Genomic DNA, 72,089 nt, shown 5'->3' on the forward strand with positions numbered 1-72,089 from the left:
TTGTGGACAGGTGTCTTTTATACTGATAACAAGTTCAAACTGTTATGATTTACCAGTATTAGAACCCAAATGCAGACAAGTACACCAAGCCAGAGAAGGTTTAACAGGTTTATTTAAAATGTTCAATAGTCCAGGTTTCCAATAATAGGGGAAGAGCAAGTCCAGGTTACAGGGAGGGTAACAGATCCAGGTCAGGGCAGGTGTGGTACCGTAATGTCCTAGTGTCCGTGGTGAGTCCAAAAGAGAGGTCCGGTAGTGGAGAGCAGGATGGTGGTGGCAGGAGTGAAGCGGAGGCAGGAGTCAGGTTCCAAATATCTGTGGCACAGGAGAAAAGTAAATAGAACAGGCCAAAACACAAAGAGCAAAAATAAACAGGTTGAGTCGGCAGCGAGACTAACATGGTCGTCTTGACTATGATCTGACGATGAGTGGTAAGTTTGACCGGGTCTTAAAGGCTGAGGTGATTATGGTGAATGAGCTGCAGCTGGAACCCTGACTCCCGCACACCAGACTTCACTCCTGCAATTAAGGACAGACAGAGGGGAGGGAGAGAGCAGAGAGAGAGCTACCTAGCAGCAGTAGGCCTAACAGTACCCCCTCTACGGACGCCACCTGGCGGCCGCGAGTTTACTCGGGATGTAACCTATGAAACTCTCGGACCAGAGCAGGATCCACAATGAAGCTCCTGGGCACCCAGGAACGTTCCTCAGGACCATAACCCTCCCAATCCACCAGGTACTGGAAACCACGACCCCGGGCGGCGAACATCCAGAAGTCGCCGGACAGTGTAGACCGGACCCCCACCCACGATCCTGGGCGGAGGAGGGGGACGAGAGGGCGGGCACAGAGGGCTAACCGACACAGGCTTAATCTGGGAAACATGAAAGGTGGAATGAACCCGTAGGGAGGCAGGAAGCTGTAGCTTAACCGCGCAGGGGTTAACAATAGACAGTATCTTGAACGGTCCTATAAAACGAGGCGCCATCTTCTTAGACTCCACCTTCAATGGAAGGTCCCGTGACTTCAGCCATACCTCTTGACCAGGAGAGTAACCGGGAGCCTGGGACCGGTGACGGTTGGCTTGCCTCTGCATGTACGCCGGCTCGGGACAGAGCTACCCTGGCCTTCCTCCAGACCTTGAAGCAGCGGCGCATGTGGGACTGCACCGAGGGTACCGCCAGTTCCCTCTCTTGAGAAGGGAACAGGGGAGGTTGATAACCCAGAGCACACAGAAAAGGAGACAAACCAGAGGAAGCGTTAGTCAAGGTGTTATGAGCATATTCCACCCAGGGGAGCATGGAGCTCCATGACCCAGGGTTAGACCCTGTGACACAGCGAAGAGCGGTCTCCATCTCCTGGTTCGCTCTCTCGGCTTGCCCGTTGGTCTGGGGGTGATATCCAGAGGACAGGCTGGATGTAATGCCCAAAGCTTTACAGAAAGCTTTCCACACCTGGGAGACAAACTGGGGACCCCTGTCAGAGACAATATCCGTGGGTAGACCATGAGAGCGGAACACATGTTCAACCAAAATATCAGCCGTCTCTCTGGCAGTGAGCAGTTTAGGTAGGGCCAAAAAATGAGCGAACTTAGAAAAACGATCAATCACCGTAAGAATTACAGTCTTTCCAGACGAGGGGGGAAGTCCAGTGACAAAATCCATAGCGATATGCGACCAGGGCCGGCTGGGTATAGGTAGAGGTCGTAGATGACCAGCGCTGGCCTGGGTGGAGTTCTTACTTCGTGCACATACCGTACAAGCAGCAATGAAGGCTCGAGTGTCCGCCTCCATCGTGGCCCACCAGAACTTCCGTCGCACAAAGTCAAGGGTCCGCGAAACTCCAGGGTGACAGGTAAGGGGAGACGAGTGAGCCCACTGAAGTACCTGGGAGCGAGCAGACTCAGGGACAAACATCCGGTTAGGAGGACCCCTCCCAGGGTCAGCTTGATGATGTTGAGCCTGTCTAACAATCCCCTCGATGTCACATGTGACGACCGCAATACTGCAGGTAGGAGGCAAAATGGGTTCAGGGTTACTACCAGTATCAACAGCCGAATGAACACGAGACAGGGCGTCAGGCTTGACGTTGCGTGACCCAGGACGGTAAGACAGAGAAAAAATTGAATCTCCCAAAAATAGTGCCCACCTGGCTTGACGGGGGTTGAGCTGCTTCGCTGACTGGAGGTAAGCCAGATTCTTATGATCCGTCCAAACGATGAAGGGTTGTTCCGCCCCCTCCAACCAATGTCGCCACTCCTCGAGAGCCAGCTTAACGGCGAGCAGTTCACGATTGCCAACATCATAATTCCTCTCTGCCTGAGAAAGTTTCCTTGAGAGAAAAGCACAGGGATGCAGTTTGTTATCTTCAGGAGAACGCTGTGACAACACCGCACCTACCCCAGTGTCGGATGCATCCACCTCCACGACAAACTGGCGGTCGGGGTCCGGCTGCATCAGAATGGGAGCCGAGGCGAAGCGATGTTTCAGTTCTTCGAACGCTGATTCGGCCCCTTCATTCCAAGCGAACGGTCGTGAGATGGAGGTGAGAGCGGTGAGTGGCGCCGCAATGCGGCTGTAGTCCTTGATGAACCTCCTATAGAAGTTCGCAAACCCCAGAAATCGTTGAAGTTGTTTGCGGGTAGAGGGGGCTGGCCAGTCCGTGACAGCAGAGATCTTAGCTGGGTCCATCCGCAACTCCCCCTGAGCGATGATGTAACCCAAAAAAGAGGTCTCAGACACATGAAATTCACATTTCTCCATCTTCACAAACAGTTTGTTCTCCAACAACCTTTGCAACACCTGGCGCACATGCAGTTCATGTTCCTGGGAGGACTCTGAGAAAATCAAGATATCATCCAGATAGACAAAAACAAACCGATTCAACATGTCCCGAAGGACATCATTGACTAGTGCCTGAAAAACAGCAGGGGCATTAGACAACCCAAAAGGCATAACCAGATACTCAAAATGTCCCAAGGGTGTGTTGAAGGCAGTCTTCCATTCATCACCTTTACGAATGCGCACCAGGTGATACGCATTTCGTAGATCCAGTTTCGTAAAGATGGTAGCACCATGAAGGAGGGGAAAAGCAGAATTAATCAAAGGCAGAGAATACTTGTTCTTAATGGTGATGTTGTTAAGTCCACGGTAATCAATACAGGGTCTGAGGGTCTTATCCTTCTTAGCAACAAAAAAGAATCCCGCTCCTACAGGTGACGAGGAAGGACGCATAATACCTGCCGCCAAGGAGTCCCGAATGTAGTTCTCCATAGCCTCCGTCTCCGGCCAGGAGAGATTGTACAGGCGACTGCTGGGGAGCGGGGCTCCTGGCTGGAGGTCAATGGCACAGTCGTAAGGCCGGTGAGGAGGAAGAGAAGTAGCTCTGTGTTTGCAGAAAACGGATGCCAGGTCATGATACACGTCAGGAACATTAGAAAGATCCATGGACTCCAGTGGAGGTCGAGGCACAGTACTGGCAGGAGTCAGAGCAGAACACAAACAATTCACATGACAAAATGTGCTCCATGAAACAATTCTACCTGTCACCCAATCAATGTGTGGATTGTGTCTTATGAGCCAGGGGATACCAAGGACCAGAGGGGTCTGTGGGCAGTCGATAATATGGAATTGAATGTTCTCCTGATGATTTCCCGACACTCTAAGACAAACAGGAACAGTCTGATGGGTAATATGGGTCAACAATTGTCCATTCAGACCCTTAGCCTGCAGCGGACAGTCCATAGGAACAGTCTCCAAATCCATTTGTTGAGCCCACTCTCTATCCAAAAAGCTTTCGTCTGCACCAGAGTCAATCAGCGCACTAACAGAGAGATTCTGGAACTGCCACTGGAGGGATGCCTGGAGCAGAATGCGGGGAGAAGAGGAAGAATCCGCTGCTCGGCTCACCAAAACTTCTCCCATTAATGATGAGCCGGCCCTTTTCCCCGGACGAACTGGGCAGGAAGGAACGAAATGACCAGCTTCTCCACAATACAGGCAGACCCGAGCCTGAATGCGACGTGCACGCTCCTCTGAGGACAACCGTGCACGACCCACCTCCATGGCTTCGGGTTCAGTGCTCCTCGTATCGACTCGGGAAGACACGGCTTTCTCCGTAGGGAAGATGCGGGGAGGAGTTTGTTGATGACAGACAGGTTGCTTGGAACTAACACTCCTCTCCCGGCGGCGCTCCCGAATCCGATTATCCAACCTGATGGTGAGTGAAATAAGATTATCCAGCGTAGGCGATTCATCATATGACACCAATTCATCTTTTAAAGTCTCAGACAAAGCATTGATGAACACTCCTTGTAATGCCTCGTCATTCCAACCACTCACTGCTGCTAAAGTCCGAAACTCCACTGCCATCTCCGCCACACTGCGAGCCCCCTGCCGAAGAGAAAACAACCGTTTCGCAGCCTCCTTGCCTCGTACGGGGTGGTCAAAAACCTTCCTCATCTCAGTGGTGAAGGCAACGTAAGCGTTGCAAATGTCCGACTGACTCTCCCAGACCGCGGATCCCCAGGCACGAGCGGAACCGCTAGTAGAGTTGATAAGGTAGGCAATACGGGCTCTTTCTGAGGCGTAGGTGAGGGGCTGTTGTTCAAACACTAACGAGCATTGAGTCAAAAAATTGCCACAGGTTCCCATGTTCCCGTCATAGCGCTCTGGAGCAGGAACAAAAGGCTCTCTGATCTGGGCTGAAGGGGTAGTAAGGGCAGACACTTGATTGGTGAGTAATTGAACCTGATTAAGCAGCACCTGACTGTCCTCAGCAATCGTCTTAAACAGGGTATCATGTTGGCCAAGTAAAATGCCCTGATTGGCTATGGCAGTCCAAATTTGAGTGCACTCTGGGGTGGTATCCAAGCTACTGTCTGCTGGGTTCATGATGGTCAGATCATACTGTTATGATTTACCAGTATTAGAACCCAAATGCAGACAAGTACACCAAGCCAGAGAAGGTTTAACAGGTTTATTTAAAATGTTCAATAGTCCAGGTTTCCAATAATAGGGGAAGAGCAAGTCCAGGTTACAGGGAGGGTAACAGATCCAGGTCAGGGCAGGTGTGGTACCGTAATGTCCTAGTGTCCGTGGTGAGTCCAAAAGAGAGGTCCGGTAGTGGAGAGCAGGATGGTGGTGGCAGGAGTGAAGCGGAGGCAGGAGTCAGGTTCCAAATATCTGTGGCACAGGAGAAAAAGTAAATAGAACAGGCCAAAACACAAAGAGCAAAAATAAACAGGTTGAGTCGGCAGCGAGACTAACATGGTCGTCTTGACTATGATCTGACGATGAGTGGTAAGTTTGACCGGGTCTTAAAGGCTGAGGTGATTATGGTGAATGAGCTGCAGCTGGAACCCTGACTCCCGCACACCAGACTTCACTCCTGCAATCAAGGACAGACAGAGGGGAGGGAGAGAGCAGAGAGAGAGCTACCTAGCAGCAGTAGGCCTAACACAAACAGGTGCCATTAATACACGTAACGAGTGGAGGACAGAGGAGCCTCTTAAAGAAGAAGTTACAGGTCTGTGAGAGCCAGAAATCTTGCTTGTTTGTAGGTGACCAAATACTTATTTTCCACCATAATTTGCAAATAAAGTCATTAAAAATCCTACAATGTGATTTTCTGGATTTTTTTTCTCATTTTGTCTGTCATAGTTGACGTGTACCTATGATGAAAATTACAGGCCTCTCTCATCTTTTTAAGTGGGAGAACTTGCACAATTGGTGGCTGACTAAATACTTTTTTTCCCCACTGTAGTGGCGCAGTGGTCTAAGGCACTGCATCGCAGTGGGTGCAGCTGTGCCACTAGAGATCCTGGTTCGAATCCAGGCTCTTTCGTAGCCGGCCACGACCGGGAGACCCATGGGGCGGCGCACAATTGGCCCAGCATCGTCCAGGGTAGGGGAGGGAATGGCCGGCAGGGATGTAGCTCAGTTTGCAACGCTAGGGTTGTGGGTTCGATTCCCACGGGGGGCCAGTATGAAAAAAAAGAAAAAGGTTAATAATGTATGCACTCACTAACTGTAAGTCGCTCTGTATAAGAGCGTCTGCTAAATGACTAAAATGTAAATGTAATGTCGATTAAGGCAGCCCCCTGCACCTCTCTGATTTAGAGGGGTTAGGTTAAATGCGGAAGACACATTTCAGTTGTACAATTGACTAGGTATACCCCTTTCCATTCAGCCACAAGAGCATTAGTGAGGTCAAACACTGATGTTGGCCGATTAGGCCTGGCTCGCAGTCGGCATTCCAATTCATACCGATGGGGTTGAGATCAGGGCTCTGTGCAGGCCAGTCAAATTCTTCCACACCGATCTCGAACAAACCATAACCGTTCTGTTAGCTTGTGTGGCCTACCACTTTGCGGCTGAGCTGTTGTTAGTCCTAGACGTTTCCACTTCACAATAGCAGCACTTAAAGTTGACTGTGGCAGCTTTAGCAGGGCAGAAATCTGACCAACTGACTTGTTGGAAAGGTGGCATCCTATGACCGTGCCATGTTGAAAGTCACTGTGTTCTTCCGTAAGGCCATTCTACTGCCAATATTTGTCTGTGGAGATTTCATGGCTGTGTGTTCGATTTTACACCTGTCAGCGACCGGTGAGGCTAAAATAGTCTAATCCACTAATTTGAAGGGGTGTCCACATACGTTTGCATATATAGTGTTTTTAATATATTATATTTTAATATATTCAACTAATCATATCATTGGCGCCCCACATGGGACTGGGGTCGAGGGCATAGGTCGTGAAGGGGTCAATGTATACTGAACAAAAATATAAACGCAACATGCAACAATTTCAAAGATTTTACTTAGTTACAGTTCATATGAGGAAATCAGTCAATTGAAATAAATAAATTAGACCCGAAATAAATAAATTAGACCCTAATCTATGGATTTCACATCACTGGGAATACAGATATGCATCTGTCCATAGCTTATGCCTGCCCATACCATAACCCCGCCGCCACCATGGGGCACTCTGTTCACAACATTGACATCAGCAAACCGTTAGTCTACACGACACCATACACATGGCCTGCGCTTGTGAGGCCGGTTGGACGTACTACCATATTCTCTAAAACGACGTTGGAGGCGGCTTATGGTAGAGAAATTAACATGGTGGACATTCCTGCAGTCAGTATGCCAATTGCACACTTCCTCAAAACGTAACATTAATTTCCTGCAATTCTCCACATTTTGCCATGGAGCGTAGAGAAAATATTGAAGTTTTAAAACAATTTTCTTGCAATTCTACACATTTTGCCAGGTCAGGGCACGTGGGCACATGCACTGCGTGCCCGGTCAGTATTCAGCCATGATTACTACAAGTTTAGATAGCTAATTTACCAATCTAAAAAGAGTTGTGCCTCAGACATTTCCCATCCTTCATGCCTTGGTGTGACTGATGTCATATACAGCAGCGGCCTTCCTTAGTTATACTATATTGGCAATGGCATGGCTTAAAGATTGTGGGCAGTAGCCATGATGATAATGGGAGCAACAGGGGAAAGCGTGAGAGGAGAGAGGAACCACCCCATAGAGATCTCACCTCAGGCTCACATCTCACTGTTTACTGCAGCATTCATTTTCCTCTGTTGCCGTAGAAACGGCTGATTCCGAATCTGTCATCAGCCACTCTGTGTCACACAAGGACATGGACCACAGCTTATGTCTGCTTGCATACTTGCCAAGGGTTGGAGGGAGAGAGACAGACATAGATAGATTGTGTGTGTGTGTGTGTGTGTGCGTGCGTGCGTGTGTGAGAGAAAGAACGAGATGCTTTGCCTTTGAGTTGTTATTGGATCCAAGAGACCATAGTTTCTTACCTTGGTAGAATTTTATGGTTGAACAACACAATGAAGGTAGATCAGATCTTTCCCATTTTTGATCTCACAATTTTATGCACCTCTAGAAATAGTGCATTTAAATGCCGTGATACATTTCTGATGACATTGATAAACAAATAGTGGATTTTTTTGTATTTTGACTGCACAAATGACATTTCATCGTATTTTCATGTTGCGGAAAAAATATTAAAGGCAGTTCAATAGGACTATTCTATGGTTGGTCTACCCATTTTGCACGTTTTAATGCGAACTCTTGTTCATACTATACAGTGCACACATAGGATGCAATGCCCAGAACGGATATGTAGCCTGCTTGAGTAAACCAAAATGTAAGTATCACTTAACACCGATTACATCGAAATAAATTATTGCAGACCGCTCCTGAGTACGTCAAATAAATGAATGTGATGACGCAATGAGTTAAGTGGGCGGAGACTGGTCAGGCAAAAGGAACCATGGCTTCGGTGCAAGCCGAGGTAAGCGAGAGAGGCACATTTACATCATTGGTTTCCTTCAGCTGTGTTTTTTTGTATTACTATGTGGGCTTGCCCGTTTCAACAAATGTTGTAGTTTTAGGGCAAGAAACTTAAACGTGGATAAATGTTGTGAGACCTCTGCTTTCAGTAAATTTCAAACTGCCCGCCCGGTACTGTCAACCCTGAAACCCTGCTTTTGTGTCCGTAGGGCGATTGAATGTGCTTGTTTAGCTAGGAGGATGCGCTGCCCCGAAATCTGAATTGTGCATGTTGATGCATTCAGCTTAGTACAGTCATACAAGTTCCAGGGCCTTGTCGCCATCCGGCTTTCAAGCTAGTTAGTGTTTTACCTGTGCAAACCACAAACTCACATTATTGCAATTGGTTTCACTTTTGCATAACTCTTGCAATGATTTTCTACACATTTTTTGCATTTACTATTGCGAGAGTAATCTGTTTTTCCACAGGCAGGGAGCTGCTAGTTAGCTGCTTAGCTTAACGTTAGCTAACAAGTTAGCTTTTGTAATATTAACGAGCTGCCTATATATTAATCGAACTTGGATACCTGTATTGGCGTCCAAACAAGGTTCTGGTCCAAGGATGTAGCTAGTTATCTATCATTGATATACGGAATTGTGTTTTTTACGTTTATTAGCGAAGTAGCTACCATTATTCCGTTTAACGTTAGCGTATGCTGTCTAGAGCATCGAATAATTTCAAGTTCCCTCTCAAATCAAGCGACTAGCATAGCTGGTGCTGGCTGCACGAGACATCAAAAGTTTAGTACAGCTCGAGCCTGGAGAATGGCGCTCGCTAGCTTGGAACTCCTGCTAATCCCCAGTTAGCTAGATAACCAGCTAACACATTTGAGATCCAATACAACACAACTATGATATTGACTTTTAAAAGGATAGCTAAAGTAACGCTACAGAATAGCAACGCTTGTAGTATGCACAGGGAAGCATACGGGTTTGTTAGCTAGCTAGGTACAGTGTAGCCAAATAAACTTCAGTACAGTAACAAGTTGCTTGGTCCAGCAACGAGCCACGTTGTTTAGACAACTGTCTAGACAGTGGCTCGTTGCGGGACGAAATAAAGTAACAAACATTAGCATAAGGATTTGTTCAAATGAAGCCAGAAGTGACTACAGCTGGTAACATTGTTGCATGCACTTTCCCAACACCCTCAGCGTTGACTCAACCAACAAGGTCGGATGCTTAGCACATGGGTCGAAGAAAGTTAATATGATCTATATGTAAACAGACGTCGGCAATATCAAGTGGTGTAGTGGTGCCTGAAGAAATGGGTATATTCAAGTTTTTCTTTATTTTTTTCTCTCCAAACGGCCCGCCCAGCGAAGGAAAGGTTCCCTGTGTGAAAAATTATGACAACAGTGACGTGACAATCTGACTGACCTAAAATGATATATCCCATATTGGTCTTTCACAGTAAGGACAACCCAAGCTGTACTGTGCAGTAGGCTAATATTAGTACCTATTATTGAAACATAAACTGAGTCAGAAATTCAAAGGTTTCAGACCCCCCCCCCACACACACACACAAAAAATGCTTTCGATGTGTCACACTTTTTATTTATATATAGAAAAACACAATTGTATGTTCTAAGTCCATAGCAATGCTTAAACCACACAAGGAGACCACTTTCTAGGGAAAATCGAATACATTTAGATTTTTGAGTGCAGTTACCCTTTAATTGAAGTGTGCAGGCACCTAGCTAGCTCTGTTTGGTTAGCGGTGTTTCTGTAGCACATGAGTGAGTTTGCAAAAGAAATGCCCACTGGATTGATGCAAATAATCATATAATTCTGACGGGTGGGCATGCGTTCTCCTGTTCTATTGGTTTTCTTTAATTGTCTAGCAGCTAAATGAATTGTTCTAATCATATTAGCAACCCATGATAGTTATTGCATCTTTGTGGTCCTCTGTAGCTCAGCTGGTAGAGCACGGCGCTTGTAACGCCAAGGTAGTGGGTTCGATCCCCGGGACCACCCATACACAAAAAAAATGTATGCACGCATGACTGTAAGTCGCTTTGGATAAAAGCGTCTGCTAAATGGCATATTATTATTATTATTAAATCCCCGCTCTTTCTAATGGACAATTCCATCTCTGTCCATGAAACCGCTTTCATGTGCGTTGCGCATTTTAGAAAGGTGTTTTCCCGCAAATTGCATTTTGGAACTTTCACGCGTAGGTCTACTGCCATGTGTACATTGCTGCGCCTAAAATGTATAGAAATAATATTGTATCAACATTTTAAGCTAAACTGTCCGTTCGGTTCCATCAGCCCTATTAATTGATACGGTGTTTACCTCCACTACACTACTTTGATACGTATCAGTGGGGATTAAGAAGTAATTATAAGCAATGCCCACTGAAAAATAAGTAGGTATACCCTCCACTATACCGCTGGTAATATCTACTCAAGAACTCTCATGTACATTTCATTTGCAATTTTGTGACAATCCGCTGTTATCCGACAGAGGGAGCTCGAATGATGTTTCACTAGCAGTCTCTCTTTCAGCCATCCCTGACAGCTTCCTTCCATTGACAGAGGTAGACGTCGTCACCATCTCCATCTGTTTGAGAACTCGAATGTCAATTCTGTGAGGGATAGGGAGGAATCTTCAAATCTGAGGTTGTCTTCTGCACTCAAATATCCATTAATTATAGCTCCAGAGCCACGCAGGCAACATGTTTTTTTTTCTTGCACACAATATTTTTTATTTTTTTATTTAACCTTTATTTAACCAGGTAAGCCAGTTGAGAACAAGTTCTCATTTACAACTGCGACCTGTCCAAGATAAAGCAAAGCAGTACACATGCCAGTATTAACCATGCCCATCACATTTGCTTTGGCAGGGAACACAGAGGAATGGATGTTGGTATTTTTGTTTATACTGGCCTCTCTGTGAATCAAATACATAGTTGGGTTACTGACATATTGCCTTATCTTACTTTGCTTTGAATATTAGTATTGTGAGTGTGGAGGCCTACATTGTGATTTAAAGTCCCTGGTGATGGAACCCAAGAAGAGCCCCAGAGCCTGCTTTGTTGTTTGAAAAATATCTCTATTGGGCAGAGCCAGATAATTTTTAAAGAGGAGGAGCCTGACCTAATGTATCCCAAATTAACTTTATTTTGACCCTGTGGTAGTCATTGCAGCCATTAGCAGGCATTTTGGAGGAGAGCATTGGAAAACACAAGTGGGGAGAATTATAAATAAAACAATCTTCAACCAAAATGTTCTTTACAGAAGTAAAAAATGTTTGAAGGAGAAGCAGATTGATGATACAAGAAGGTTGGACTGTTGACTTGTGTGGGTAAATGTGGATGCCTCTGGACTGGCGAATTCCACTTCTTGCTCATCGTTAGCCACGGAAGCTAGTTCTTCCCTGCAGTCTTCCCTCTGTCAGTCATTGGGTGTCAGTGAGCATGCTCAGCACTGAGCTGAGCACTGCTGCTCCTGCTGGATAGACAGGGTACTGGGCAGAGCAGACAAGTAGGCCTCTGGCCTTAACAGGAACGACCGGCTCTTATAGCGTCAGCTCGGCTCCTTGAAGGCACGGCCTCTCTGTTGCTGACAAAGGTATGGTGCACTGTGGTGAGGGTTGCAGGGAGGGGGGAGTAACATGGTGGGGGCCACATTACTGGAACCTTATACTGGGCCTATGACTCTGTTTTAGTGGAATAGGGGAATCATTGCTCTTTATTTCTCTATGCATGAATTAAATCACTCATGTTGTGGTTATCACAGTATTTCCTTCATCTCTCTTTTAAATTTGTCAGGCAACTGGTAAATCATTGTATAGCCACCTGTCCACAAGCTGTATGTAGCCTATTGTTTGTGATGTGCAGGTAGGATATGTGTAGAAATGGGTTTAGCTAGTTCAAGTGTGAGGTGGCTGAAGTGCCTTCAACTTATCTCTCAAATGGTGAAATGAGTTGGTGAACTGGCCGATTTGGGATGTGTCTTGTACTCGCTCTCACTGGGAAGAAGACTGTGATGAAAAACCCTTATCTTCCTTGTTTTTGGGTCATGATGGAGCATGCATCTTATCATCTAGAGATCCTACTCTTGGTGGGAAAACATGTGATGCCTCTTTTCGGTGAAACACTGTTATTTGATGGGGAGGCCTCTTTTGTTCAGGCTATTCTTTGATTAAATAAATCCAGCAGCAGTGCAATACTTGAATGGAACATGAATACAGCGGTGTTCTACAAATTATTTGCAATGCAAGCTATTTAATCAATGTCATTTCCGTTAGATGCAGTCAGAACTGATCATAATGCAGTTGTCAACACCATTCAGGTTGTTGGTGGGCGATACATCCAGTTAGTGTTAAACTGTACAAAACGACAGACAATGACCCATCTGGACTCCTTAGTTTTAGGCCTACCTCAGAACAGCTTATCCAGATTTTTTCAATGAAGAATTGGGTACTTCTTGGCCCCTGGAGGATGAGGGGTTCAAGTTTGTGACTGGAAAGTTGTTCTTGCATTATGATTGACGTAGGGTAGTATAATTAGTATTATTGTGCTTTGTTAAAGTGAAATCATTGTTCCAATGAAGGTAATAGCTTACTGTTTTAGTACGGTACAGCTCCAAAACAATATTTTCTTGTTAGGTACGTGAACAATATTTAGGCTATTTTAAAGGCTATTAGGCTATCTGCAAATGTACGCTAGGCCTAGTATCAGAGACTTGGCCAGAGAAACTGTTTCCCTGATGTTCGACAAATAAAATATTTTCTGACATCCTAAATCTTGTTGATGTGATTAGGCCTTTACAGAAAATAATCTGTTGGATTGTGTAACTGATTGATGCCAGTGATTGAAATCATCCAGTAAAATTTGATGATTTTATAACTAGACATTCACATTCTGAAATGTGGTAAACCCCTTGACAGTTTTCCCATTGTTGTCTCTTGAAATCGTTTCACGAAATGGCTGCAATGTTTTTTCCCTCTTCCTTCTCCATGAAGAACAGCAGGGCTCCATCTGAGCATGCCCAGTAAAGGCCATGTCAGAGCTTTCTACAGAGAGTTGGTCATGTGACCTGAGCTGGGACGTGCATGTGTGGGAAGCTAGATGTTGAGTGTGGAGCTCTACTTTCGCCCTTTCCCTCTTACTCCTCCCCCATCAATGGTGATTCACTGCTTTATCCAGGTACTTCTATGGTTGCCTGGGGGCGAACTTGAAAGAAAAAAGAACGGGATTATTACAATCTCAATTTTTATGTCTCTTCAAATGGAGCTTGCCCAGATGGACCTTGGTTGTCTTTTTAAATAGTTTGGGAATTGACAGCCTCCTTAATTTCTGTATTTTTTTAGAAGCGAAAACTCATGATTAATGAATTAATTCATTGGCTAATTAATTAGGCTAATCGATTTAATTGTTTCAAGGTTCCACAGACTTTTACCTGTAGACCAGTGACGCTCAGGTTTATCAATCAGGAGAACCAGATCCACAGCAAGACTTGATCAGCTGGCTATAGCCTAGTATGTGTCTATGGCTAAGCCACATTCCTGTGAATGACTGAGGGACTATCCTCTGAACGCTCCATGTACATGTAGAGGGGCCTCATCCATATCCACCCCAGGAGCTCAGCTCAGCAGGGACAGGGAATTGGAAGCCCTGTGTTCCCCTCTGACTCATTGAATTAGTTAATGAGGGCATCAGGCATTCTGTCTCTTTGTAGCAGTCGGGTTGATCTGGGAAAGGCCTTAGTTCCGAATGAACAGCATTGATGTTGTTTACAAATCTAGCTGAATTGTATGGTCTCCTCCTTAAATACAGCCTGTTGAACATTGTAATCCAGAGAATCAACCAATTGTGAAATATTCTATTGGAGTTGAGGGGTTAACTAACCTGTGTGGTGGCAGACTAGAGTGGGATGGAAACTGTCAGAAGGTAGAAGTCTTTGTCAAGCCCTTTTCTTCAAGGGTGTTAGCATGACACCAGTCACCAGTTTTTGGAGAATTTATACTAGTACTAGTGACATCTGGTAGCCTCTCTTGCCGTGTGTGCATAGGTTATACTCATTTTAGTGGCCATAGCCAGAAGAGATGAGGACTAAATGACTCACTGGCAGTGGGCCCCTGGCTTTCTGTGGGCGTGTGGTAGCATACACTGCTGCGAGTAGACTGACAGAACTCCTATTCTGGCCTGAGCTCCTATAATACTGAATTATTTCGCTTTCTTTCTTGCGCTCGTTTTCTTCCTGTGTCGGCTCTATCAAGGTATCAGAAAATATGTTGATTCCTGTCCAACAGAGAACGTGAAACAAGAAACTGATTTTTATTTGTGGGATGTAAGATTGTGAAATATGGGGTTGTGGGTTTAAGGTCGTTTGATTTTGTGGAAAGGGACTGCTGAGGTTTCTCAGATCCTACTCCATTGCCTGCCACTTAGCTAGTTCATAGAGCTTCAAAATGGCTGACATTCCTACTGAGCATTTTATTTGGTTTAGAATTCACATGAGATTGTCTGCTTCAAAGGTCATGTCACAGAACAGTTAGCTAGATGCCTTTTCTGACTCTCCTAGCCTAGTGAAGTGGGCATCCATCATTTCACAGGGACATTACAGTAGGCCTATCTGTTGATGAGTTGGCTTGGCTGATGGCCAAGTGTGGCTCAGTTCATAGAGCATGGTGCTTGCAACGCCAGGGTTGTGGATTCGATTCCCACGGGGGACCAGTATGAAAAAGTAAGACGTATGCACTCACTATTGTAAATCGCTCTGGATAAGAGTGTTTGCTAAATGATTAAAATGTAAATGTAGAGGTGAGATGGCTGAGGATCGCTCCCATGCTAGTTACGTTGGGGCCTCTCCTCGTGGGCTCTATTTTAAAGGAGAACAGTGTTGATTGAGTTTTTAAGACGCTGACTCACACACAGCTCTCCTCTTTGGCCCCTTGCTTAGCTACCTTTTTTCACTTTTTGTTGCTGTTCCTGAAATGGCTGTGCGCGTTCATCAGCGCACAGGTCGCGAGAGAGAAAAAAAGAGGATCCGCTGTAATTCGAACTGACTGAGCATGCTCTGTGGAAGACCTCTGAAGAGGGACCGACAGAGGGAGCTGCTGGGTCACATGACCAACGAGTTGAATGTGTGCATGCGGGGAGGAAAAGGAAAAGAGGAACAATCCGTTCGAGACTCCCGCTCTCTCTCTCTTGCACCCACACTCTCGCTCTCCCTCTCAACCACTCTCCTCAATGGAGGCCATCAGGAGAAAGCAGGTATGATGCTTACTGCAAGCGCATATTTACCACAGGGAAGGGGACGTTAGCCTACTCTGGGCTGTGAAGCCAGACTTCAGAGTCCATGACAGCAGGCTTGAACAGAGAGTTTGATCAGTAATCAAGGCTTTTTCAGCCTGATGTGATCTATGACTACAGCATTTCATATGGCAGCAAGCCGCTACTACCCTGTGGTGAAGTGGTTAGTAATGCACTGTGTTCACCTGTGTCAGGTGTTAGAATAATGGATATTTGAGTTTCACAAAGGTGTTTCGTGGGTCCTGCTGTCTGGGAAATCTCCATTGATTGATAGCTGTGTTTGGAGCATTGACACAGTAGGCTGGAGATGAATGCACTCAGGGCAGAGGACTGACTTCTTAGAAATCTCAAATGGTGTTCCTCCCGGCCTGTCCGGCAGGCACTCCAGGACTCGGACCCATCCTCGTTTTACTCCTTTCTCTTTCCTTCTCTTTCTCTTTGCAGCCCTACCGTCTCCTTCAGGAAAGGGCCAAGGAGGTACCGCAGGGAAAATGTCCCATATGGTCAAATACACACTGGCGAGAAACCGAAGAAAGATGAATGACTGCAGGATAATCCTGTGCAATAGTCAGGCTCAGGACTCAGGTCTTATAATACCATAGCCTCAGTGCTGTTCCGCACCATCTTCAGTATCCAGTGTGATGGTGCCTGCATTTTGCACTCATAATGGCTTTGTAACAGTAGTTGATTTTTCACATTGTTTCAAGTCCAAACTCCTCGCTTTTTGTTCATGCAGCTGACTTGTTGTGAATTGAATGATACAAATAATCTTCGAGGAAAGAGAAGGCGATCTTCAAGATGTTGATGGTCATTGCTCAATAGCTGTTTTACCCATTGTTAATGAGTCTTTTGTTTAGGGTGTTGTTCTCTGGGGCGCTGGGCAGTCTAACACCTGTGATAGGAGGAGGCTATATTGTTGTTTACATTGCTAGGCTTTATTAGTAGATGTTTTCTAATCGTTCACAACCTTTCAATAGCTAGACAAGCCTAATTCAGGGGGCTGGTGTCAGAACCCACAACCCAAGATAGACTTTAGTCATGTAGCTAGCTGTGTTCTAATAGCTATAGGCTGCACTGACCTCACTGCCATTAGATTTATTTTTGGAAGAAATGGTTGGCAGATGCAGTCATTTTTAAATGACAGTGTCTGATATGAACATTTTATAAGCCGGTTTTGTTTTTTACAATATCTTATTTTTTGGCATTGTTTTTTTTAACATGCTTTTGTTATGTAGCCTACATTTGTAATGATTCTGATATATTTGTATTTTCTCATGTTGGCTAATTCTTTATTAGAACCAATAGGTGAATCTGCCTTTGAGCTCCCATCCCCCACCCATGTAAATCCTGGCCACATGTCCCCCACCTAGTGGAATTGTGCAGCGTTGGCCACGTTGTGTCAGTAAACAATCTGGTTACGAAATGGCGGAGATCTGCAGACGGTCCTCTCTCTCTCCTCCCCCTCCCTTTCTCTCTCCAATGTGCAAGTTCCCTTTTCACCCACTAGGGGCAGGACTGAGGACATAGAGAAGCACGATTAGAGGAGGTTTCTTGAATCTATGAAGGAATACGAAAGGTTTTCTCCCCTCATACCTGTGTCGACCACACACCTTGGAATCTGTAACTCTGGAACCCCTTCTCTTCTACCTGGTCTCATGTGAGAATACCTCAGAGATCCTTTTTCTTTGGGTGCCTCTGATAGTTATCAGCTTGCTCTTGGGTGCAAGTCTCTCTTTTAGACGAGCAAGACCAACTTTCCCTGTAACTGTTGAAAAAGCTAAATTGCTATCTGATTGATGTTGGAAGACTTACTTTAGCCTACGTGATTGTGATTTTCCATAAAAAATCGAAGTAGCACTAAATCTAAGGCATTTCTCTCATAACCGAGAGGAGAGAGCAGGATAAGGCAGAGTGCTCAGAATACCAATGGATTTGTCTGTTGATCCACTGAGCTATGTGTGGCAAGAGCTACAGACAGAGCAACAGACAGGCCACTATATTGACATGCATGCATCTGCCTGACAGAGGACACCGGTGTCTTTGTCCACTGGGGTGTCAGTGGTCTTAGACAATTCACACAGCCCTTTGCTTAGACTTAAGGCAAATAAGCCCATTGGTTGGGTTACTTTAAACGTTTATTTTACTTGTTGTTTTCTAAGGTGAATTATCAGCCTTGGGTCAATGTTCTGTCAGGTGCAGCTCCAGCGCAGGGTCTCCTGGCAAAAGGTCTCCTGAGTTTGTCGGTCAGACTCTGCTCTCCCTTCAAATCTAGCAGCTAGGCTTAGGTGACTTTAATCTGACAGGCATTGGCCAGGCTAATCCTGAAGGACACATTGAAACGAGAAGCCTCTCTGTAACCAATCCAATAGGTCCAGTCCTCTTCAGCTCCTGATGATGGCAGGGTGCCAAGAGGTGGGGGCCATCCTGTGGCGAGGGGACTGTGGGGGAGGTGGCCGTGGACAGCTGGTGAAGGAGGCTAATGCTAGGCTAGGCTATATCCTCCAATACCAAAGCACTGCACAACCTTCCCACTCTTAGCCAACATAAAACTCTGTGTAATGGCTCCCCTGGTGGAAACTGAGAGAAGGGCATCTTTTGTTGCGAGAGCAACATTAGGAGCAGACATTTTGTGGTGGTTTTAGAGGCAGGTGTCTGATGGGGTTTCCAATTGGAAGGCAAAGCTTTTGCGACGGGCCTGCGTTTTCAGGGGGGAGGGGAAGATGGTGAATTTCCTTCCATTGCAGAATTCTCTGACCTGCTTCCTCTTCTGAGGTTTTCAGACGTTCTGTAGCAGAAATACAGGTTGGAAAACCTGTCGGTTTGTAAAGGTGGATCCACTGGTATAACTGCATGTCCTCTTCTTTATCTTCTGTCTGATTTATCTGTTCAGTTTTTTTTCCCTGGGCCTGTCTGGTTCATGGTGTCTGCTGTCTTTATCCTTTGTTTGTTTTGTCTGGTGCTGCTGAAGGAAGATTGCATTAGCTGCTTGTATTGAAAGAGATGAGACAGAATAAGGCAAGGCAAACAAGAACAGATTATGGATTGTTTCTTGTCCCTGAATAGGTCTTCACCATGATCATCATAGTTGATTTGTGGTTCTGGTGCTAATCTGAGGAAGTTGGCCTTGTGCTACACTGTTAGAAGGGGTTCTCAATCACATTGTATTTGAGTATCTGAAGTATGATGACAGTTTGTTGAGCATGAGATGCTTCCTCTGGAGGTTTGAGATGTTGGAGGTAAAGCCGTTCAGTAGGCAGCTCTCTGGAGGAGGAGAGGAGACACTGTTTGATTCCATTCCCATTGCAGAGCTCCTTACTGAGCAGCAGCCAAAACTGGGCCTTCAGCCAAGCATGTCAGCAGAGCGTAGTTAGTGACGGTAAGGGCCTGAATACAGAGGGCCAGAGAGAGGGAGCAGAGCACCGCCTTTCTTCCTGTTTGACCTCGGTGGTTAAAGAATTAGTAATCTGTAGTGTGGTGGTCCTGGATCCCACATGGGGAATTTCCCATAGTGAAGGTGCCTAGTCCCCTGTAGCTCAGTTGGTAGAGCATGGCGCTTGCAACGCCAGGGTTGTGGGTTCGTTTCCCACGGGGGGCCAGTATGAAAATGTATGCACTCACTAACTGTAAGTCGCTCTGGATAAGAGCGTCTGCTAAATGAGTAAAATGTAAAAAATATAAAATGTGTCGTTTCTACCATGTCTGTCCAGCCAGTGTCTCATGTCATTTCAGCAAGCCATGACACCTACCATCTCAGATTGTTCTGAAATTCTTTCAATTTGAAGCTAATTGATTGCACCCAAATTGGCCATTTCAATTAATAGGATTAATATAATATTAAATAAATATAGTACCCAACATCCGATTTGGACCAAACCTTTTCTTAACCCCCACCACCACCATAAATTAATGTGAAAGTACCAAGTTTGGCCCACTAGGTGCCGCTGTTCATGCTACTGCCACACCATTTTATAAATTTAGCTGATCTCTTCTGTTTATCAAATGGATCACAATGTTGTCTTTGCAACTTTGGGTAGAAAACCAAATAAATGATGTGGTCATCCTCACAAGTCAAGCCAGTCCTTCATGAAAGCAATTCAGTTTGTCTTTCTCTTAGCAACCTAATGCTTCAACTAGGGATGCACAATATATCGGTAAGCATATCGGAATGGGCCGATATTAACTAAAAATGCCAGCATTGGCTCTATGTATAGTTTAACGCCGATGAGCAAAACTGATGTCAAAGCAGACGTGAATACCTGTATAACGTAGGTAGATGACGTAATGATGCCATGAATGTAGCTCAGTTGATAGAGCATGGCGTTTGCAACGCCAGGGTTGTGGGTTCGATTCCCACGGGGGGCCAGTATAAAAAAAAAATGTATTCACTAACTGTAAGTCGCTCTGGATAAGAGCGTCTGCTAAATGACTAAAATGTAATGTAATGTAAATGTAAATATGAAAAATACAGCGCTACACGTGCAACACAGCATTCTTAACCTAGCCCACAATGTCTGCTGTGTGGATCTATTTTGAAGTTTCAAAGGAAGATAACAAAAAGGCCATATGCTACGTTTGTGCTGCTATTATTTCCCGAGGAGGGGAGAAAGTGAAATATTTCAATACCACAAACATAATTACTCATTTGAAAGTGCAACACCCCCAGACGTTGAGCGACTACTTAGAACAAAAGCAGAAAAAAACTATAAGCGCACACTTCCAACAACTAAACAAGGTCAAGTCGAGCAGTCATTTGAAAGAGTAAGAACATTTCAGCGAGACAACTCAAATGCAAAATCCATTAATGCCGAGATAATGGAATTCATTGCCCTTGACAATCAACCGTTCTCTGTCGTGGATGATGTTGGCTTTTGCCAACTGGTCGAGCACCTCGAGCTCCGTTACACACTACCAAGGATGCGCAATTTGTCAGATGTTTCCCTACCGGAGTTACACAGTATTGTTGAAATGCACATCCATGAGCTACTTGCTATGGGTGTCACTGCTATTAGCTTCACAACTGACATTTGGACCAGCGATGTCAGCCCCATGAGCATAATGAGTCAGCACAGTGGGTCGACAAGGATTTCGTACTGAGGAAAGCCGTATTGCATTCTCAAGAATGTGCTGGTTCTCATACCGCTGCTGCCATTTCAATGGCATTTGAGAACATGTTTGAAGCTTGGAAAATCCCCAAGAACAAAGTACACGCTGTGCTACGTGATAATGCACGTAACATGACAAAGGCTTTGGAAGAATGCGGAGTCGCCAGTTTGCCATGCATGGCACACACGCTGCAACTGGCTGTGAACTAAGGTGTTTTGGCCCAACACACCATATCTGACACAGTGGCAACAGGTAGGAAGATAGTGGGTCATTTTAAACACTCACAGCTAGCATACAGCCACTTGCAAGCAATACAGGAGCATCTTGGAGTGAAAAAGAGAAGGCTGAAGCAAGATGTTTCCACCAGATGGAACAGTACCTTTTACATGATGGAGAGCCTGCTGGAACAAAAATGAGTGCTTGGCGTGTACGCAGCCAACTATGAGTTACCTGCAACAATCAGTACAAACCAGTGGACTCTCATTGAAAACATGAACACACTCCTAGCTCCATTCGAACAACTGACTTGAGAAATATGCTCATCAACTGCGTCTGCAGCAGACGTGATACCCTCTGTCATGGCATTGAAACGCCTGCTCAACAAAACTGCCGACACAGACCGTCGGGTTAAAACTTGCAAAAGTACTCTACTAGAGGCTGTGAACAAGCGATTCGGTGGCATTCACTCTGAGCCTCTTTACTGTGTCGCCACCATGCTCGATGCTAGGTACAAGGACTGCTACTAATTAATTGCAAAGTACCTCTTTGCCATGTAAATGAACTTAATCCCCCCCAAAAAACATTTCCACTGCATTTCAGCCCTGCCACAAAAGGACCAGCTGCCATCATGTCAGTGATTCTCTCGTTAACACAGGTGAGTGTTGACGAGGACAAGGCTGGAGATCACTCTGTCATGCTGATTGAGTTAGAATAACAGACTGGAAGCTTTAAAAGTGGGTGGTGCTTGAAATCATTGTTCTTCCTCTGATAACCATGGTTACCTGCAAGGAAACAAGTGCCGTCATCATTGCTTTGCACAAAAAGGGCTTCACAGGCAAAGATATTGCTGCTAGTAAGATTGCACCTAAATCAACCATTTATCGGATCAACAAGAACTTCAAGGAGAGAGGTTCAATTGTTGTGAAGAAGGCATCAGGGCGCCCAAGAAAGTCCAGCAAGCGCCAGGACCGTCTCCTAAAGTTGATTCAGCTGCGGGATCGGGGCACCACCAGTGCAGAGCTTGCTCAGGAATAGCAGCAGGCAGGTGTGAGTGCATCTGCACGCACAGTGAGGCGAATACTTTTTGAGGATGGCCTGGTGTCAAGAAGGGCAGGAAAGAAGCCACTTCTCTCCAGGAAAAACATCAGGGACAGACTGATATTCTGCAAAAGGTACAGGGATTGAACTGCTGAGGACTGGGGTAAAGTCATTTTCTCTGAATCCCATTTCCGATTGTTTGGGGCATCTGGAAAACACCTTGTCCGGAGAAGACAAGGTGAGCGCTACCATCAGTCCTGTGTCATGCCAACAGTAAAGCATCCTGAGACCATTCATGTGTGGGGTTGCTTCTCAGCCAAGAGAGTGGGATCACTCACAATTTTGCCTAAGAACACAGCCATGAATAAAGAATGGTACCAACACATCCTCCGAGAGCAACTTCTCCCAACCATCCAAGAACAGTTTGGTGACGACCAATGCCTTTTCCAGCATGATGGAGCACCTTGCCATAAGGCAAAAGTGATAAAAAGTGGCTCTGGGAACAAAACATCAACATTTTGGGTCCATGGCCAGGAAACTCCCCAGACCTTAATCCCATTGAGAACTTGTGGTCGATCCTCAAGAGGCGGGTGGACAAACAAAAACCCACAAACTCCAAGCATTGATTATGCAAGAATGGGCTGCCATCAGTCAGGATGTGGCCCAGAATTTAATTGACAGCATGCCAGGGCGGATTGCAGAGGTCTTGAAAAAGAAGGGTCCTACCCTGCAAATATTGACTCTTTGCATAAACTTAATGTAATTGTCAATAAAAGCCTTTGACACTTATGGAATGCTTGTAATTATACAAAAGTATACCATAGTAACATCTGACAAAAATATCTCATAACACTGAAGCAGTGAACTTTGTGAAGACCAATACTTGTGTCATTCTCAAAACTTTTGACCACGACTGTACTATTCCCAGGAATGAAGATGCACTTGGATACTGGAGAAGTAACAAACACTGTTTCCCCATCCTAGCTAAAGCTGCGCGCAAGTATCTTTGTGCTCCCTGTACTAGTGTGGATAGTGAGCGCCTTTTCAGTGCAGCTTCACACATGGTTCGAAACCGACTCTCTTGTGACAAAGCCGAGCAGGTCCTCTTTGTGAAGAAAAACGTTCCCCAAATGTAAAAATTGTTAATGGGCAGTCCTATTGTAACCTTGCCATCTAGAGTCATTGGGAAAAAATGGACTAAGCCCAATGGCTTTTCTGTTGTTTATTCATGGCTGGTATAGGTCAAGATTTTCATTTAATTTAAAACAAAGCAGTTTTGTTCTTTTTGTTTTTTAAATTTCCTAAATGAAAGATGAGATGTTGTAAATGTGCTCGCATTTTACTAGTCAAGTCAGTTGAGCACATTTGAAAAGTTTAAGTAAAGTAGGGCCATTTTATAGCAGTTTATGACAGCCTAGAGACAGTAATCTTTTCAAGTGGCGCAGTGATCTAAGGCACTGCATCTCAGTGCTTGCGGCGTCACTACAGACCCCCTGGTTCGATTCCAGGCTGTATCACAACCGGCCGTGATTGGGAGTCCCATAGGGCGGCGCACAATTAGCCCAGCGTCCTCCGGGTTTGGCCGGTGTAGGCCGTCATTGTAAATAAGAATTTGTTCTTAACTGACTTGCCTAGTTAAATAAAGGTAAAATAAAAATATTTTCAAGCAGTTAAAGCTAAAATTATTAACTGCATTTTAGTTTAAACCAATATTTATTTCAAAAAAAAATTAAGTTTCTCCATACAGTCAAGATTGGATAGTAAGAAGCGCCACCAACAACTTAACCATCTTTGTAATGTGGGGCAGCTAAAATATTTGTATCATGAATATCTGTTGTGCGATAAAATACATTCATGGATTGGACGGACATCACCATATTCACTGAGAATACATGACATAGTATGAATAAACAATACACCAAGCCACAGCTTCATACTACTGATATATACTGGCCGTTGGGGTGGGCTTGGTTTTGGGTCCGTGGGTGGCTTTTGGCCATTTTTCTTAATTCCTCATGTCTTATTCATTGTTCGGAAGAAGTTTTGTCCAAAGTTAGGTACTATATTTATTGAACATTTATATGCGTCCTATGAATTAAAATGGCCAATTTGAGTCAATCAATTAGCTTAATTTCTCAGAGAGAAAATTATATTTCAACAAAATAATGTTGCAGGAATGCTAATCTGCTCTGTTTCTTAACTACAGATGTGATTTCAGAACAATATAAGATGGTGGGTGTCAAAATCCTCTTTCTTGTGCTCTTTCTGGTGGAATGATCCATTAGGCTATGTAGTGTTGTTCATGAGTTATGTTCTGTGTCTGTTTATAGCCACTCAGAGCTATAGGCTATTTCAGCCATGGGATCATAAACTTCACATAATACTTCAAACTGTGGATTCTTTGGAATATGTAGGCTAAGCTTAAAAACCGTGTGAAATTGTGGACATTCTTAGGTTTATGAATGCATTCTGTTGGTCTGTAACCTCTCTAAACAGAGTAGGCCTGTATTTGGCGTAGCAAGGCTGCTAATTGTCCAGCATGTTTTTGTAGGCTATATGACATTCTCTGACCATATAGCTGTGTTCTTGACGCTGGGCATGGAGTTAACAGTGTGTGTGTGTGTGTGTGCTGTCAGCCCACAGGTCTGGCCAAAGGCAGAGTGGGTAAAGGGGAGTCCATGGAGGAGGGGATGGAGTCACCTGGGGACCGAGAGGAGGAAGGAGATGACTTCATCTTTAAAGCCATTACAGCTAAACATGGTAAGGTTTACTCCTAGTCTTCGTCTCTTGGGCTAGCCTAACATAAGACCATACTGTGAAACTGACTGATATCTACTGTTTCAGACCCATTGAGAGACGAGGAGGTAGCTGCCAGACTGGGATCCTCCCCCGGAGCAGAGGAGGAGCTAAACGGAACCTATGAGAGCGCAGAGGTGGGAAACGGACACCAGTGCCCCACCCCCCTGGCCTCCCAGGGCGACAAGTCTCAGGTGGTCACAGAGAATGGGATGTTGGAGACCGACCCACCTCACGGTTCCATCACCGGGAGTAATGGATACATCCTCAGCAAGCAGCAGCAGGAGGGGGGGTCTTCAACGGGGACAGGCTCGGTGGCTTCCCCACACAGGACTAGCTGGTTGCCCTCCGGCACCACAATGGTGGGACACACCACCAAAACCTTCCTGTCCTCCGCATCAGGGCACGCCCACAGTCCTGGCGCACTAAGAACTGACACCCACCAGGCCGGCTCCCCGTCGGGACAGGGGGGCTCAGACACAGAGACTAAAAATGGCACGTCCCCTAGCGACTCCCCCGCCCCTTCTCCGCTGTCCATCGCCATACACCGAGCCCGCAAGACCATGTCCAGGCCAGCGTCCAACCAGACACTAAAGGTAATCAGTATTAGCCTAGTAAAGAGAGAGTCGATGAATGTTTCAGGTATTTGAGTGAGACATATGAGTGAAGTTCTACTAGAATATGAAGCATAGCCACCATTTGATTCACTAATATTTTATGTATATCCATAGCTTCTAAACAGGGAATTAAAAGAACCAAACGGTGCAGACGAGGAGAGTCAGAATGGACCAGAGGAGGAGAAGACATCCCCCTCCCAGAACCAGCTACCTCAGAGCCAAAACGACGTGCCGGCTGCAGCCACAGCCAAGTCCCAGACAGGTCAGAGAGACAGCACTGGGGCCTACAGTAGAGGGGAGAGGGTACAAGGCAAATAATGATCACACAGCCCACACACACAGCAAAAAATATATTCAGTTATGTAATGGCAGTACTTTGCTTACTGAAGGCGTCTGTGCACTGTGATGTAAGAGGTTCATGGCTTTTTGAACTTAATTGGTTGCTCTTTTCCAGCAGCGTCGGCATCGAGGAAGAAGAAACGGAAGATGGGAACATACAGTCTGGTCCCCAGGAAGAAAACCAAAGTGCTGAGGCAGCTGACAGTGCTGGAGATGTTTAGTCATCTTCAACAATCGACTCAAAGCACACAGGTTTCACCTCTCCTCCATATACTATTTTAACTGTTTTAGAATTAATGGAAATTGGGATGAAATGTATTAAAGTTTGGATATGTAGCTGTCAGCATCATGTAATATTTCTCTGCTCCCCCTCCCAGCCTAAAGAGGTAGCACACATCAACGGGGAAAGGATGGAGAATGAGTCAGAGGAGGAAGATTTGGAAGATGGAGAGGAATGGGAGGAAGAGGAGGAACAGGGTGGAGAGGAAGGTGTCCCCACAGGCCAGGAGAAGAGTCGAACATCAAGCCCTGCCGTTCAGGTGGAAACCCATTTACTTCATTGTCTTAGTTTGTCTGTCTGCACCCCAGTTGATAACCTAGATAAAATTATGTTTCTATTACATTCATAGATATCACAGGTATAGAACCACAAATCAAGGTAGGAAATTCAATTAAATCCTTTACGAATGGCCAAACTTCCTTGACATTGTGTGATACTTGTCTGTTCAGGGAGAGGAGCCAGACTCTGAGGAATCCGCTGAAGAGGAAGAGGAAGAAGAGGAGAACGAGTCAGACTTGGTAAGATCACACAACTATTTTCACTTCTTTGAGTCCGTTGATTAGAACAACATCAAATAGCGTAAAGGAGTGTTTTTGTGAACCCAAACATTATCAAAGCACAATCTTGTCCCCAATCATGTTGTTCCACCACCAGACTGAGGAGGAGTACATTGATTGTCATTGGAGAGAATAGAACTTTACATCTCTCAACTGATCTGCTTACACACAGAGCTCGGAATCCAGTGTGAAGAAGAGATTGAAAAAGAAAGTAAAGGGAGACAACGCCTGGCTCCGGCCGTCCAGGAAACGGAAAAGGAAGCCCAAGCCCAAGACTGAGGGACTCCCTGGTACAGTAACCCACCACTCTGCCTTATTAGGAACATTATGGAGACATCTGAATATATCTCCTACCTTTGACTTTCTGCTCCCTGTGCTAGCTAACTTTCCCTCCCCTTCCAGGCACAGGGCCCCAGCCCCAGGCCAGCCTCAATAAGGAGTACACAGAGGTTCCCCTCCACTTATTCAACCTCAAAGCCCAGGAGAAGCTGCTCTCCTCACTGCACACAGGTGAGTGAGGCCATAGAGGAGTAGGTGATGGGGGAGAATAAGAGGAGTAGGAAGGGGGGTTGCGAACTGAACTGCCTGTTGGTAAGATAATTCCGCTGAGATTTTCCCATCCATAGACTACCTTTAATGTTTCTGAGGACTCCGAAATGGTCTTGGTTTTATGAGGCAAGGCCTCTGTCCTCTCCTCAATGGACCAGATGAGAGCAGCACTGAGAGCCCCCTGGTGGTGATGTCTGTCATATAAAATATGATCAATAAGAGTATAGAACTGTACCACTATTGTAGCTCTTTGCAGTCTGTATCTTTATAAATTAATCTCTATAAACTCTTGGAAAGCGCAGTAAACCTGTGTCTAGTTATGGTCACATTGACGTCTGTTGGATGAGCTGAGTGGATGGTCCTCTATGCAGGAGTTTCTGGGGCTGTGGGAAGTGTGGAGCCAGAGATGGTGCAGGAGCTGTCCCTCTGCAGCTGTCGCATGGAGACGCCTAAGAGTCGGGAGATCCTCACGCTGGCTGACAGGAAGTGCATGGCCACGGAGAGCGTCGACCGACAGGTGAGCCTTGATGCTAGGCCTCATCCTATTTTTGCACGTCATTCCCTATGTCCACTTACAGTGGGGGAAAAAAGTATTTAGTCAGCCACCAATTGTGCAAGTTCTCCCACTTAAAAAGATGAGAGAGGCCTGTAATCTTCATCATAGGTACACGTCAACTATGACAGACAAATTTAGATTTTTTTTTCCAGAAAATCACATTGTAGGATTTTTAATGAATTTATTTGCAAATTATGGTGGAAAATAAGTATTTGGTCACCTACAAACAAGCAAGATTTCTGGCTCTCACAGACCTGTAACCTCTTCTTTAAGAGGCTCCTATGTCCTCCACTCGTTACCTGTATTAATGGCACCTGTTTGAACTTATCAGTATAAAAGACACCTGTCCACAACCTCAAACAGTCACACTCCAAGCTCCACTATGGCCAAGACCAAAGAGCTGTCAAAGGACACCAGAAACAAAATTGTAGACCTGCACCAGGCTGGGAAGACTGAATCTGCAATAGGTAAGCAGCTTGGTTTGAAGAAATCAACTGTGGGAGCAATTATTAGGAAATGGAAGACATACAAGACCACTGATAATCTCCCTCGATTTGGGGCTCCACGCAAGATCTCACCCCGTGGGGTCAAAATAATTACAAGAACGGTGAGCAAAAATCCCAGAACCACACGGGGGGACCTAGTGAATGACCTGCAGAGAGCTGGGACCAAAGTAACAAAGCCTACCATCAGTAACACACTACGCCGCCAGGGACTCAAATCCTGCAGTGCCAGACGTGTCCCCCTGCTTAAGCCAGTACATGTCCAGGCCCGTCTGAAGTTTGCTAGAGTGCATTTGGATGATCCAGAAGAGGATTGGGAGAATGTCATTTGGTCAGATGAAACCAAAATAGAACTTTTTGGTAAAAACTCAACTCGTCGTGTTTGGAGGACAAAGAATGCTGAGTTGCATCCAAAGAACACCATACCTACTGTGAAGCATGGGGGTGGAAACATCATGCTTTGGGGCTGTTTTTCTGCAAAGGGACCAGGATGACTGATCCGTGTAAAGGAAAGAATGAATGGGGCCATGTATCGTGAGATTTTGAGTGAAAACCTCCTTCCATCAGCAAGCGCATTGAAGATGAAACGTGGCTGGGTCTTTCAGCATGACAATGATCCCAAACACACCGCCCGGGCAACGAAGGAGTGGCTTCGTAAGAAGCATTTCAAGGTCCAGGAGTGGCCTAGCCAGTCTCCAGATCTCAACCCCATAGAAAATCTTTGGAGGGAGTTGAAAGTCTGTGTTGCCCAGCGACAGCCCCAAAACATCACTGCTCTAGAGGAGATCTGCATGGAGGAATGGGCCAAAATACCAGCAACAGTGTGTGAAAACCTTGTGAAGACTTACAGAAAACGTTTGACCTGTGTCATTGCCAACAAAGGGTATATAACAAAGTATTGAGAAACTTTTGTTATTGACCAAATACTTATTTTCCACCATAATTTGCAAATAAATTAATTAACAATCCTACAATGTGATTTTCTGGATTTTTTTTTCTCATTTTGTCTGTCATAGTTGACGTGTACCTATGATGAAAATTACAGGCCTCTCTCATCTTTTTAAGTGGGAGAACTTGCACAATTGGTGGCTGACTAAATACTTTTTTCCCCCACTGTGTCACATTCCCTCCCTATATCTTTGGCTGCGTCCTGATTATCCACCACTTTCTCCCTTTTCATCCTTTGTTTCTCACTCATACATACCTCTTTCCGTCTCCTCACAGCTGAGCCGGTGTCAGAGTGCGGTTCTAAAGCATGAGATGATGCGTCCCTCAAATTCTGTGCAGCTGCTGGTGCTGTGTGAGGACCACCGGGCTGGCATGGTCAAGCACCAGTGCTGCCCCGGCTGTGGCTTCTTCTGCAGTGCCGTGAGTACTGGAGCCTCCCTGGGGTGGGAATGGGCAAGCACTGCATCTATTGTGGAAAGTATCTTCTAGTAAGCCAGGAAAAGCTCTTGGTCCTAATTATAGTGGTTAGGAAAAAACCTGGCCCTACTTATAACACTGAACTAGCCAAGGCCTTTATTCATTCTGTGATGATTATGGCCTTCCAAAACATTAAAACATTAGGATTCTTCAATGGCGGACACACTGACCTGGCTGTTTGGGTTGTAGGGGACCTTCATGGAGTGCCAACCAGACATCAACATCTCTCACCGTTTCCACCGGGCCTGTGCCTCGGTGCTGAAGGGCCAGACCTTCTGTCCACATTGTGGGGAGGAGGCTAGCAAGGCCAAGGAGGTCACCATCGCCAAGGCCGACACCACCTCCACCGTGCCCGCCACACATGCTTCACATGACCCTGCCACACCCAGGACCGCAGAGGGCAGGGCAGACACCACCACTGGAGGGTAGGTTCACAGCACTGTTGGGGATAATGGGTTGGGGGGGGCTTCCATTACAGTCAATAGCAGGTAAAGAAAGGAGCCGAATGACACATTTTCATCAATACATAGTTTCCTCCTATTATGTATTGCTTTCAATCTGGGAAGATGACACTGGTAATATGAACAGTATCACTCTTCTGTTGTAGTGATCAGGCATTGACCATCCTTCTGTGTGTGTTTCAGTCCATCCCGTCTCTCTGTGGGAGGTGATCTGAGTGGCCAAGCAGACAGCTCTCTCTCCATCCCACCTGGGCACACACTGGACACCACCTTCCCTGGGGGCTCCAGAACCGGAGTACTGCCTCCTGCTGTGGGCATGGGGATCGGCATAGGAGTGGGAACCGCCCCTAAAGAGACCTTGGAGAGCATCCTGCTGGCACTGGACACAGAGAAGTAAGACATTCTACCAAGACTCGAGGTTGAAGAGTGCTGCTCTACCATGCAATTGTTTGATTGTCCTGTTAGTATTTCACTCTCTCACTACCGCCTCCTCACCATAAGTCTCCACTTGCTCTCACACTCTTAACCACTTTTAGTGTTACTAACAAGGTTTCGATCCAACCTTTTTATGCAAGTAGTAGATTTACATTGACATTGTAGTCATTTAGCAGACGCTCTTATCCAGAGCAACTTACAGTTAGTGAGTGCATACATTTTTCATACTGGCCCCCCGTGGGAAACTAACCCACAACCCTGGCGTTGCAAGCGCCATGCTCTACCAACTGAGCTACAGGGGACAATGTCGGATAAAAAATGGCACGACCCACCTGATGGAAACGGCACATTTGGCAGTGAACTTTCCAAATGTCGACAAAACAAATTATGCCAGACAAGGTGGGATCTTTTTGTCTTTAAAATTAATTATGCGAGAAAGGGCGGTGGAAACCCCTTTATGCGCATATATTGATATAAAAACCATCATATCGAAGTAAACTTGGAGTCACGCGATGGTATGCTGTGTGGTCCTCCCACTACGACTTGGAATAGCATGCAGTTTATTAGGCTACAGATGAAATAAGTTATGATCACAGGGTGGTGAAAGCTTGATGCTCCTTTCCAATAAATATTGAGGATTTTATTCTGGGGACATGATTATCAATGCTTGACTGCCGTCTGACAAATAAAAATAATCTCTCTCTTATTCATAATAATCTCATGTAGATAGCCTACCCGGACTGTATCTGCCAGCTGTTGGCTAGAGCGCACCTACCAAGGCCAGAGTGGGCACATTTGTTATATAACGCAACATTTGTTGTGACAAAACCATCAGCAGAGTTGAAAATGCGATGGAAACCCATTTTAACTTGTATTTTTATTCGGTACATGGGAATTTAACCGCAAAAGTTATTTTATGTGCGCTATGTCATCACGCACAGCCTTTTATCTGCAACAAGTCAATTTGATGGAAACATCTCTGGTGGGAGAATGTGCGTTTTAATGCGGATTTTTGAATATTTGCATGAAAATCTGTCACCAATTGGATGGAAACCTAGCTATAGGCACTGAATAGCTAGGTTTACCATCCAATTGGTGACAGATTTTCATGCAAATATTCTGAAATCTGCATAAAAACAATATGCACATTTTCCCTGTAGACTAATAAACATATCATCCCATGACTCCAAGTCTACATTGATATGATGGTTATTGTATCAATATTTGGGTACAAAGGCGTTTCCACTGCCATTTTTCACATAATTCATTTTATAGACACAAAAAGATTCCACTTTGTCTAGTGTAATTTATTTTGTCGACATTTGGGAAGTTTAATGACGTGCTGTTTCAATCAGGCCTGTCGTGACCATTTTTATCCAACATGTACTTTACTCACAAAAAGGTTGGATGGAAGCCTGATTAATAATAGCACTCACTTTCACACAATCTCACTCATTCTCTGGGTAGGCAGACAGCTGGACGGACAGACAGACTTGTCTCTTGCCCTCTGACTCTATGATCCATCATCTGGCATCCTTCCTGTTAGCTGAGGAACCATCAACTCTGTTCTCTTATATTTACATTTTTACATTTTAGTCATTTAGCAGACGCTCTTATCCAGAGCGACTTACAGGAGCAATTAGGGTTAAGTGCCTTGCTCAAGGGCACATTTACGTCATTTAGCAGACGCTCTTATCCAGAGCGACTCACCAATTGGTGCGTTCACCCTATAGCCAGTGGGATAACCACTTTACAATTTTTTTTGGGGGGGGGGGGGTAGAAGGATTACTTTATCCTATCCCAGGTATTCCTTAAAGAGGTGGGGTTTCAAATGTCTCCGGAAGGTGGTGAGTGACTCCGCTGTCCTGGCGTCGTGAGGGAGCTTGTTCCACCATTGGGGTGCCAGAGCAGCGAACAGTTTTGACTGGGCTGAGCGGGAACTATGCTTCCGCAGAGGAAGGGAGCCAGCAGGCCAGAGGTGGATGAACGCAATGCCCTCGTTTGGGTGTAGGGACTGATCAGAGCCCGAAGGTACAGAGGTGCCGTTCCCCTCACTGCTCCATAGGCAAGCACCATGGTCTTGTAGCGGATGCGAGCTTCAACTGGAAGCCAGTGGAGTGTGCGGAGGAGGGGGGTGACGTGAGAGAACTTGGGAAGGTTGAACACCAGACGGGCTGCGGCATTCTGGATGAGTTGTAGGGGTTTAATGGCACAGGCAGGGAGGCCAGCCAACAGCGAGTTGCAGTAGTCCAGACGGGAGATGACAAGTGCCTGGATTAGGACCTGTGCCGCTTCCTGTGTAAGGCAGGGTCGTACTCTCCGAATGTTGTAGAGCATGAACCTGCAGGAGCGGGTCACCGCCTTGATGTTGGCGGAGAACGACAGGGTGTTGTCCAGGGTCAGGTTATATCAAGGCGGAGTTGTTTTAATGACTGGTCGCAGAATTTGCTAGCAACAACATTGTCACCATCAGTCGATTCTTGTAAAAATGTTAATTCTGAAAACGCTTACCTGTACAGACGGTATGTTTGTCCTGTACAACTGCGGTCCTTCCGTGGGGAGCTGAAATTCATACTTTTTAATAAAAACGTTTAGCAAATACAACCAACTTTTTCATTGTTGCTCGTACTACATATGGTGAGATTCAATTGGAACCGTGCTATCCGGAATCCTTGGGATGTCCCTACCACATTGAAGTTTACATTTTAAATGTTAGGGTTTAGGGTAGGGATGTCCCAAGGATCCCGGATAGCACGGACCCAATTGAATCTCAGCTTATGTAGTATGAGCAACGGGGAAAAGGTCAGTGGTCGTATTCACTAAAAGTTATTAGAATAATGAATTTCAGCACCCCACGGAAGGACCACAGTTGTACAGGACAAACATAGGTACAGGTAAGCATTTCCAGAATTGCATTTTTTTAACAAGAATCAACTGATGGTGATTTTTTTGTTGTTGTGGGGGTAGATAAGCTTAATATTGCAGATAGATGATGTCCGTCCGGTTTGCTTATATATGCCATATCTTTCTAACTGTTCTCTTTCACAAAAGCTCCCAACGTACAACCTATATACTTATTATGGACACAGTATGCTTACATTATTAGTTATCTTGTTATTAGTTGTTATTAGTCCCATCATTCAACTCCATTCAACACCACCCATCTATCTCTTAACACCATCCATATAGGATTTATATTTGCCATATATTTTTCAACTGTACTGTGATGTTTTACAATAGTTCTGAACCACAATGTTGTTGCTAGCAAATCCCGCAAGCAGTCATAAAAACTAAACTCCGCCTTGATATACAGTGCATTCGGAAAGTATTCAGACCCCTTTACTTTTTCCACATTTTTTTTTACATTACAGCCTTACTCTTTTTTTTTTACTCAATTGCGCTCAGGTGAATCCTGTTTCCATTGATCATCCTTGAGATGTTTCTACAACTTGATTGGAGTCCACCTGTGGTAAATTCAATTGATTGGATATGATTTGGAAAGGCACACACCTCTCTGTACAAGGTCCCACAGTTGGCTTGGTTTTTGCTCCGACATGCACTGTCATGAGGTCGAAGGAATTGTCCATAGAGCTCCGAGACAGGATTGTGTCGAGGCACAGATCTGGGGAAGGGTACCAAAACATTTCTGCAGAAATGAAGGCCCGCAAGAATACAGTGGCCTCCATCATTCTTAAATGGAAGAAGTTTGGAACCACCAAGACTCTTCCTAGAGCTGGCCGCCCGGCCAAACTGAGCAATCGGGGAGAAGGGTCTTGGTCAGGGAAGTGACCAAGAACCCGATTGTCACTCTGACAGAGCTCCAGAGTTTCTCTGTGGAGATGGGAGAACCTTCCAGAAGGACAACCATCTCTGCAGCACTCCACCAATCAGGCCTTTATGGTAGAGTGGCCAGACAGAAGCCACTCCTCAGTAAAAGGCACATGACAGCCTGCTTGGAGTTTGCCATAATGCACCTAAAGGACTCTCAGACCATGAGAAACAAGATTCTCTGGTCTGATGAAACCAAGATTGAAGTCTTTGGCCTGAATGCCAAGCGTCACGTCTGGAGGAAACCTGACACCATCCCTACGGTGAAGAATGGTGGTGGCAGCAGCATCATGCTATGGGGATGTTTTTCCGTGTCAGGGACTGGAGACTAGCCAGGATTAAGGGAAAGATGAACGGAGCAAAGTACAGAGAGATCCTTGATGGAAACCTGCTTCAGAGCGCTCATGACCTCAGATTGGGGCAATGGTTCACCTTCCAACAGGACAATGACCCTAAGCACACAGCCAAGACAATGCACGAGTGGCTTCGGGACAAGTCTCTGAATGTCCTTGAGTGGCCCAGACAGAGCCCGGACTTGAACCCGATCGAACATCTCTGGAGAGACCTGAAAATAGTTGTGCAGCGATGCTCCCCATCCAACCTGACAGAGCTTGAGAGGATCTGCAGAGAAGAATGGGAGAAACTCCACAAATACAGGCGTGCCAAGCTTGTAGTGTCATATCCAAGAAGATTTGAGGCTGTAATTGTTGCCAAAGGTGCTTCAACAAATTACTGAGTAAAGGGTCTGAATACTTATGTAAATCTTATTTCAGTTTAATTTAATTTGCAAACATTTCTAAAAAACCGTTTTTGCTTTGTAATAATAGGGGTTTGTGTGTAGATTGAGGGAAAAAACAATTTAATCAATTTTAGAATAAGGCTTTAACGTAACAATGTGGAAAAAGTCAAGGGGTCTGAATACTTTCCGAATGCACTGTAAGAGAATGGAGTTGAGGGTTCCTCAGCTACCTACCTGTGTGATCTGAACATGTTTATGCACATGTTAAATTATTTCTGTTTTCTATCAATATTTTCCTGTTATTGTGAAGGTGTATTCCTGTGACTGACTTCCTCCATGTGTCCTCTGTGTCCTGCATCAGGCCCAAGAAGCTGCGGTTTCACCCCAAGCAGCTGTTTATCTCTGCTAAACAGGGGGAAATACAGAAGGTCTTGCTCATGCTGGGTGAGGGAGATAACTTTTAACTAAGATCTCAATGGGCTATGATGGCCATATTAAACAATGAACAAAAATGTCATTATCCGGTCAGGTTTTTGTGAATAACAAATGTCCCACTGTATCCCTGTCCACCAGTGGATGGGATAGACCCTAACTTTAAGATGGAGAGCCAGAGCAGGCGCACCCCCCTCCATGTGGCAGCTGAGGCAGGCCACCAGGAGATCTGTCACCTGCTGGTTCAGGTGAGGCTTGGCTATGGTTCCCACTGGGAGTGGATGAGTGAAGGGGTAGACAATGCATTACATGGACATGCATAGAAACCAAGCTTTTCAGCATGGGTTAAATGGCATCAGTTGCCTCACCAGCTTATTATGTTGTACATGTATTGACGTCTTATAGTGGATCATTATAATCGGACAATCATCAAAATCTTATCATAGACCAATTTCAATAGTATTGATGAGTAAATCAGAGTAGATTGATCTAGTAGTTTTGGTCTGTCCCTCCCTCCCTACCAGTCTGGTGCTAACCTGGACATCTGTGATGAGGACCAGCGCACGCCCCTGATGGAGGCCTGTGAGAACAACCACCTGGAGGCAGTCCGCTACCTGCTGAGGGCAGGAGCCATCGCCAGCCACAAGGTGGGTTCACCAACCCCCTCTAACACTACAACAACACACATACCTCATTCTCCAAAGAGGGTTCAATAGTCTATATTTCCATAGGGGCAGTGGATTTGATGTTGCTGTATGTAACTCAAGTGCCATTCTTGTTTTAGGCTTACAGTGAGGGAAAAAAGTATTTGATCCCCTGCTGATTTTGTACGTTTGCCTACTGACAAAGACATGATCAGTCTATAATTTTAATGATAGGTTTATTTGAACAGTGAGAGACAGAATAACAACAACACAAATTCAGAAAAACGCATGTACACATTTTTATTAATTGATTGCATTTTAATGAGGGAAATAAGTATTTGACCCCTCTGCAAAACATGACTTAGTACCTGGTGGCAAAACCCTTGTTGGCAATCACAGAGGTCAGACGTTTCTTGTAGTTGACCACCAGGTTTGCACACATCTCAGGAGGGATTTTGTCCCACTCCTCTTTGCAGATCTTCTCCAACTCATTAAGGTTTCGAGCCTGACGTTTGGCAACTCGAACCTTCAGCTCCCTCCACAGATTTTCTATGCGATTAAGGTCTGGAGACTGGCTAGGCCACTCCAGGACCTTAATGTGCTTCTTCTTGAGCCACTCCTTTGTTGCCTTGGCCGTGTGTTTTGGGTCATTGTCATGCTGGAATACCCATCTACGACCCATTTTCAATGCCCTGGCTGAGGGAAGGAGGTTCTCACCCAAGATTTGACGGTACATGGCCCCGTCCATCGTCCCTTTGATGCGGTGAAGTTGTCCTGTCCACTTAGCAGAAAAACACCCCCAAAGCATAATGTTTCCACCTCCATGTGTGACGGTGGGCATGGTGTTCTTGGGGTCATAGGCAGCATTCCTCCTCCTCCAAACACGGCGAGTTGAGTTGATGTCAAAGAGCTCGATTTTGGTCCCATCTGACCACAACACTTTCACCCAGTTCTCCTCTGAATCATTCAGATGTTCATTGGCAAACATCAGACGGGCCTGTATATGTGCTTTCTTGAGCAGGGGGACCTTGCGGGCGCTGCAGGATTTCAGTCCTTCACGGCGTAGTGTGTTACCAATCGTTTTCTTGGTGACTATGGTAAGCTGCCTTGAGATCATTGACAAGATCCTCCCGTGTAGTTCTGGCCTGATTCCTCACCGTTCTCATGATCATTGCAACTCCACGAGGTGAGATCTTGCATGGAGCCCCAGGCCGAGGGAGATTGACAGTTCTTTTGTGTTTCTTCCATTTGCGAATAATCGCACCAACTGTTGTCACCTTCTCACCAAGCTGCTTGGCGATGGTCTTATAGCCCATTCCAGCCTTGTGTAGGTCTACAATCTTGTCCCTGACATCCTTGGAGAGCTCTTTGGTCTTGGCCATGGTGGAGAGTTTGGAATCTGATTGATTGCTTCTGTGGACAGGTCTTTTATACAGGTAACAAACTGAGATTAGGAGCACTCCCTTTAAGAGTGTGCTCCTAATCTCAGCTCGAGCCAGAAATCTTTCTGATTGAGAGGGGGTCAAATACTTATTTCCCTCATTTAAAATGCAAATCAATTTATAACATTTTTTACATGCGTTTTTCTGGATTTTTTGTTATTGTTATTCTGTCTCTCACTGTTCAAATAAACCTACCATTAAAATTATAGACTGATCATTTCTTTGTCAGTGGGCAAACGTACAAAATCAGCAGGGGATCAAATACTTTTTTCCCTCACTGTAGGTAATAGTGTTTTGATAGCCAACTAACAGGGCTTGCATGCTATGTGGAGTGTTGCATTGTATTACAGTGGTACAGATCTTATGACTGTCGCAGTGTGTTGACTCCCTTCTGTTCTCCAGGATGTGGAGGGGTTCACTTGTCTCCACCTAGCTGCTAAGATTGGCCATTATAACATCGTGGAGCATCTCCTCTCCACAGGACTCATAGACATCAACTGTCAGGTGAGTTCTGCTTTTTTTCATTCATGAACCAGTGAAACACAAATTCAGTGAGCATAACCGTAATTCTGCACAATGTTTAGTCCCTCAAGATGATTATAGCTTAGCATGGCTTGTGTTGGTTGTACCACTGAAGTAAATCAGAACCAGGAGTGCTTTAATGTTAATCCAGTTCTATTTTCCTCTGGCCTGTGTTTGTGTTGTGCCCTCACTAGTAGCCTTTCCGTAGGGTTCTGACTAGGGCTGTTGCGGTGACCGTATTATCACCACACCGGCGGTCACGAGTCATGAAGCAGTCAAATTCCATGTGACTGTTTAGTCACGGTAATTAGGCTTCTCCAAGCTCTGATGCTGCTGATGGCCATTAGTAGCCTACCAAACATGCTAACTGCCTGGTACTCAGCACTCTATTGTCCCTCTAATCACTCTGACATCAATTCAAATGTAATCGACAATCTAATCAAACACTTAATGAGAGCCCATGAGCTCATGTTGCGCAACATTTCTATAGGCTATGCAATTGCGTGAGAAAACAGAGTGATGGCCTCTACTAAAAAGAAGATCCCATCAGCTTTATTTAGGCTTACTATATTTATTTCTCAACATTCTTAATCATATCACATTTTATTGGTCACATACACATATTTTTTTTGTATGTTATTGCCGGTGTAGCGAAAAGCTTGTGTTCCTAGCTCCAACAGTGCAGTAGTATCTAACAACACACACAAATCTAAAAGTAAAATAATGGAATTAAGAAATATTTAAATATTAGGACGAGCAATGTCGGAGTGGCATTGACCAAAATACAGTAGAATAGAATACAGTATATACGTATGAGATGAGTAAAGCAGTATGTAAACATTAGTGACCAGTGTTCCATTATTAAAGTGGCCAGTGATAATATGAAGCACATTACTTATCTTTACAACAGGAGTATACCCTACCTGGCTGGCATGAAAATGAACCACGGGAAAAGCGTCCTCCATTCGCTATTTAAGTGCATAGATGACATTTATTTTTTCCCACTGCCTCTGTTTCAAGATAGGTGCATGCTAATGGTCCATTCTAAATCAAAACAAATTTCACACATATATTATTTACTTTATGTAAAGACCAGATTAAATCAAGAATAGTCTGATGGGTGACAGTATTAGCCGATCACTTGTGAATTATATATTATCACTTGTGAGTAATGCCCAGCATAAGAAACAATGCCTTTTTTTGTGACTTTTTCTAATCATAGTCGCACACCTCATGTAGCCTAGCCCATAGGCCTATATGTTTTAATAAGGTTTGTATCACAACTAAAGTGGCCAAATAACTTCTTAAAATTAAGCACATTAATCGGCTTTACAAAGGGTCTAGAGCCTAACTGGCATGCATAAGTGTTTCAAGTTTGGGGAAGATCATTTTCACCATAAAAATGCACCTTTATAATAAAAACATTACATGCATAATCGCATTTGCGGTCACTTTTGATAATGGTGTTTTCCTGCTAATGGAACGTTCGCGCTTATAGCCTACTGCCATGTGCGCATTGCTGCGCTTATAATGTCAAGAAATGGCCTAATAGTTTATCAACATTTTAAGCTAAACGTTTGCTGTTCGTTAGGCCTACTCATCTTGTTGGCTGACGATATCTTCAATATGCACCTCGGAATTGGATAAGGACGCGCGCAGTTGCGTCTCAGATGTGTCTGTCTTCACTTGTAGCCTGTGAGAAAGACCCGATCACGTGATGGAGAACCATGTGAGTGAGCGGTGGTTCGGAGCGCGCAGCACTCCCGGCCAAGGGCACAACGGCCACTGGCTGCAAAAGGCATGGATTCTTTTAGTGATGCATTACGGCCACACAAAGGGGATGCCACCGGGAAATTTGAGGCATTATCAAGTGCTTGTCAAATTGTGAATGAGAGACTGTGTGTGTACAGCCTGCGCAAAAAACAAAGCAGAGCTCATGCCTTTCAAGCAAGTTTTTTTCTAATCGTCATTAGTCGCATCATGCAGCCTTACAATGTATTAAAAATCTAAACATATAGGCCAACGTTTGTAGAACAACTAAAGTTACATTAATAACTCTAAATTAAGCATATAGGAGTACCTATTTCTTTGTTAACTGCTCAACACAGAATAGCCACGTGCGCACTCAAATCGTTTGTAGAAATTATCATTTCTATTTTATTCAGCTTTGTTAAATTGTAGTCTTCATACTATAAAATAATGCCACGGAATTCTAAGCAAATCTTGTCTGCTAAATGAACTAGTGTAGCCCAAAGCCATTTGGCATAGCCAGATCAGGACCTAACATAAGGACAACTCAGAGTATGCTATTCTGTTCTTCTGAAATAGGTCTAAAGAAGCATGATATGTTCTATCTAAAATAAATAATGGGTTTATTGTGAAGGTGTAGGCTATATTACATGGATTTATTTGACTTTTTTAAATGTAGATGTTCCAAATGTTTGCATCAGTGGCTTGTAGGATATGTGTGGAAGCCAGGAGATGCTAAATGTGTTTATGTTAATTAACGGTCAATTACCGTGAAACCGACAGTTATTTGCTTGACAATCACCGGCTGACGGAATTTCGTGACCGCCACAGCCCGAGGTCTGACTCTCCTCTCGGTGGGTGTGCTGCTCCCATCTGCTCCACATGGGGTCCTAAGGGTTTCCTCTTACATTGTAGCCGCTGTAGAATGATCAGTTCTTTCTCAGCATGCGTTAGTTAAGATTACAACCCCATTGGCTACCCTGCCGACATGACAGCCAATTTGTTTGTGTAAAGCTACTGAGCAAGTTGACGTTGACCTCCTCTATTCTGGCCATCTCTAAAACGGTTGTTTCTCTTTGCCTCAAAAATGTATCTGATATCAAGGACGTGTGGCAGAAATGCTCCAGCATTTCAAAAGGAGATATCCTTCGTCCTTTGTGTGCCTCCATCAAAGGCCCTCTGAGGCCATATGCCTGTGGGACTGCAGAGTTTAGAACCCGAGTATGGTATTTGATGTCCTCTATTTGAAGTGGTTGACCTTGCTGCAGGTATTGATCCATTATGGCAGGAATGATGTCATGGCAGTCCATGTCCTTGTGGTAATACATCCTCCTCAACCTCTTATATCTCTTGGAGGTTAGTTACAATGATCATTGTTATATCCAGGACATTGAAGCAATCCCATGCTGTAGGGGCCCGTTCTTAAAGCTGTCATGTGTTACTCTCTCTAGGACGATGGCGGTTGGACGGCTATGATTTGGGCAACAGAGTATAAGCACCTAGAGCAGGTGAAGATGCTGCTCAATAAAGGGGCTGACATCAACATCAGGGACAAGGTCAGTAGCTAGGGGTAACCAAGGGTCCTCATGACCTCACACAAGCCAAATTGTTTTTGTTTCAATTACTTGTCGTGTCTTGACTTTGTTGTGTCTATGACTTTGTTGTGTCTGACTTTTTCGTCTCTATGACTTTGTTGTGTCTGACTGAATTTGCTAACTGTTGTCTGTTTGTAGGAGGAGAACATCTGTCTCCACTGGGCGGCGTTCTCTGGCAGTGTGGATATTGCTGAGCTCCTCCTAGAGGCCAAGTGTGACCTCCATGCTGTCAACATACACGGGGACTCCCCTCTGCACATCGCTGCACGGGAGAACAGGCTCGAATGTGTCACGTGAGTAGAGGTTGAGGGGATATGGCTCTGGTGATTCAGCAATAAGTAATATAATCTCCATCTATAGCACTGCTGTGGCTGTAGCCTCCATTATAATAACCGAGGCTATAGCCATATCAGGACTATTCCATCTGGTACAGTTAAGTGATGGTGTTGAAGGCTATGGTCTGTGGCCCCTCAGGGTCTTCCTGTCTCGTGGGGCGGATGTCAACCTGAAGAACCGTGAGGGGGAGACGCCGCCAGACTGCTGCAGCCACAGTTCCAGGGTCTGGCTCACCCTGCAGACTAACAGGAGGGTGAAGGAGGCCAGGAGCAGCACCCAGGGGGAGAAGGTCCTTAACAGGTAGAATTCCTTGATCTCCATCTCTCTCTCAATAATCTCATCCATTTCTCTCACACATGTACCTTTCTGATTCTCTGGTAATGCATGGTACCCTTTCCTCTCTACTTGTGGCTACCTCTTTTTGACTGATTGTCAAGTATAATATAATATCCACTGGGACCTGAGCCTCCAACCTTCTGCTGACCAGTACATCTTTCACCACAGAGACATAGCCCGGGGGTATGAGGGAGTTCCAGTCCCCTGTGTCAACTCAGTGGACAGTGAGCCCTGTCCAGACAACTACAAATATGTCCCAGACAACTGTGTCACCTCCCCCATGAACATAGACAAGAACATCACACACTTACAGGTGGGTCATGTCACTGGATAGACCAGGGGTCTCCAGTAGCTCGCAGCCCACATATGAGTAGCACGCCAAACAATTCTGAAAGTACATGCAATTTTTTACGTTTTCCACAGCATACTGTCATAAACAAATATCACAAGTATCAACACCACAAGCTCCCAGCTACTATCTAATCAACGCAACATTGACATTATACCACCCCTGGTTAGCCACTATTGGCTTAAAAAGCCAAACCTAACACAATATCTGCCAATTAATTTCCAGCAATATTGCCTCTGTCTGTGTGGTGCGCGTGTTTGTCTATCACTCTGTGTGTAGCCAGTTGATGTAATAACCTCTTGTGGGTTGACAGAAGTACTTTCCCCAAAACCTTCTCAATTAAATGTTAACTGCCAGTAGGCTTACCTGGCAGAAGTATATCATGAGTAAGTATATAATTTGAATCTATTATTTGTTATTTGCAAACTTTGCCATGAAATGAGTACAGACCGGCACATTCCTCACTAGATGCGCAATTAAAGGGCCAGATGCACAATTAAAGGGGAATTGCACTCAAAATGTGTTTGTTTTCATCCAGACCTAAAATAAATAGTCTTCTGATGTGATTTAAGCATTGACATGGACGCAGAACATCCAATTTTGTTGTTTTATGAGTGAAAAACTAAAATATCAAACCAGGAAAAATACAACTGAGAACATAATTTGGGAAAATATAAAACATAATTTAGGGGAAAAAATCACAGATTTTATAGGGCCCCCCTTAGTTGTTTATTAACCATTATTTTACCAGGTATATTGACAGAAAACACAGTGCACTATATCTTGTACACTAAGGACCCAGGGAAGAGTTGCAGGAGAGAGGAGAAGAATGTGCCTATTTGAAAGCTATAAAAAAATGTGTAGCTCTCGACATGCTTCGTTTTTTAAAAGTAGCTCTCATGCTAGAAAAGGTTGGAGACCCTTGGAATAGACCATCCTATAGTTGATCATACTTCATGGCCTGAAAGATGAAATTATAATTTCGTTCTCTCTGCGGTCCACAGTACTGTGTGTGTAAAGACGACTGCTCCTCAAGCAGCTGCATGTGTGGCCAGCTTAGCCTGCGCTGTTGGTATGACAAGGTAAGTCTGAACACTTCAGTATCACTTTTGTTGACAAGGTGCTGGTCTCTAATGATCGTCATGTCTATTCCATGACCGTTCTCAGGATGGTCGTCTGCTCCCGGAGTTCTGTCGTGAGGAACCGCCCCTCATCTTCGAGTGTAACCACGCCTGTTCCTGCTGGAGAACCTGCAAGAACCGTGTGGTGCAGAACGGACTGAGGTACCTCCAATTTCCTGTCTCTACATTCTACCATATTTTTACAACCAAACCAACACTCCTCAACCCTATTGATGAGAACATCTAGATCAGAAAAATGTATTTCATTGACTCAGTCAAACAGCAACCACTCATTTGGAAGTTGTAATGCATCTGACATCCCAAAATGCATGTTGGGAAAATGTGTTTGCGAGGTGAGTGTGTTAGAACATCCATGCTGAAGGAGTGTGTTTGTTTTCAGGGTCCGGCTCCAGCTGTTCCGGACCAGTCGTATGGGCTGGGGGGTGCGGACACTGCAGGAAATTCCCCAGGGAACCTTTGTGTGCGAGTGAGTCCCAGACATACCCCTTTCACAATGCATAGTTTGGCTTTATTTTACAGAACGTTCACCAAGTTCTTAGATGATTTCCCATTCAATGTCATGTGTGCATGGTGCTGCATTGCTATTTCTGATGTTGATGGGTCCCTGACCTCACTTCCTGTCCACAGGTACGTGGGGGAGATAATCTCTGACGCTGAAGCAGATGTCAGGGAAAACGACTCCTACCTGTTCAACCTAGACAGCAAGGTAGGGATCAGTGCTCATAAATCTCGCTGGCTAACTTTAGGACAAATCCAAAATGTAACTAGGTATCTCAACTTGGGCCACTGTAATTGCAGTGGTTTCTGCTGTGCTTTGCAGGCAGGTTTCAATCTGTTACCCAGTGATAAATAAATGTTATTCTTGTCTCTTGAGGCCTTTCCTGTTGTGGTTTCTTAAACACTCTGCTATTCTTCTGATCATTATCTTACTTTGTTATTCTGCATGATATCTCTGCCCGTGAAGAATTACCACTACAGCTGACGCAGAGCCTGCTTTATTCATTATGATCAATTGATGTGTGTTCTTTGGTCGCAGGAGGGTGACGTGTACTGTATCGACGCCCGTTTCTATGGCAACATCAGCCGGTTCATCAACCACATGTGCGAGCCGAACCTGTTCCCCTGCCGGGTTTTCACGGCACACCAGGACCTGCGCTTCCCCCATATCGCCTTCTTCGCCTGTGAGACCATCAAGGCTGGGGAAGAGCTAGGGTAAGGGTAATTTAATATGCTTTACTTGACACAAGGTCAAGTTATTACCAGTCTTTGGAAGTTATTACCCTGTATGCATATTTAAGTTTGTCATTCTATGTTTTTTAAGCCTTTCATCAATTTTTTTAGCATGCCTTTGTTCACCCTGAAATCAGGATTAGGTAGCTTGATTCTAGATGCATCTAACTCGCTCTTTCTGTCCCAACGCTCCTCTCTCAGGTTTGACTACGGTGACCATTTCTGGGACATTAAGGGGAAGCACATTAGCTGTGAGTGCAGCTCTCCCAAGTGCAAGTACTCAGCGGCGGTCATCACCCTGCGCCAGGCAGACAGCTCGCCCCAGGACCAGCAGCCCAGCACCCTCTCTACCACCCCCTCCTGAGCCTCCTCTCCCAGCCCCACAAATAGGACTTCCAGGCCAGCGGAGACGTGTCTCCATTCCCCCCCAAACACAATTCCCCCCCCCAGGCCCTGAGCCGTACATACCCAGACACCCCACCTCCACCCCCAGGTGAACCATCACCACAATGAACCTTCAGGCCCATCACTGAGATCAACGATCAACCCCACAGAAACCCACCTGCTTAATGTCTCATCCAGCTCTTACATCACATCCTTACCAGCACAAACTCTGAACTTCTACTGAAACTCCCCCTCAGTGCAGGACACATTGGACAGGAAGCAAGTCTGTATGTTCGTGTGTCTGAAGCGCTATGAATAAAAATGTTGGAGAAAAAAGGCCTTGCTATGAGCCTAGCTCTTGTGTTGTTGGTTCCAAATGGAATTCTCAAACCTGCTTTGTGCTCTATCCTGGAAAGTTGCAATCTGGGTAATGGTGTTTCCTAGCCAGTGGTCTGAATCAAGTTTGTACTAAGCAACAATGTATATCTATCCATGAAAAACATTTTCACAGTGCGAAAGGCATTTGTAGCATGAGCGCCCTTACCCCCTCACATCATACCATAGAAATGAGCAATGTTCATGCACAATTTATAACAACTGACGTATTTACCTCATGCTATATTTTGATTGCAAACAGGACAGAGGACTTAAGTCACAATCGTATGTTTTTACTGGACTACTTCTCTTGAGCATTTCTGCAGGAAAATAATGGTCAGTGCTAGATATCAATGATAAAAAACAGACTTTTGAATTATCACTTTATATTTAAATAATACAATTTTAAATCACATTTTCTATACAGAATAACATTAAGCCGAGTGTATTGTATACAGAACATCAGATATCAGGTTATGGAAAGAGAACTATCAATTTAAAGTCAATGAGGACACTGACCAATCATCTCACTGTTCTGTTCAGAGGGGGTAAAGTAGACCACACAGGAGTGGCAGATTTTCTTCTCCGTTATCTGGCATGAATTCTTCAAGACAATGGTCCTTTTCTATTAGCTATTTGTCTAATGGAAACTGAGTATATGTGTATATGAAGGATGGTGTGACATTGAATGGCCAAACTAAGGGTGTCATGATTGAGGAATCCGGTGCACAAGTGTTTAGGTGGGAGTTGTACAGTTTGCCATACTGTACCTGCAAAATTAAAGCAGATGGATTTTTTTTTTTATCTGCAAGATTTTTAAGCATGTTTGAGGCTGACTCACTCTTTTGAACGTTGAGTCAAAAATATTAATTTGCCACAATTCTGACGGCTTTAAATGGGATTGAATGTTAATGGGGTGAGACTCAAGCAAATGGTGCTGACAAGGCTTTCTTTTCCGTTATTAATTTTGTATTACTCACCAAGTGAATACAAGTTGTAAAATAAGATAAAGAAGCAAGCTTTTCTTTTTTACATTTAAATGTACCTCCAGTTTTCTAACTGTAGTTACTGTAGTTATTAGCCTGTTAAAATTTTGTTCCATGATTTCATGTTGATGGAAACCTACACATTATTCCCATGTCTTTAAATGTGGTTAGTATGGTTAGTGACTCTTGTGCAAATTTTCAAAGGTATGAAAATAAAAAGGTTATAAAACATGAAAAATGTATCCATGTTTTCTGGACTGTGAAACATCTAATTGGTTGTATCGTTCTTTTTCAATAAATGTACTACTAATGGATATGGCTGCCAGGTTTTATTTACAGAGCAAAATGAGGGAGCGCACCAGACAGGTTCCGGTGGATGAGGGGATCTGGAGGAGAAGATGGGGATGGATCGGCCACATCCTCCAAAAGCCCCCCTCCAACATCACTAGGCAAACACTATCCTGGAACACACAAGGGAAAAGGAAAAGAGGCGCCCGAGAAACACCTGGAGGCAGGCGCTTGAGGCAGATACAAGAGAAACTGGGATGGAATGCGCTGGAGAAGACCAATTTGCAATGGCCTATGCTCCCAGAGGAGCGATGGGCCTATGTATAGTAAGTAAAATAGGTGTTTTGTACTTAGTGAGTTTTCCTAAGAATTTCAGTGGTTCCTTATGTCATCTGGCAATAGAGCCCCACAGTGGATGCGTCATAATACCCATAAAACCTAGCGGTCAAACATGAAATGGTTCCAATTGATTTTTTTCACCATTCATTTTTCCCTTAGGGGATTTTAGAACCACTTCAAAAAAGGTCTGTGTTTCATGTAGGCTTTCCCTGACGTGACGTTTTGATAACCGTGTAAATCTTTTGGACAAGGTGACTTTTATCAGTATATTTGGCTCTATTTTACTCTCCGAATCGAAAATGCTAATTAGCATCAAAGTAGACATGCAAGACTACAAATCCCTGCAAGCTCCTGCACGTCATCTCTACTACACCTTTGCTGTCAGCAAGCTAACTACTAGCTACCTTAATCCAAAACGAAAGAGATATTGAACAATTTCATTTGTTGTTCCATATTGTATTTAACTAATATTTGTTGTCAAATATATTCATTTGGTATTGTGTCTCGTACAGAATACTATCCTAGTAGCAGTCAGATAGTCCTGTGTAGCTCAGTTGGTAGAGCATGGCGCTTGCAACGCCAGGGTTGTGGGTTCGATTCCCACGGGGGACCAGTATGAAAAATGTATGCACTCACTAACTAAGTCGCTCTGGATAAGAGTGTCTGCTAAATGACTAAAATGTAAAGAAAATAATGTGCCATGAATACTAGGCTAGTTTTTGCAAAGAAGCTAGCTAGCTATCTACCTACCTAGATGATTATTAGCAGCATACTCTTCTATTACAAGATCCTCTTCTCCTTCCCTTATAATTTCTGCAACTACACTACATGACCAAAAGTATATGGACACCTGCTCGTCGAACATTTCATTCCAAAATCATGGACATTAATATGGAATTGGTCCCCCCTTTGCTGCTATAACAGCCTCCACTCTTCTGGGAAGGCTTTCCACTAGATGTCAGAACATTGCTGCGGGTACTTGCTTCCATTCAGCCCCAAGAGCATTAGTGAGGTCGGGCGCTGATGTTGGTCGATTAGGCCTGGCTCGCAGTCGGCGTTCCAATTCATCCCAAAGGTGTTAGATTGGGTTGACGTCAGGGCTCTGTGCAGGCCAGTCAAGTTCTTCCACAACGATCTCGACAAACCATTTCTGTATGGATCTCGACTTTGTGGAAAGGGCCTTCCCCAAACTGTTGTCACAAAGTTGGAAGCACAGAATTGTCTAGAATGTCATTGTATACTGTAGCATTAAGATTTCCCTTCACTGGAGCTAAGGGTCCTAGCTCAAACCATGAAAAACAGCCAAACTTTACAGTTGGCACTATGCATTTGGGCAGGTAGCGTTCTCCTGGCATCCGCCAAACCCAGATTCGTCCGTCGGACTGCCATATGGTGAAGCGTGATTCATCACTCCAGAGAACGCGTTTCCACTGGTCCAGAGTCCAATGGCGGTGATCTCTTGTGTGCGGCTGCTTGGCCATGGAAACCCATTTCATGAAGCTCCGGTCGAACAGTTCCTGTGCTGACGTTGCTTCCAGAGGCAGTTTGGAACTCAGTAATGCGTGTTGCAACCGAGGACAGACGAGGACGGCGGTCCCGTTCTGTGAGCTTGCGTGGCCTACCACTTTGCGGCTGAGCCATTGTTGTGACGGTGCCACGTTGAACGTCACTGAGGTCTTCAGTATGGGCCATTCTACTGCCATTTTTTGTCTATGGAGATTGCATGGCTGTGTGCTCAATTTTATACGCCTGTCAGCAACGGGTGTGGCTGAAATAACTGAATCCACTCATTTTAAGGGTTGTCCACATACTTTTGTGTATATATACAGTGGGGAGAACAAGTATTTGATACACTGCCTATTTTGCAGGTTTTCCTACTTACAAAGCATGTAGAGGTCTGTAATTTTTTATCATAGGTACACTTCAACTGTGAGAGACGGAATCTAAAACAAAAATCCAGAAAATCACATTGTATGATTTTTAAGTAATTAATTTGCATTTTATTGCATGACATAAGTATTTGATCACCTACCAACCAGTAAGAATTCCGGCTCTCACAGACCTGTTAGTTTTTCTTTAAGAAGCCTGTTCTCCAATCATTACCTGTATTAACTGCACCTGTTTGAACTCGTTACCTGTATAAAAGACACCTGTCCACACACTCAATCAAACAGACTCCAACCTCTCCACAATGGCCAAGAACAGAGAGCTGTGTAAGGACATCAGGGATAAAATTGTAGACCTGCACAAGCTGGGATGGGCTACAGGACAATAGGCAAGCAGCTTGGTGAGAAGGCAACAACTGTTGGCGCAATTATTAGAAAATGGAAGAAGTTCAAGATGACGGCCAATCACCCTCGGTCTGGGGCTCCATGCAAGATCTCACCTCGTGGGGCAACAATGATCATGAGGAAGGTGAGGGATCAGCCCAGAACTACGCGGCAGGACCTGGTCAATGACCTGAAGAGAGCTGGGACCACAGTCTCAAAGAAAACCATTAGTAACACACTACGCCGTCATGGATTAGAATCCTGCATGTCCAGGCCCGTCTGAAGTTTGCCAATGACCATCTGGATGATCCAGAGGAGGAATGGGAGAAGGACATGTGGTCAGATGAGACAAAAATAGAGCTTTTTGGTCTAAACTCCACTCGCCGTGTTTGGAGGAAGAAGAAGGATGAGTACAACCCCAAGAACACCATCCCAACCGTGAAGAATGGAGGTGGAAACATCATTCTTTGGGGATGCTTTTCTGCAAAGGGGACAGGACGACTGCACCGTATTGAGGGGAGGATGGATGGGGCCATGTATCGCGAGATCTTGGCCAACAACCTCCTTCCCTCAGTAAGAGCATTGAAGATGGGTCGTGGCTGGGTCTCCCAGCATGACAACGACCCGAAACACACAGCCAGGGCAACTAAGGAGTGGCTCCGTAAGAAGCATCTCAAGGTCCTGGAGTGGCCTAGCCAGTCTCCAGACCTGAACCCAATAGAAAATCTTTGGAGGGAGCTGAAAGTCCGTATTGTCCAGCGACAGCCCCGAAACCTGAAGGATCTGGAGAAGGTCTGTATGGAGGAGTGGTCCAAAATCCCTGCTGCAGTGTGTGCAAACCTGGTCAAGACCTACAGGAAACGTATGATCTCTGTAATTGCAAACAAAGGTTTCTGTACCAAATATTAAGTTCTGCTTTTCTGATGTATCAAATACTTATGTCATGCAATAAAATGCAAATTAATTACTTAAAAATCATACAATGTGATTTTCTGGATTTTTGTTTTAGATTCCGTCTCTCACAGTTGAAGTGTACCTATGATAACAATTACAGACCTCTACATGCTTTGTAAGTAGGAAAACCTGCAAAATCGGCAGTGTATCAAATACTTGTTCTCCCCACTGTACACTGCTCAAAAAAGTAAAGGGAACACTAAAATAACACATCCTAGATCTGAATGAATGAAATAATCTTATTAAATACTTTTTTCTTTACATAGTTGAATGTGCTGACAACAAAATCACACAATCAATGGAAATCAAATTTATCAACCCGTGGAGGTCTGGATTTGGAGTCACCCTCAAAATTAAAGTGGAAAACCACAAGTCAAAATGAGGCTCAGTAGTGTGTGTGGCCTCCACGTGCCTGTATGACCTCCCTACAACGCCTGGGCATGCTCCTGATGAGGTGGCAGATGGTCTCCTGAGGGATCTCCTCCCAGACCTGGACTAAAGCATCCGCCAACTCCTGGACAGTCTGTGGTGCAACGTGGCGTTGGTGGATGGAGCGAGACATGATGATGTCCCAGATGTGCTCAATTAGATTCAGGTCTGGGGAACGGGCGGGCCAGTCCATAGCATCAATGCCTTCCTCTTGCAGAAACTGCTGACACACTCCAGCTACATGAGGTCTAGCATTGTCTTGCATTAGGAGGAACCCAGGGCCAACCGCACCAGCATATGTTCTCACAAGGGGTCTGAGGATCTCATCTCGGTACCTAATGGCAGTCAGGCTACCTCTGGCGAGCACATGGAGGGCTGTGCGGCCCCCCAAATAAATGCCACCCCACACCATGACTGACCCACCGCCAAACCGGTCATGCTGGAGGATGTTGGTGCAACGGCAGGTAGCTTAGTGGTTAAGAGCGTTGTGCCAGTAACCGAAAGGTTGCTGGTTCTAATCCCCAAGCCGACTAGGTGAAAAATCTGTCGATGTGCCCTTGAGCAAGGCACTTAACCCTAATTGCTCCTGTAAGTCGCTCTGGATAAGAGCGTCTGCTAAATGACAAGAAAAACAAGAAAAAAAGAAATGTTGCAGGCAGCAGAACATTCTCCACGGCGTCTCCAGACTCTGTCACGTGCTCAGTGTGAACCTGCTTTCATCTGTGAAGAGCACAGGGCGCCAGTGGCGAATTTGCCAATCTTGGTGTTCTCTGGCAAATGCCAAACGTCTGTTTCTGACCGTTTGAGCAGACACATGCACATTTGTGGCCTGCTGGAGGTCATTTTGCAGGGCTCTGGCAGTGCTCCTCCTGCTCCTCCTTGCACAAAGGCGGAGGTAGCAGTCCTGCTGCTGGGTTGTTGCCCTCCTATGGCCTCCTCCACATCTCCTGATGTACTGGCCTGTCTCCTGGTAGCGCCTCCATGCTCTGGACACTACACTGACAGACACAGCAAACCTTCTTGCCACAGCTCGCATTGATGTGCCATCCTGGATGAGCTGCACTACCTGAGCCACTTGTGTGGGTTGTAGACTCCGTCTCATGCTACCACTAGAGTGAAAGCACCGCCAGCATTCAAAAGTGACCAAAACATCAGCCAGGAAGCATAGGAACTGAGAAGTGGTCTGTGGTCACCACCTGCAAAACCAGTCCTTTATTGGGGGTGTCTTGCTAATTGCCTATAATTTCCACCTGTTGTCTATTCCATTTGCACAACAGCATGTGAAATTTATTGTCAATCAGTGTTGCTTCCTAAGTGGACAGTTTGATTTCACAGACGTGTGATTGACTTGGAGTTACATTGTGTTGTTTAAGTGTTTCCTTTATTTTTTTGAGCAGTGTATATATAGTGTATATGAACAAGGTGAAATCAATGTCAATGAATGGTGTCAGAATGCATTGCTGTATTAAAGCAATTCAGAACTAACTTGTTGACATGTTCTGTTGCAGATTCAAAGTCAGATTAACACATTGCAGAATGTATCCATAATCATCCATAAAAAGCATATTTATTTGACAAGAATGCACCTAGTCACCCATCAATCACGTAAAACACCTGAACTCCAACAATTACATTGTTTTAAAGAAATCAAAATAGTAAACAATGCATACATATTTTTATACATAACATATAAACATCTGACTTTTAAGTAAAGATTAGAGAAACAACTGGATGTGTAAGGTAGGTTTAATATAAAAATACTAGGTCAACAGACTCAAAACAAGGAAGCCATACCTAAATGCAGTTATATCAATTTAACAGGTCCATGTTGCTGCTATTATTTGTGAGCAGCACATTTACCCCTGCATTCAGTCTGAACACCAGAATGAGCAGGATGACAGCATTACACAGGTGAAAAACAGGTAGCAAAAACAGTACACAACAGTTTTAAACGTGCTACTGAGTCTGGATGTTTATCCAATCAGGAGAAGAACAAGTGCGGGAAACAGTATAGGGAAAATGGGTAAAGGTAGGGTGGGTTTATAGAGATAAGATTGAGAGTTCCAAAATGTCAGAAGTTGAGGGACCATGGGGCATAAAAGGCATAGTGTAGAATAAGCGTTAGCTAGAGGGATGGTTGGCCATGGAATAAACATAAAACTAGGTTGTTGTCACAAATATAGGGCCCATGTGCAGTCATACTCAGGTTCTCAGCATGTTTCCCTCGACGTCATTCTGTCTCAGTTGCAGCATTCAAATCGTGGTCATCGTGTGTCTGTGAATCACAACATTACAGACGATGAGTGATCACAGCATTTCCACAAATTGAGTCATACACGATCCAACTTAAGCATTGAGGACAGCATTTCGTTGACAGCATGGTGGTTTACACTCTATCTACTGTGTGTGAATGTTGGAAGAATCTTACCTCAGCTCTAGGTCCATTTGAGTTTGTGTTGTCACTTAAGCCTGCACATCAACCACTACTGGGACCATTAGAGACTTGGGATGCTTGTTCTCAAAATGCAGGAAGTTAATCTGTGGCTTGGATTGAATTCAGAGTTGATACATGAGAAACTAAGAAACAAACTACTGCACATGAAAGACTACCACTCAGGCCAGTACAATAGCCTACATATGTAGAGGAACCTAAAGGCACATACAGTGCCAAACAATACTACTCACCCGACAGACAGGGCATGTGTGGACCAGAGCTGCCTTGGCTGCAGTCTTCTGGAATAGACAATGTGCAAATAAGGGTAAATACAGGCGAATATATTGATAAAGGTCACCTTGTCCGAGAGATATTTACATGGTTTTCAAAACGTCACACCAGGTTAAGACTACACGAAACACAGCCCTTTTATTTTAAGTGTTTCTAAAATCCCCTATGGGAAAATTGAAGGTGGAACAATGATTGGAACCATTTCCGTGTGTGACTGCTAGGTTTTATGGGTATTATGACTCATACTGTGGTACTCTATTAACCTCTCTTAAGCTTGGGGTGAGTTAGTTTAGCTGGAGGTGTTGGAATCATGCCCTACTATATGAGTGCAATGCCATGTTTTGCGCTTCAAAACCCTTTGGACTATTATAGCTAAAGACTGTGTAAACATTTTTGTTTATGCATTTTTTATGCCTCAACATCATCCATTTCACTATGAATCTCCTTACTGCTAATTTCAGATCTCAGCTGTCATTGATTTCCTAGCCGTGTCAGAGGAAGTAGAGAGTTTCCTGAATGATTGATATGAATGTCATTGCTGTATTTGAATGAAAACCCCATAATGTTGGCTCACATTCTGGTTTATTATTATTCTTCTTCTACCGTGATTTATTGAGTCCAGAGAGAAACATTTTTCTTCTACTCCTTATCTCGCCTACCACCAGTGAATAGCTAAAGCAACTTCAAACCCAGCGTGCCTTCCATGAACCGAGCAGCAGGGTAGTTTGACGGACAGGCTCTGGGCCTAGCTGGTGCTGCTGAGATATTTCAGCGGCTGTGTAGTGGCATAACCATGGCTGACACCTCCCACACTCCACTCCCCCATAATGAATGCAACCCTTCATTTGTTTACTGACAGGTGGTGGTGGTGTAACATTAAGAGCTGCAAAATGCACATTAGAATGGTTGATCCTATGGAACTCAGTTATCTTTCTGATATCCCTGTATTCAGAGAGAGGCCTTGTTAGCTGGCTTAGAAAGGCTCTGATGCTTGAACTAAACATTTCCCCAGAAGAAACCCTCCAACGAGAACACGTCAGGAAGTGACTCTGATTACGCACCAGCAGGCCTTTTAGGTCCTTTAAACGAGACGATGATTGCTCCCTTCATGATTACCGAGAAAGAGGGAGAGAAGGCAGAGTTGGTTATTGAATCAGAGAATAATTTTCTCCTTCTGAACTGAAGACGTTTGGGCTGATAACAAAGCACTTAATTAGCAGAACAGGAAACAGCCTTTCCGGTTTCCGTTGGGGCAAAACCTTTTTGTGCCCCCAGTCCTTGTGCCATGTAGAGAAGCCCCTGTAAGCAGGCAGATACACAGTAGAAGTGAAAATGTGCAATAGTTAGTTGGCTTGCTTTTGTAGCCATTTCATATTTGTTGCCTTGGATTACAGACACTACGGTTAGTGAGGGAGCAATTATGGACAGGAGGGCCCCTAACTACACCATATGGGTGGAGAGGCAATCCACTGTGGTTTATGGTAGGTGATCAGGATTCTTGAGTTGCAAAGATTCCCTTGAAGTCGCATCAATGATGGGACTTGTTTTATGGTGCTACCTCCTTTTCTGGCTGCCTTCCTCACTCCTTAACACTGCTCTACTCCACTTGCTTTTGTGTCACACAATGATTCGCTTTCTCAATTCTTAATGAAACACTATTTACCAATATTAGGCTAACAATAAATCCAATTGAGTAAGGTAGACAAGTAGGCATAGTGGATGAGAGTTGCCTTTTATGAGTGGGTCTAGGGCGAGTTTGCATGGGACTGACTCAACCTAGGAATAGGACAGTCTGTCACGATCGTTAGACGGAGTAGACCAAGGCGCAGCGTGATGAACGAACATATTTAATCTTTATTATCTTTAGTGATAATACAAAACAACAAAACGATGACGTGACGTCCTAGGTTAACAACCAACACGGAACAAACCAAACGGAACAAGATCCCACAAACACTATGGGAAAACAGACTGTTTAAATGTGGTTCCCAATCAGAGACAACCAGCCACAGCTGACACTCGTTGCCTCTGATTGAGAACCACACTGGCCAACATAGAACTAGAACACATAGAATATACAACACAGAACTCAAACACATAGAATCTACACACCCTGGCTCAACATATAGAGTCCCCAGAGCCAGGGTGTGACAGTACCCCCCCCCCAAAGGCGCAGACTGCGACCGCGCCTCCACATAGACAAACCAGGGGAGGGCTGGGTGGGCATTCCTCCTCGGAGGCGGTTCCGGATCCGGGCTTGCCCACCACCCTCCAATAATCCCCCCGTAGCGCCCCTGGTCCGGTCTGGCCCCGCTGGCTGGAGCTGGACTGGACATCGTAGGAGCGGATTGCTTAAGCTCCGGTGTGGAGCAGCTGACCGGTACCTGACCAGGCACCGGTGACCCAGGCACGGGTTGTGCCGGACTGACGACGCGCACCCCTGGCTTGGTGCGTGGAGCAGGAACGGACCGGACCGGGCTGACGATGCGCACCCCAGGCTTGGTGCGTGGAGCAGCAACGGGCCGGACCGGGCTGACGATGCGCACCCCTGGCTTGGTGCGTGGAGCAGGAATGGGCCTGACCGGGCTGACGATGCGCACCCCTGTCTTGGTGCGTGGAGCCGGAACGGGCCGTACCGGGCTGACGATGCGCACCCCTGGCTTGGTGCGTGGAACAGGAACGGGCCTTACCGGGCTGACGACTCGCACCCCTGGGTTGGTGCGAGTGGCAGGAACAGGCCAGGCCGGGCTGGCGACACGCACCGTAGGCTTGGTGCGAGTGGCAGGAACAGGCCGGGCCGGGCTGGCGACGCGCACCGTAGGCTTGGTGCGAGTGGCAGGAACAGGCCGGGCCGGGCTAGCGACGCGTACCGTAGGCTTGGTGCGAGTGGCAGGAACAGGCCGGGCCGGGCTGGCGACGCGCACCGTAGGCTTGGTGCGTGGAGCAGGAACAGGCCGGGCCGGGCTGGCGACGCGCACCGTAGGCTTGGTGCGTGGAGCAGGAACAGGCCGGACCGGGCTGGCGACGCGCACCGTAGGCTTGGTGCGAGTGGCAGGAACAGGCTGGGCCGGGCTGGCGACGCGCACCCTAGGCTTGGTGCGAGGGGCAGGAACAGGTCGGGCCGGACTGGCGACGCGCACCATTAACTTAGTGCGGGGAGCAGGAACGGGCCGGACCGGACTGGTGACGCACACCACTTGCTTGGTGTGAGGAGCGGGACTGGGTTTCGTCATAACCCTCCGCTCCCTCAGCTGCCTACCTAGTTCCTCTCGCCGTGCCTCTATTCTCACCTTCTCCCTTATCGCCTCCAGTAACTCTACCCTCTGCACCACTAACTCCTGCTCCCTCTGCACCAATAGCTCCCTTAACCTGGTGGCCTCCTCACCTAACCTCCTAATACGCCCTGTAGCTGCCTCCTGCTGCCCCGTCGCCCATGCCATGTGCCCCCCCCTAAACATTTTTTGGGGTTGCCTCTCGTCCGTCCGACGACGACACTGTTGACGCCGTTGCTCCTCTCTCCGTCGCGCCTCTACCGTCTCCCTCCATGGACGGCGATCCATCCCGGCCTGGATTTCCTCCCAGGTCCAGGACCCCTGCCCATCCAATATTTGCTCCCACGTCCAGGCTGCCTGCTCCTGGACACGCTGCTTGGTCCTGGTATGGTGGGATCTTCTGTCACGATCGTTAGACGGAGTAGACCAAGGCGCAGCGTGATGAACGAACATATTTAATCTTTATTATCTTTAGTGATAATACGAACAAACAAAACAACAAAACGATGACGTGACGTCCTAGGTTAACAACCAACACGGAACAAACCAAACGGAACAAGATCCCACAAACACTATGGGAAAACAGACTGTTTAAATGTGGTTCCCAATCAGAGACAACCAGCCACAGCTGACACTCGTTGCCTCTGATTGAGAACCACACTGGCCAACATAGAACTAGAACACATAGAATATACAACACAGAACTCAAACACATAGAATCTACACACCCTGGCTCAACATATAGAGTCCCCAGAGCCAGGGTGTGACACAGACCAAGAAAAAACAGCAACAAGACAAGATGATGCAACAAATATCTGTAGGCCCTATCTAATGAAAGAATGAGAGAGGAACAAAATAATATACTTTGTCATTTTAGAGTTGGCTAGGCTATAAGAGATATAATAATGTTATATTTGCATAAAACCATAAGGTGACAACATTATGATTTATTTTACTTTGTGAACCCCACAAGCCATGCGCTCCGCCACATTTGGCACGTGGAGGACGCTGACTTTAGGCGCTGAATATAGCTTGTGGGTCCAATCTCCCGAAAGCCTTCGTCGACGACAGGCAGTGATAAGCTTGAACTGTGAAAAACGGACAGCATCAACATTGACCCGTCATGGAGAGAGCAGCAGATGTATGGGAGGCCTACTCAACAGTATTATGCGTCCTGCAACTTGACGAGAGAGCAGCTTCAGGAGGGGGTTGTGGCAAGCATAACATCATTCATACACACGAAGCCCTCAATTGCACGCCATGTTCCAAGTCTAAGAGGTAAAGTTGATAGTAATGGTCTTCTCAGGCTCAGTCTGACCTGTGGAAGATAGCCTCTATATCAAAGGATATGTTTTTTCTAATATCACTGAAAAGGTTACTCATTCCATTCCATTTTCGTTCACTTTTTGCTATTGCAATACATCATTCCAGCCACCAGAGGGATCAAAACCTCACTCAACTCCTGATGTACAGAGAGCTACAATTCAAACACATGGTAGGAGTTATTACACACTTTTACACACTGGCATTATGCCAATGCTATTCATATATAGCCATTTCTTTCTATCAACCTCAGATAGTCTGTTCTATTTGATTCATTGCAACATTGAGCTTATGCCATATCCAGGCGGCAGGTAGCCTAGCAGTTTGTGTTGGGCCAGTAACCGAAAGGTCGCTAGTTCGAATCTCCGAGCTGACAAGGTGAAAAATTATGTCTATGCCCTTGAGCAAGGCACTTACAGTGCATTCGGAAAGTATTCAGACCCATTCCGTTTTTCCACATTTTGTTACGTTACAGCCTTAATGACAAAGCGAAAAAAAACTGGTTTTTAGACATTTTTGCAAATGTATTAAAAATAAAAAACAGAAATACCTTATTTATTCAGACCCTTTGCTATGAGACTCGAAATTGAGCTCAGGTGCATCCTGTTTCCATTGATCAACCTTGAGATGTTTCTACAACTTGATTGGAGTCCACCTGTGGTAAATTCAATTAATTGGACATGATTTGGAAAGGCACACACCTGTCTATATAAGGTCCCACAGTTGACAGTGCATGTCAGAGCAAAAAACAAGCCATGAGGTCGAAGGAATTGTCCGTAGAGCTCCGAGACAGGATTGTGTCGAGGCACAGATCTGGGGAAGGGTACTAAAAAATGTCTGCAGCATTGAAGATCCCCAAAAACACAGTGGCCTCCATCATTCTTAAATGAAAGAAGTTTGGAACCACCAATACTCTTCCTAAACTGGCGTCCCGGCCAAACTGAGCAATTGGGGGAGAAGGGCCTTGGTCAGGGAGGTGACCAAGAACCCGATGGACACTCTGACAGAGTTCCTCTGTGGGAGAACCTTCCAGAAGGATAACCATCTCTGCAGCACTCCACCAATCAGGCCTTTATGGTAGAGTGGCCAGATGGAAGCCACTCCTCAGTAAAAGGTACATGACAGCCCACTTAAAGGCACCTAAAGGACTCTCAGACCATGAGAAACAAGATTCTCTGGTCTGATGAAACCAAGATTGAACTATTTTGCCTGAATGCCAAGCGTCACGTCTGGAGGAAACCTGGCACCATCCCTACGGTGAAGCATGGTGGTGGCAGCATCATGCTGTGGGGATGTTTTTCAGCGGCAGGGACTGGGAGACTAGTCAGGAATCGAGGGAAAGATGAACGGAGCAAAGTACAGAGAGTTTCTTGATGAAAATCTGCTCCAGAGCACTCAGGACCTCAGACTGGGGTGAAGGTTCACCTTCCAACAGGACAACAACCCTAAGCACACAGCCAAGACAACGCAGGAGTGGCTTCGGGACAAGTCTCTGAATGTCCTTGAGTGGCCCAGCCAGAGCCAAGACTTGAACCCGATCAAACATCTCTGCAGCGACGCTCCCCATCCAACCTGACAGAGCTTGAGAGGATCTGCAGAGAAGAATGGGAGAAACCAAGAAGACTCGAGGCTGTAATCGCTGCCAAAGGTGCTTCAACAAAGTACTGAGTAAAGGGTCTGAATACTTATGTAAATGTGATATTTTCGTTTTTAATTTAAATTTTATTTGCAAACATTTCTAAAAAACAGTTTTTGCTTTGTCATTATGGGGTATTGTGTATAGATTGATGAGGGGAAAAAACGATTTAATCAATTTTAGAATAAGGCTGTAACGTAACAAAATGTGGAAAAAGTCAAGGGGTCTGAATACTTTCCGAATGCACTGTAAGAGAATGGAGTTGAGGGTTCCTCAGCTACCTACCTGTGTGATCTGATCATGTTTATGCACATGTTAGATTATTCCTGTTTTCTATCAATATTTTCCTGTTATTGTGAAGGTGTATTCCTGTGACTGACTTCCTCCATGTGTCCTCTGTGTCCTGCATCAGGCCCAAGAAGCTGCAGGATAGACCCTAACTTCAATGCACTGTAACCCTAATTGCTGCAGGGTCACTGTTGATAATGGCAGACCCTGGCCATGACCCCACTCTCCGAGGGTGCCTCAGGGAGAGTGGGATATGCAAAAAACACATTTTCATGAAATAGGACAAATATATGCACCCACCAAATTATTATCCTTACAGTTATCTTATAACAGGTCAATTAAACACAAAAGATGTATAGGCTATGAAAACCTGAATTCCAGAGGTCTTTGAGGATGGTAAGTCAGGGTGATGCCAAGCCTTCACACAGTCGCTGCAAGCCACTCCGACAGAGATAAGCTCCTAAACCAGAGGGCATCCAAGCAGCTCCAAGCAGCTCAAACTGTCTTTTGCTCAGGGGGACAGACCATGGCTGCACAGAAAGACCCTCCAGGCCACTGCCATCCCACCCACAGTCTCTAGTTGGGAAACACAGGACAACTTCCTAGGGAATATCTTTAGCAGTGGGCTGGTGGGGGAGACTCATCATTCAGTTTGATGTGACTCAGTGAAAAATAACCAAAACATATATATAGATGCTCTCTGCTCTGATGTGAGCATCAGACGAATCCTCTGCATTTACCATATTTGACACAGAGCCTCTTTGGCTCTATTTGCACTGTAGCCTATCAGAGGCCCATGCCCTCTTGTCTGTAGCCAGTATAGTTTCATATATTTTACCCAGATTTTTTTTTACCAGAATGAATTCAAAGACATTGCATTTGTTATCTTTCAAAAAATTATGTACATGATGCAACCAATCTCAAAGCATGTGATCTTGGTTAACCACAGACTCATGCCTTCTTATGATTTCAATCAAATCCATTGGATACACTAATTATCCCTATAGATAATGTGATTTTATGAATAGCTGCCTATAGAATGTGGAGTCTTTTTTCTAGTACAGTATCTCCTCCCATCTACCAGTGTTGGGGAGTATTGAACTACATGTAGTTCAACTAGTAATTTAACTACATTTTGCAGTAGCTTGGTGGTAGTTGAACTAAATTTAAATCTAGGTAGTGTTTCTAGTAGTTAATTACTTCTTTTTTTGCCATGCAGTGGTGTAGCTAACTACTGGAACTACATGAAAATAGTCGGTAAAGTAGGCGATCATTTCCTTTCTTTTTCGGTATCAGACCTGCCTACCTAACTCTCACTTGAAACATCGTTTTGTGTTTAATAGTCTAAATTACACATGTTAACGTATGATCCCAAAGTGATCTCTTCTTTCAATTTGTAGTCTATTCCATTTCAGATTTACATATGATAATTTTTCACGAAGTAGTTTGGATGTAGTGAAAGATAGCTTTGGTGCAGCTTAACTTCCAGTGTTACGTAATTGGTAGCTTTGTGAGCTATGTTTTCTAAGTAGCTTCCGCAACACTGCCATCTACAAAACACAATAATGGAACAAACATACCTTTTACTTTTTTGTTTTAGTTTTTTTGTTTAGCGCGTTTAGCCTTACCACCTCTTAACGTATTATACATGTTTAATGTAATGTTTAGTCGAATACATAACAAGCTAGGTATTGCATGGTGCGTTCCTCAGCTACCGTATTGCATGGTGCGTCCTTGCTAAATAATTATTAGATAATGTCTCTTATCTGTCACTCGTATCCATCCAGCTCAATCAGCGAAGCGCTCCTGAGCAAGTCGAGTTGCCGATAGGCTCATTTTGGTCACATGCGCTGATTGTTAGGGACCTGTGCCTAAGAAATTGGTAACATTTTATACAGCGAGCTATCAGGTGGGTATCGGGAGTACACAATCCCGGATTGGTTTATTGTTTTGTTATTGGAATCGATCATTGACACTGGCAGACGAAACAGAAGGATTTTCTGTATTTTTATTTTCTTTTGGAGACAAACACGACCTTTTCTGCGGGTCTTTCAACTGGTGTTTGTTTCAACATTGACAAGATGTTGCCAATACTGAAAAAAGACGCGCGTGTGTTTCATTTCGATATTTTTCCTGTCGTGGCTGCATGATCTATTTACGCGGTGCCGGCAGATATGGATGTAATATGTGGAATTAATCTGATAATTGGAATGAATTGGATAATTTTTTATTCGATAGGTTGAAGTGCATCGTGCACACATTGCGCTTGAATGCAAACTTTATTTTTTAAATGTCGAATTTCTTTGAGTATTGAGTGAATGGAAAGGACAAAAAGGAAAGGATTTACCCAAAGAAAATCGATTTATTTTCTCAAAACACAAGCCATCCATACACACTAATGCAAACCTGTGGTCTGGCTAAGTGTGTTTGTTGTGATGGTTCTCCCCTCCATTTCCACTGAAAACAGTTTGGATTTTCCTTGTTGGATCTGTGGGGTTCCAGAATGGCTCGCTTCGCAGAAGATCTACCCACCCGCTATGGAGCTGGAGGAGGAGGCAGAGGTGCGCCGGGCGCAGGCAGAGGGGGCGCCCGAGCAGGTGGTCCTCCAGGCGGCCAAAGGATGTACAAGCAGTCGATGGCTCAGAGAGCCAGGACAATGGCCATATACAACCCTAACCCAGTCAAACAGAACTGCTTCACTGTCAACCGATCCTTGTTCATCTTTCGAGAGGACAATCTCATTAGGAAATATGCTAAGCGAATAACCGAATGGCCATATCCTTTCCAAAACCACCATGGGTAAAACATTAGCTGTCATCACATTGCATTGATGTTTGTATAACATATCTATCCTTATTTGACAAACACACTGGTAGATTTTTAATTCAGAAACATGACACAGGGAGTAGAGCAAGTCTTGTACTTAAAGATTTTACTGAGAATAAAAAAATATATGGCCTTTGTCACCATTTCGAAGCGCACCTGTCAGTGAACTCAAAAAGTCGATTATTCCATAGAAAGTAGGCGGATGCCTATTTTGCTGTAGATGATTAGCTCATTAACCTTGTGTAACTCCTGGTGCACCTGTCGCTGTGTTCTTACTGGTTGGACACGATAAAGGCTTTTCCTCTAATGATAGTGTTTGGATACAGTTGAATTACTTAACGGCAAGATGTCTATAGGTACAATGTAGGCTAAACATTCACGAATTGTGCACGACGGCTTGTCACCTCCAAAAAGGTTTGATTGTGATCAGTAATTGCCAACGTGTCAACAATCATACTCGCTATATTTAGTTTTCCATTTCTATTTTATGTGCGAGATTAATCTCTACAATTTGTAGATTTTTCGTTCTTTCTGCGCTTGCTTCTGTTGGATTAGGGTTCGTTTTTAATTCCCCTTCTCTCTCTATTATTTATATATAGTCTTGTTTGCACATTGCCTATTTGTGTATTATAGCAGTGTCGTTTCAACTGTTGCTGTTCACATATTTGTCCGTTTCCATGGTAAGGTGAGAGTGCTCAGTGAGTTGGAAAGGAGACCGCTGGCTCTGAGGTTGTAAAACGCCTCGTCTTGGTTCGGAGCTGCTCGGGCCCTCTCCATGGTCCTGAACTTGCCCACGCGCACCCCGCCACATCACCCTCAACCACAAACCGCGAGGGCTGGAGAGAGCCGAAGGGCGCATGACAAACGCGAACAGACAGCTGGATCTGTTGTGTAGGCGTCAGTGAGAACAGCGCTCTCCGAAATGCAATCTAATAACAATGGTTATCAATGTATCTGTGACCTCAATGAATTGAAATTAACGCTAAAGCAATGATTAAAGGAATTAAATGAGTAAAGAGGGCAAAACCACAATACATTATTGTGGGTAAACAAATTCGCTCAAGTAAAGGGCAGAACTCAACTCACTGTCCACTCATAGGCGTGGTATTGGCAGTGCAATGCGTTTCTTGGGCTTTTGCGAGGGGCAAAGTGCGGTGTTCAGGCTTCTGGCGCCCCTGGGCAAACGATTCTAGATTGATTGGTCGATGGGGTCAGTAAAACCTCGCCATTCGTTCACGACTGGCTATTCCACAAAGGCCACCCCCGCGGGGGAATGACACGGGAAAATGGATTGTAGAATGAATCAACCATAAAAAACGGAATGAAATGGTCACCCAGCTGGAAAGATGTTGTAACCCAAGTATACAGTTGAAGTCGGAAGTTTACATACACTTAGGTTGGAGTAATTAAAACTCGTTTTTCAACCACTCCACAAATTTCTTGTTAACAAACTATAGTTTTGTCAAGTCGGTTAGGACATCTACTTTGTGCATGACACAAGTAATTTTTCCAACAATTGTTTACAGACAGATTATTTCACTTATAATTCATTGTATCACAATTCCAGTGGGTCAGAAGTTTACATACACTAAGTTGACTGTGCCTTTAAACAGCTTGGAAAATTCCAGAAAATGATGTCATGGCTTTGGAAGCTTCTGATAGGCTAATTGACATCATTTGAGTCAATTGGAGGTGTACCTGTGGATGTATTTCAAGGCCTACCTTCAAACTCAGTGCCTCTTTGCTTGACATCATGGGAAAATCAAAACAAATCAGCCAAGACCTCAGAAATAAAATTGTAGACCTCCACAAGTCTGGTTCATCCTTGGGGAGCAATTTCCAAACGCCTGAAGGTACCACGTTCATCTGTACAAACAGTAGTACGCAAGTATAAACACCATGGGACCACGCAGCCGTCATACCTCTCAAGAAAGAGATTATCGTACTTTGGTGCGAAAAGTGCAAATCAATCCCAGAACAACAGCAAAGGACCTTGTGAAGATGCTGGAGGAAACAGGTACAAAAGTATCTATATCCACAGTAAAACGAGTCCTATATCGACATAACTTGAAAGGCTGCTCTGCAAGGAAGAAGCCACTGCTCCAAAACCGCCATAAAAAAGCCAGACTACGGTTTGCAACTGTACCTTTTGGAGAAATGTCCTCTGGTCTGATGAAACAAAAATAAAACTGTTTGGCCATAATGACCATCGTTATGTTTGGAGGAAAAAGGGGAAGGCTTGCAAGCCGAAGAACACCATCCCAACCGTGAAGCACGGGGGTGGCAGCATCATGCTGTGGGGGTGCTTTGCTGCAGGAGGAACTGGTGCACTTCACAAAATAGATGGCATCATGAGGAAGGAAAATTATGTGGATATATTGAAGCAACATCTCAAGACATCAGTCAGGAAGTTAAAGCTTGGTCGCAAATGGGTCTTCCAAATGGACAATGACCCCAAGCATACTTCCAATGTTGTGGCAAAATGGCTTAAGGACAACAAAGTCAAGGTATTGGAGTGGCCATCACAAAGCCCTGACCTCAATCCTATAGAAAATATGTGGGCTGAACTGAAAAAGCGTGTGCGAGCAAGGACGCCTACAAACCTGACTCAGTTACACCAGCTCTGTCAGGAGGAATGGGCCAAAATTCAGCCAACTTATTGTGGGAAGCTTCTGGAAGGCTACCTGGAACGTTTGACCCAAGTTAAACAATTAAAAGGCAATGCTACCAAATACTAATTGAGAGTATGTAAACTTCTGACCCACTGGGAATGTGATGAAAGAAATAAAAGCTGAAATAAATCATTCTCTCTACTATTATTCTGACATTTCACATTCTTCAAATATAGTGGTGATCATAACTGACCTAAGACAGGGAATTTTTACAAGGATTAAATGTCAGGAATTGTGAAAAACTGAGTTTAAATGTATTTGGCTAAGGTGTATGTAAACTTCCGACTTCAACTGTAGCTGTGGGATTAGCCTACCATCTTGTATTTCTGACCATGTCTAAGTCACACAGCATTCAGAAACATCGCTGTCTATTGGACTCCTGTTCAGTCAATGTCATTAATTGGTTAAATTAATTCAATCAGCCAGTAACTTCCTAAAGCGGAATATCTCATGCTCTGTGGCACCGCAGCTGGGTGGTGGCAGGTGGTGGCAGTGGCACTGTTTATCCATGCTCATTCTGCACACCTAAACTCTGTTGAGGCAATTCTCACCAGCCTTTTACACAATCTGGGTATTTGCATGTCTTTTTTAAATCTAAATTATTCTTCAATAATACATAGATGTTTTACCACAATGGGTTAAGACTAAAATACTTACAAGTTGGAGTTAGTGTTTTGTATTGTGCATGAAATTCTCTATCATGGCTTGTGTTCCTTAACCTGCACACTCCGTTTGAGTACTTGATCCTGGCCACCATCATCGCCAACTGCATCGTACTGGCCCTGGAGCAGCACCTACCAGCCAGCGACAAGACACCTATGTCAGAACGCCTGGTAAGAGTCTCAACACTCCTCCCTTTGGATGAGAACTAAGGCTACGTCCCAAATGGCACCCTATTGCAGTGGTCAAAAGTAGTGCACTAAATAGGGAATAGGGTGCCATTTGGAATGCAACCCTATTCCTTTCACACTTTCTCTGCCTTTACTTAGGGCTCCGATTAATATACGTATACAGTATTGTCTTCTGTTTGCTGTAAAAGTGTAGAATGTTATTTAGGTGATTTTCAAGAGGGAAAGAGGTAGTCAGACAGAGCGAAACAGAGAATTCGCTCAGAGTCGTTGCTCATTTAGAGTCTTCCACGAGTAGAGCTCAGTGATGAGGGAACCCAGTCATCCCTAACCTCCTCCTCCCAGTCAGAGGGCCCTGAGTACCAGACACACAGCCAGGCAGCTGGGCCACCCACACCTCCAGTCCATGGGAGAGCAGCACCCCTCCTCATTAGTGCGTGGGTATATGGCGATGTGCGTCTCCCTCTCCTCTCCCCTCTCATTCTGTAAGTCAGCTGAGCCTCACACTGAGTGGCTTTGATTCCCCCCTTTCCCTCTCCAGGCCCTCTGTTCCCCTGCCTTCGTTCCCCTGCCTTCTCACACGCGTCGTATAGCTTAAACCCCTGTTTGAACTCAGCCAGTCGAGTCGTTTAACCATTGCTGTTCTCCCTTTAAGCTGTGAAATATTGAAGCCAGGAGAGGCTGCTGCGCGGCCATGGGAGGATTGTGACGCTGCTTCTCTAAAATATCATTTTTCAGCATTTTGCACACACAGATGTGGTCTTAAAGATGTTGTGGCTCCTGGAGGAATGGAGGAAAATGCATAAAAGGCGCTGCTGCAACAGCTTGTTGAAATAAGGTTAATGACCCTCAAATGCAGCCGCCTGCTCCTGTTATCTCCATAATAGTGATGCAACATCAGCAGCAGTGTAGTGGCACAATAAAAAAGTTACTCGACACCTGAGAAACTGATTAGTGTTAGTAGAGAGAATACATTTCCCCTCCTTCCTCCCGCTTTCTCTCAAGTAGAAGCATGTAATACAAGCGTCCTTGTAATTAGAAAAACAATCGGCTATTTATGGTCCAGGATGAATAGACTGGGGTGTGTCTGTTAAGTGGAGCTCCTGATAATAGAACATTGTCAAAAGTCGTTGTTCTTCAGATCCATAGCAGAGATTTACCCTTGCGGTCCCCTGTGATTTCCAGTTTGCCCCTTCAGAGCCATGTACTGTAGATGGAGTGTTCATTATTCATGAATATTTTACATCTCTACATTATAGATGTTAACACAGTCTACTGTAAAACATCATGCATTTATGGATGGACCCCTCCAGCCTAGCCATCATGTAAGGCTTGGCATAGCATTGTTTTGTCTGCTATCTTTTTATAGCAGACAGAGATGCAAAGATGTCAGTCTCAATGCTTGTCATTAGTGTCTTTCCTTACATTAAAGCCCTGAGAGCATCAGTGCTGTGTGGTCTTGATAGACAGCAGCAATCCCAGACTCGCTTCTCTGGCTGAACAACAAACCAGTTATTTTAAAACACAATTTCCTGCACCATTTCCTGTTACAGTGACAAATCAAACAGGTCTGTTATTTTGCTTGTTGTTCATTGTTGTTAGATCTTACCTTAGAGCAAGTGAAAAGGTCACAGACCCTTTAACGCTGTTCTCAAGCCTGTCAAACTCGTTGTGATTATTTGCGTTGGAAATCCTGGGTTGGTGATTGAGGGTTGGGGTCGTGGAGCTGTGGAAAAAGAGAAAGGGAAAGAAAGAGAGAGAGGGAGGTTAGTGTAAGTTGTGAGATATCCTCTGCTAGTGCCTGTGTGTGTAGCAGCACCTCAGGCCTCCACTGACATGATATTAATGGAAGGGAATGAAAAAGTGTCATGTCATACGTGCCTGCTCCAGCACTGCTTTGAACAAGAGCAAGAGTCATCCTAGCTGCAAATAGTTTTTTGCCCAGTGAAAATCTCACTTTTAAAAGTTCATATTCTGTTAACTCATATACAAATAATGTTGACTTGTCCTATACTCGTATTTGTGGCCAAAGCATAAATTGGAGAAAAAATACTTCAAAAACCACCTCAAATCTGTATCTCAAACAGACAATTTAAAAAATGCTTGCTATTTCTTCATATAACATGTCTCCTCCCTGAGGAGGATGAGCTGGCCAATCAGCGGTCTACTTGCATGAACATTTTAAATGACCGGTATACGTCCACACCATTCTGTTGTTGGGGTACGCCCACACCATTTCAACACAGAAAAGCTGCTTTTTAACATGCTTAAATATTATTTTTTTGGAAGGAAAACTATTTCACTCATATCGTGTAAGTAATTATAGATTATAGGTTATAAATCTGGAAACACTGGGCAGTTACTTTAAAGATCTTCATACCATAAAAATAGTTTGTTTATGTTTTGAATGTTTCGTTAGATGCCTTTTGGAGACCAAAAAGCCTCATCAAATTATAATTTATTGATACATTTTAATCATACTAATTTGCCAACAATTAGTAAGATTCGTTAAGAGTAAAATGTAAGCTATTATCTTATGTAAATGATAATGTGTTATGATGGATGCGTAAATCACACGGATAAAATATGATCTCCAAGATTACTGTTGGTCTTCTTGTGTAGGCTATGTTTTCAACCCCTCTTTCTTCCTCTACCTTTCATCCACCAAGAGAGCGTCCTATTCCTCGACCCATTCTCTGCATGCTGGGTAGAAAAGTGAAGGAAACCATCCCCCTTTCCTCTCTTTCACTCTCTTCCCCCTCTCTCTTCTGCCATGCTTCATTAACCTCTCTCTTACCTCTAACAAAAAGTTATCTCTCCCTTGTTCCCTCTCTCTCTTTGCAGGATGACACAGAGCCCTACTTTATTGGAATATTCTGTTTCGAGGGCGGCATTAAGATCATCGCCTTGGGCTTTGCATTCCACAAAGGCTCGTACCTCCGCAACGGCTGGAACGTAATGGACTTTGTGGTCGTCCTCACTGGGTGAGTTCTTGGCCCGCCGGGTGTGTGTGTTTGTAGATGGGATGGGATGGATGAAAGAAAGACTGATTTGTTCATGTGCATGCTTGTGTGTGTCTGTTTTATAGTTGTGTATGGGGTGCGTTCCTTATTGCTGCAATTGGCCAGAATTGGCCTTCACAATCCTACAAAGGATAGCAAAGCAAACGAAAGCGACGTTTCAATACAAAAATATAATTTTGTTGTACCAACGAATTGTCCAATATTGCTCATCAAATGTGTTTCATAAATCAGGTATCACAGTCTTTATTGACATTTTGAATATCTGTTTTGGCTCTCCTTTTTCTGTTGCAAAGGCTCCATGGATGCTCAGAGGTAATAGGCCAAAGGTGAAAATTTGTACAACTTCAGTGATACAGCACTAGTTTTACTGTGTCATTGTTCCACAGTTTTGGATGGATACTCTGAGTACCATAAGTTAAAAGTCTGGGGGCAGCTCTTAGTCTGTCTGGGCTGAGAGAGAGTGCCTGGCTAGCATGGAGACTACCAGCCAGACAGAGGGCTCTGGAGAGCAGTAATGGCTCTATCTCTGATTGAGCCACCACAGACAGGGGTGAGAGGGTAGGGCAGTCTATGTGGAGCAGTGGTGGAGTACCAACACCATATAATCACCTATAAGAAGTGTATCACACTCCACTGCAGTAGGGAGCCAGTGTTGCTCTTCCCCAGTCGTAACCGTTCCTTTGCTTTGTTACATTTATAAGCATGGAGATATTGTGCCAGCTTGGTGTTATAAGGAGTCTGGATGGGATTTATGGTGTAAATAATGGCCATTCCGGAAATTCACTAAACAAATAAATCATGCTGGATACTGAAGCCGGGAAGGAATGGAGATTAAGATGGGGAAGCGTTGGAGGGAGGGAGAGAGATAGTGAGGCTGTTGATGTAGTCTTCTACGTGTCACCCTCCCCTACACACACACCTCTCCTAAGTCGTAACATCAGCTGTGTTATCAGTCGGTCTACTTTATTTTATTTCCGTATGAAATGTCTTATCTGAGGTGGCCCCGCCAGCTCTGAACTCGCTTCAATTATGATGTATCCCCTGTTGGTGTTCAGACACTGGCACAGACCAGAGAGGGGAATGGGGGATAATCATTTTTTATGTTTTTGTTTATTTTGACAGGTGGTCATGCTGAGGCCAATATCTCTTTTACAGATGAGCCCTCTAATTACAAAAATATACACATCAAATACAAATAAGAAATGCAAAACAGTAATAAGGTCCTCAATCAGTAGTCTGAATTGCCCTAGAGGCACCAAAACATCCCATTGAAGAGAATTTGGAAGATTATTCCACAAGAGGAAGAGAAGAGTGGGGAGGAAGAGAAGAGTGGGGAGGAGAAGGAAGGGATGAGTGGGATAGAGAGGAAAGGAGAAGAGGGAAGCGAAGAGGAGTTGATAGGAGAGGAGAAAAGAGGAGAGGAGGGTTGTGGGGTGGAGAGGGGAGGGGAGGACAGGAAGATACGGTATGAGTGGGAGAGAAGAGGAGTTGATAGGAGAGAAGTGGAGAGGAGAGGGAAGGGAAGGACCCCAGACAGAGATGCCTGAGGCTCAGCCCTGAGGCAGAGTGGTTTTAACGTGGCTTGACACTCATAGTGGCTATAACACTCACATTCATATTTACAAGCACTGATCACAGGCCAGTTTAGCATTTTTCATCCTTTTGGTTAAATTGAGCATTTAAAGAGGGTAAGGGGGGAGTATGTGAGTGATCATAATGAGTGATGAAGAGGTGAAGCTGATGAAAGGATGTGATAGAAGAGGATTGACTATCCTCCCTCAGGTTAGATAGTACAGCTATTACAATCAGACAATTATACCTCATTATTGTAATTAAAGCTTTGTTTTGCAAGATCCATTTGAGTTCATATGGTCCTATGCAATTACTTAGCATTATTAATCAGATTGTTTGTGCTGTATCTCCATATGCGGTTCCCATGGCTGTGCTGGCGTGCAATATGAAATAGACTATGTCTAGCAGTTATGCTAGTCCACTGACGTGAGGGAAGGTCGGTGGCTGGGTAAGCACTGGCTATTATTAAAGCTAGATTTACTCACAAACAAACCTTGATGATGCCCAAGTTCACCATACAATAGATAGCTCCAACAACCAGAGTGACATAGGCTATTAACCGAAATTGACAAACACTTTTCACCATATGACACTGCTCAACTGAGCTCAGCTATAGACCGATGTAGCATCCACAGTAACAATTGATAGGTGGCACTAAAATACCAATATATGGACACATTTCATCCGAATAATTCGTAACGCAAACTCCATAGCCTTTCACAATGGATTTACAATTCTTCCAGTGATCATGGTTATTCCGTGCACTAGTGTGAAGTGAAGTAGCTGGCTAGCTAATCAGATGTGTGACTTTCAGATCACAGACATCAGAAATATAACACAGCATCAAGGATACATGTAGTTATAGCTAGTTACAACTTAATAGCGAAGCAACATCTTATATTGAAATGAAACAAATCAATGCATGGCTAGCTAGCTGCTAACATGGCTTGAAAACAACAAACAAAACAAGTAATCCATAGTAGCTATAACACTCGCATACATATTTACAACTAAATAGCAAACACAACA

At 44.7% G+C, this 72,089-nt stretch overlaps 2 protein-coding genes across 2 annotated transcripts in view; both read left to right on the plus strand.

Annotated features, from left to right (window-relative positions):
- Positions 1-15,484: 15,484 nt before the first annotated feature.
- On the plus strand, positions 15,485-46,909 carry LOC121541595 (histone-lysine N-methyltransferase EHMT1). Its single transcript, XM_041850728.2, has 27 exons — positions 15,485-15,589; positions 24,625-24,748; positions 24,833-25,380; positions 25,516-25,663; positions 25,856-25,992; positions 26,118-26,279; positions 26,470-26,538; positions 26,750-26,867; positions 26,980-27,087; positions 27,498-27,643; positions 29,410-29,553; positions 29,800-30,035; positions 30,255-30,464; positions 35,435-35,517; positions 35,647-35,753; positions 36,030-36,152; positions 37,994-38,095; positions 41,314-41,418; positions 41,596-41,750; positions 41,932-42,093; positions 42,298-42,442; positions 43,483-43,560; positions 43,646-43,761; positions 44,000-44,086; positions 44,248-44,326; positions 44,657-44,832; positions 45,052-46,909. The coding sequence occupies exons 1-27, from the start codon at positions 15,566-15,568 to the stop codon at positions 45,212-45,214; spliced, it is 3,855 nt and encodes a 1,284-aa protein (XP_041706662.1). The 5' UTR covers positions 15,485-15,565; the 3' UTR covers positions 45,215-46,909.
- A 19,440-nt stretch (positions 46,910-66,349) lies between these two features.
- The window catches only part of LOC123481187 (voltage-dependent N-type calcium channel subunit alpha-1B-like), a 184,752-nt gene continuing 179,012 nt past the window's right edge, over positions 66,350-72,089 (plus strand). The window contains exons 1-2 of the mRNA XM_045208278.1: positions 66,350-66,450; positions 69,310-69,449. Coding sequence (XP_045064213.1) covers positions 66,436-66,450; positions 69,310-69,449 — 155 coding nt within the window. The 5' untranslated portion in view covers positions 66,350-66,435. The remainder of the gene's footprint in view (positions 66,451-69,309; positions 69,450-72,089) is intronic.

The sequence above is a fragment of the Coregonus clupeaformis genome, chromosome 27 (assembly GCF_020615455.1).
Source record: "Coregonus clupeaformis isolate EN_2021a chromosome 27, ASM2061545v1, whole genome shotgun sequence".
NCBI lineage: Eukaryota > Metazoa > Chordata > Actinopteri > Salmoniformes > Salmonidae > Coregonus > Coregonus clupeaformis.

Bases quoted from the DNA above. Each gene is read 5' to 3' on its own strand.
- LOC121541595 (XM_041850728.2), top strand. From the start codon at position 15,566: ATGGAGGCCATCAGGAGAAAGCAG. The intron at 42,443-43,482 runs GTGGGTCATGTC...TGCGGTCCACAG, and splicing joins AGAACATCACACACTTACAG to TACTGTGTGTGTAAAGACGA. The intron at 43,762-43,999 runs GTACCTCCAATT...GTTTGTTTTCAG, and splicing joins GTGGTGCAGAACGGACTGAG to GGTCCGGCTCCAGCTGTTCC.